The 60,948-nt window shown below is 39.4% G+C and overlaps 3 protein-coding genes and 1 long non-coding RNA gene across 4 annotated transcripts; 3 read left to right on the top strand and 1 right to left on the bottom strand.

Moving 5' to 3' along the window:
- Positions 1 to 403: 403 nt before the first annotated feature.
- On the top strand, positions 404 to 28,715 carry SNX6 (sorting nexin 6). The gene is made up of 14 exons (XM_032691156.1): positions 404 to 469; positions 626 to 673; positions 6,079 to 6,183; positions 6,936 to 7,046; positions 8,499 to 8,620; positions 10,576 to 10,699; positions 11,932 to 12,027; positions 13,351 to 13,456; positions 15,881 to 15,956; positions 17,201 to 17,240; positions 18,412 to 18,498; positions 19,399 to 19,558; positions 20,532 to 20,617; positions 26,908 to 28,715. Exons 1-14 carry the CDS (start codon positions 464 to 466, stop codon positions 26,959 to 26,961), a joined length of 1,221 nt encoding a protein of 406 aa, XP_032547047.1. The 5' UTR covers positions 404 to 463; the 3' UTR covers positions 26,962 to 28,715.
- Positions 28,716 to 28,951: 236 nt separating this feature from the next.
- On the top strand, positions 28,952 to 34,624 carry EAPP (E2F associated phosphoprotein). Its single transcript, XM_032691835.1, has 6 exons — positions 28,952 to 29,086; positions 29,584 to 29,765; positions 31,059 to 31,157; positions 31,514 to 31,637; positions 32,432 to 32,551; positions 34,003 to 34,624. The coding sequence occupies exons 1-6, from the start codon at positions 29,013 to 29,015 to the stop codon at positions 34,265 to 34,267; spliced, it is 864 nt and encodes a 287-aa protein (XP_032547726.1). The 5' UTR covers positions 28,952 to 29,012; the 3' UTR covers positions 34,268 to 34,624.
- A 1,912-nt stretch (positions 34,625 to 36,536) lies between these two features.
- On the bottom strand, positions 36,537 to 39,759 carry LOC116788511. Its single transcript, XR_004357658.1, has 2 exons — positions 37,911 to 39,759; positions 36,537 to 37,620 (listed from the first exon to the last, which is right to left on the bottom strand). It is a non-coding gene; the product is annotated as an uncharacterized LOC116788511 (long non-coding RNA).
- SPTSSA (serine palmitoyltransferase small subunit A) lies at positions 39,385 to 43,671 on the top strand. The gene is made up of 2 exons (XM_032691410.1): positions 39,385 to 39,564; positions 42,419 to 43,671. Exons 1-2 carry the CDS (start codon positions 39,462 to 39,464, stop codon positions 42,520 to 42,522), a joined length of 207 nt encoding a protein of 68 aa, XP_032547301.1. The 5' UTR covers positions 39,385 to 39,461; the 3' UTR covers positions 42,523 to 43,671.
- The last annotated feature ends 17,277 nt before the right edge of the window (positions 43,672 to 60,948 follow it).

The following is a 60,948-nucleotide window of genomic DNA, read 5'->3' as shown; positions in this document are numbered from 1 at the left end:
CTGTGAAGGGAGCTCAGGCACAGCAGCAGCAGCGCTCTGCCCGCCGTGCGCACTCCCGGCGGCCGCTCCTCCCGGTGCTCCGGGCAGCCCAGGGAACAAAGCCGCTCCCGAGCGCTCCTGCGCTCTCCGGGAACGCCCTGCGCCCTCAACACCCACGGGCCGGTGCTCGCCAGCCCCAACCCCGACACCAGAGCAGGAGGAAACCGAGGCGCTGCCACACACGCGGCCGCTATCGCCGCGTCCGGGGGCGGCCCCGCACCTCTCTACCGCCCCGCAGCCGCCGCAGCACTCCGTCCCGCCCGCCGCGCCCGCTGCCCTCCCTGCCCGCTGCGCTCCCCTCCCCTCCCCTCCGCTCAGCGGCCGCTCCCTCGCGAGAGGCGCCGCTCGCCGCCGCCGCCCCGCCCCGCGCGCCGCAGCCCCGCCCGGCCGCGGCTCCGGCGGGCGCAGAGCGCCGCGAGCAGCCATGATGGTGGGTCTGGGGCGGCCGCGGGTTGGGCCGGGGCGGGCGGGCGGCGCGGCTGGTCACTAACCTGTGCGCTTTGTCTCCCCACACCTTCCCTGCCGCCGGCCTTGGCGCTCCGCGCTCCCCGGCCTGCGCCACCGCCTTCGCCTCGCCCCCAAGCAGGAAGGCTCGGACGACGGCCCAGATTTCCTCTCGGAGGAGGACCGAGGTGTAAGTGCCGCGGGGAGGCGTCGAGACCCCGGCGCCTGGGGCTGGGCGGGGGAGGGCAGGGTCGGCCCCTCCGCGGGGGCCTCCGGGCGCTGGCGGCCCGAGCCCCCCGCGTGGGTGCCGGGAGGGAGGCGGGATGCCGGGCGGCGGGGTCACGGCTGCCTGTCCGCCCGCCGGGACCTGCGCCTGGCACAGCCGAAATCGGCGTCTGTGTGCAGCCTTGGCTGCTCATTGTTCTGTCACACAAGTTTTGGAAGGACAGTTCTTTCGTGCTCTCGTTGGAACGGCTGGGGAGGGGGTTGTGTGTGTGCCTGGGGATCGATGTTCTCTCCCTGCGGGCCCCTCCCGCCGCGCGCTCCCGGCGAGGCCGATACTGCCCGGGCTGACCAGCCTTGGGGAGCACCAGGTTCCATCTCCAGCCGTGAGCCAGGGCCTGGGTGGTGCAGTCCTGCCCCTCTTCTCCCTTCAGGCCTTAGGGACTCTCCCGTAGATAACAATGGGACATTTACATAGCAGGCACATGCTGCATAATAAACCCTTTATTGAAAAGAAGTTCTGTTGTTGGGACAGAATGCCACAGTTATACTTCTTACTGAGAAAACCTTTTTCTCTGCCCTTCTGTTTCCTGCTTTCCTTTCTCTTCTGACTGTCGCATCCATCTTTCTTTAACTTGCCTGCCTCACTTAAACAACAAATCAGCTAATACAGTGTAAATCACTCACACCGATTACCCCTCTTGCTTATTATCTTAAAGAAGACCAACTGAGCGAGATAGAAGAGCAGCTTCAGGATTGCTTAGGTTGCCTTGGCTGTTGTGGTTATTGAAGTGACTACATACAGTATATCACTAAAAAATACAAAAATCTGAGAAACACTGTGTTGGTATAAACTTTTATCATGTATGTATGTTGTACTCAGGTGTCAAATACAATTTTAAGTACTAAATTAGTTTTGACTGTATGCATGTGGTAGGAATTCAGTGTTTTATGTTCCAGTTTATGACCAGAAATTAAAAACGGCATTCTAATATTGTATCGGGCCAATTCTGGCTACTGTAAAGCTTCTGCCTTTAATTATGGAGCTACTTTAGTAAGAATACTGGATAAAAAAGAGAGAAGGTGGAAATTGTTGTTGTCCTTTGAGTGTCTTCAGAAGAAGGACCAAAGAACTTGTTAGTTGTAGAATTGTATTTTAGGTAGGTTCTCCCTGGTACTTAGGAACACACTTTGATGTGCACAGTTAAGTTGTCTTTATCTGAAGGTGCAGGTAAAACACAACAGTGCAGATCTGACCTCCTTTGAAACTTGTTTGTTGGGTTGGTTATTAGTTTTCTCTCGTCAGAGTTCACAAGGTAATTTGAAAACCTTAGGAAATCCCTTAGCAGTCTTGTTTGTACTGTTGTAAAACTTACATCATCTCAGTTGGCCGAGTCCAGTCTTTCTTTTTTTCCCTCCCCTGTCTTCATCCAACACCAAAGAATTAAACCAAAATAGTGTCCTTCTCGTTTCCCTAATTTTTTTTAGGTTTCTTTTTTTCAATCATCATTCACTCTGGGGTTATTTTTTACTGCTGTGTAAATCCTTAGGGTTAAAACACAAGTTGTTAGCTGCATGATTTTGATTGTGATACAGGAAATTAATCAAAAGCAATATGGCAATCTGTTCATGAATGGGTTTGCTATGCTTTAACCTTCAAAACGGTATAATTTTTTTCTTAGTAGAACAGTAAAAATAGACATCTTTTCATAAAGTGATTCCCTGGTTCTGATTTGTTGCCGAGTAGGCCAAGGCTTTATTTGAAAGTATGGATGGCAACTTCTGGTTGGAGTAGTTGAGCTTTTAGTTTTGAAAATCGGTAGTCTTGCCTCTGTGGAATTCAGATATTGCTATGACAGCTGTACTTTTAATGCTGCAGGATCATGTTCATCAGCTACAGTAAAGTTTAACCTTGGGGTGATGGCATGAAAAGAGGGCTGGAGTGTATGCTAATGCCACATAGAACAGTAATTCTCAAACAATTGTGTTATACCATATGGAGCCTTTTCCAGAGAACTGTAAAACAGAGCACTGCGAATCATCTTTGAGGAAGTAGCTGTGGGTGGTCTTTAGAAGGAGCTTATTGTAAATGCTCTGCATAAAATGAACTTGTGGGAATTGCTTTTCTGAATTTCACTTAGGAAGATACTATTGAGTTCGCTTGGAGTAACACAGTTCCTGTTGGGATTTTTGTGCTCTCTCTAATATAAACAGTATGTGCTTTGAAAAGTGGTACAGTATTGCTCTACTAGTACCATCTTGTGTATTTTATATAGATATAAACTTTAGCTGACTTGGCTAACACTCTTGTCTACTCATTCAGAGGAAATGAGCTATCCCTTAGAACAGGTCTGCTGGAAACATAATGATGTGAAGACACTTAGTAAGCTTTTGTTGTAAAGGTATTGTTTGTCCCCTTGGTCTGTGCACTTATCTGCCTGTAAAGAACTCGCTGAAGAAAGGGTCCTTTTCCTCTAACATTTTTGAAAGACCTTAGAGCATAAAAGTTGGTGTTAATGGTTGCATTACCTAGGAATGTAGGGCTTAGTTGTTTTTCCCTTGCCTCTATCAGCTTCCTTCCATTATCATTTGAAGTATAATTGATTCCTAAGTGAGAGCTTAGATGCTAAAATCCTCTCTTTGCATTGTGTTCTCTTTTAGTACTGTAACATCATTTAGCCAGAGTTTTGGCTTCTGGTATTTTCTAGACCCTTTGAATAAAACAGGGACTTTCTTAGTAAAGCATAGAAAACTGTAAAGTAGCTAAAACAAATTAGGTTTTGTTTTGCAAGTTGTTCAGCATGGATGTAGAGTACGTATCTAAGCATAAAATTATGATGTGATTTGTATGTATTAGACTTGGAGGAGGGGCAAGATAAAAAGGGACTGTATCTTACCTCTGTCTTTTCCATACTTTAAGGTACTTTGAGTTTTCATCCATATCAAACTTCTTTTAGTTTTTCATTTCCTACTTCCTTTACAACTAGAAAACCATCCATTGGTGGTAGTTTTCTTTTGTAGTGATGAAGAGTTTGCTTAAGTTTGTTGTGCAATGATGTTGTTGGTGAATTCAATTTCCAGTAATGCAAAGTGAACTTTGTGTCACATGAATACATTTAAAGTCCTTCAATTTTCTGATTGTCTTTGACACCTTTCATAAATGCTTCATTACCATTGCATACAAAAATGTTCCCCGTGTGCAGTCAGGCTATATAGCATAATTTAACATATGATTAAACTCTTCAAAACTGTTACAGATTTAACTCAGTATAAATCAAACAAAGACTCCTTTACATGTGTATGCTGTGAGTGAAGTTGTCGTGTTTTGTTCTTAGTTTTCTTAGCACAGATAAGAGTTTTGTATCTAAAGTTGTGAATAGTGCATATGACCAGGGTGCCCTACATACATTCTAGTGACAGACTCGATCAGCTGTTGTACTGAATCTTAGAATTTTGTGTAGTACCACTTTGTAAAAAAAAAAAAAAAAAAGGAGGTGGAAAAGTATTTTGGTAGAAATATTTGTGACCTGTGAAAGATTACAAAAATGCCATTTAGATAATCCAGTCTGTTTGCTGAGATTACCATGTCTGTTAATGTATCCGGGGGGGACTGGAGAAAAACAAACAGTACCCCAGACAGTGTAACCACAAAAACCTTTTTTACACACTGAAAAATGTGGTGTCATGGCATACAGGAGACATTGGTATGTCATTATATTTTTCTTTCCTAAATTAGATACTAAGAACATTGTAAACTCAGTAGGAGCTAGGAGATTCTGCCTCTGTGAATTGATCTGCAAGGGACTGTTTCGTGATAATATGCCTTTGTACGAGGCAGTGACCCCCTAAACCTTGGGAAAACAAAACAAAAGGCAGTGCCTTAATCAGGTGTGTGCATATGTTACTGGGTGGTCATTTTAATAATTTCCAGCTTTGCTTTAAGGAAAAGCTATTACTACTTGTGTAATAGCTACTGAACTCTTACATTATGCTGGCCTAGCAGAATATGCTACACTGCATGATTTTGGTTTACTTTAATACACTAATTCTATGATACATTAGTCTGGTTGCTGCTACATAGACAACAGTTGTCCACACATTGAGGTTAGTTAAAGTGGGATCTGGCCATTGTGATTTAAGATAAAGATTAAGATAACTGATGGAAAGCAAAATGTGGCAGTTGATGCTTCTCCCCTAGTGCTGACCCCGTGGCTTACAGAGCTACCTTCAAAATCTGCTCATGTGTAACCTTTGTACTGTGTGTTGTTGATACTTAAAGCATTTCTGTACTTAAGTATGGACTTCAAAATGCAATCCTGAAAAGATTCGCATGGAAAAAGGTCTATATCTTTGTAAGGCAAAACATTTTTATACTGTAGAACAGGATATCCGTAGAAAAAATGCAGCATGAAAAGCAGACACAGTGTCTCAGTAAAAAGTATGCTTCATGAGCATGACATTGAAATATTTTTGACAATGATTTCAGAGAAGATTTCAGAGTTAGCCTTAGTATTTGTAAAAATATTCTGAATGTTGGTTGGTCATGATGAAATTGTCATGGAACAAATTCCTCTTAACAACAAGGGTGCAAGAGCGAGGGGACTTGAATTTCCAGTTGGAGTCTAGATGCAGTTAGTTGCAGCAAGTACTGTTGAAGCGAGTTACTGCCAAATATTGTGGTACTCAGATAATATTCCAGTTTTTCTATATTTGATCATTGTCTCATTTTTTTCGATATGACTTTGGAATTACTTTGTAAGAGAGTTTGGGTTTCATGTCTTGTAGAAAAAATATGCGTATTCCTTGCACTTTTGCCATTTTGAAGATATTGAAATCTTGGGTTTGAGTATTTTGGTTGTGGGGGTTTCAGAAAAATATCTCTGAGAAGACTTAGTTCTGTAAAGCTCAGGGTATTATTTTTAAGCTTTTTCAATATATTATGAGAAACATTAAACAGAAAAATAGTAGTAAGTACCTTCCCAACTGTTAGTATCTTTATAATTACCTTCACAAGTACATTTACTTAGAGCAGGTTGTCAGTTCAGAGGAGTGAGGGGAATGAAGAGAATAATGAAGGAAAAAACCTTCCAAAGTTGCTGCTGTCTGTAAATGTACTTTGTCTCCATTACTAGCAAGGTAACAATATACAGAAATGAAAATAGTGCACTAACAAGGAGATTATTATTTGTATAGTTATTTGTGCTACAAGGAGTGCTACTGGGATTTCTTTTTTTGCTGAGAATAATCTTTTAATGTTGGAGTTTTTTGTAATCTGTCTTCAGCATTGCAGGATCAGTGTTCTTCTCAGAGGAGAATAAAGGAAATATAATTAACTTTTTTTTAAATTAAGCTAAATAGATTTTTCTTTTCTAGCTTCGAGCAATAAATGTAGATCTCCAGACTGATGCTGCTCTGCAAGTAGATATCTCAGATGCACTCAGTGAGAGGGATAAAGTGAAATTCACTGTCCATACAAAGGTAAAAACTTGAATTTGTAAACTCAACACTTTCTTAATTATATACAAAAGAAAGTTTACTTAAACTGTTTATTGAAACAATCACTGTCCTAGTCCTGTAGGCCACATGATTTCTGCTACAAGCCAGAATGTCACTGGCCTTTTTGACCACCTGGGCACACTGTGGCTTATGTTCAGCTGCTGTCAACCAGCACTGCCAGGTCCTTCTCCACCAGGAAGCTTTCCAGCTGCTCTGCTCCCAGTCTGTAGCACTGCCTGGGGTTCTTAGGACCCAATGGCAGGACCTGTCACTTTGCCTTGTTGAACCTCACAGAACTGGCCTCAGTCCAGGGATCCAACCAGTTCAGATCCCTCTGTAGAGCCTCCAGCAGATTGTCTCCACCCGACTGGTGTCATATGCAAACTGACTGAGGATACACTACATCCCCTCATCCAAATCATTGATAAAGATGCTAAACAGAATTCCAAGATTAAATGGATAAAATATTAAACATATCTCCAAGGGCAGAGACTCCACAACCTTTTTGGGCAACCTATTCCAATTGATTGCTGCACTAATTAAGATGAGAGTAATTACTGCTGAATGAACTTTTTTTTTGTGTCAGATCCTTACTTGGATGATTCATTTATTTTTACAGGGACATTTCTGTTGTTCCTTCAAGGTGCTTCTCATACAGTAATGAAAAACACTGGTTTTTTTGTGGTGGTTTTTTTTTTTCCCCTCCATAATTCTACCTCCTTTCCCCCCTCTAGAGTTCCTTACCAAATTTCAAACAAAATGAATTTTCTGTTGTCCGGCAACATGAAGAGTTTATTTGGCTTCACGATTCTTTTGTTGAGAATGAGGACTATGCTGGCTATATCGTAAGTACTGGTGTTCTTTTGGTTTATATGCACCATTTTCTGTGGGCTGTATCAAAAGTACTTGAGAATGCTTTTAAATGCTGTAGAAACAGCAGGTGTTCATTCTTTCTGAAGTCAGATCAGCTTCTCTAATACGTCATGCAATTACACAAATTTCATGGTTGAAGCAAGCTTGGAGAAAAGTTACAGTAGTTGTAATACTTTCTTCACTTTTTCCATAAGGAATGAGTAGTTTCATCTCTCTCCAAGTGTATGTTAGGCTACTGTGTTAAAAGTGTGAGAGATAGTTGAGCTGTGGTATTGTTTTTGCAAGGTAATGTTTCACAAGTTTCATGTTGCTTTTGTTTTAGCTAGAATTGCAGAGTGAAATAATTAGACTTTTCCAGTTTTGATTATAAAGATCAGAATCTTTTTACCATAAATCAGAGTGGGGGAAACCAATACAGATATCATGTAGAACTACAGAGAACTTCAGTACACAATAACTTAAGGTTTGAAGTTTATTTCAAGCCTCAGAAGACAAGAGGTCTCAAAATAGTCACCTTATGATAGTGCATATTAAAAATGGATGCTGCTGTTCATACATTAATTGCAAATAGGAATATTTGTCATCTTGGTATGACAGTTAGGTATTCATTTTGTGTTTGGGGGGTGTCTGCTGATGCAGAAGGTAGACAGATATTTCTAATTCATTAGGGGGTACGTTATAATGAGTATAGTCTGTGATGTGTCATACCCTTCTTGAGCTAGTCTTTTCTTAGTCAGCAACGCTATTTGAAGTAACTAGACCTTCAGTGTGTTAATAACTAGTTTCAGATAGTTGACTGTCTATATGCTGGATTTTTCGTTTTTTGTAATGTGTTAATATAATGGGCCCATATCAGTAACTAAAATTTAAGCATTGTTTAGCTTTGTTCTGTGTCCCTTTCCTGACAGCAATTCAGGATTAGTTTGACTGTGGTGTTTACTGTGTGCTTTGTTGTTTCAACAGATGCATCTTTAATGTCAACAGTGCTGCAAGAAAGCGCTAGTGTGTCTGCAAACAACAGGGAATGGTTTTCTTGGTTTAAAGTTTCTGGGAGTTATAAATGGATGGTGTGAAAGCAGTTGTATAATACCAAATAAGCTAAACCAAAACTCATTAGAAAATAATGATCTCAGGTTTTAATTCATCGTCATGGGAAAGCTAGGTATTATTTGGTTTCTGTTGTAATTAAACTAAAGCCATTAGTTCATACTTTAGTAATCCTCAAGGACACCTGACCAAAACTGGTATAGTAATGCAGCACTTATAACTCATGAATGAGAGACTTCATCCAGAAATGCTATAATGAATGATGAAAGAGAGAGCCATATATTAAAAAGCTGCAGGCAACCTACAGTTCTTGTACCGAATGGCTGTTGTTTGATTGAGAAGATGAGAGATTAAAAAAAAATTGGATTCAATTCCAGATTCCACCAGCACCACCCAGGCCTGACTTTGATGCCTCCAGGGAGAAATTGCAGAAACTTGGAGAAGGGGAAGGATCGATGACTAAAGAAGAATTCACCAAGATGAAACAAGAACTGGAAGCGTATGTAGACTTGATTACTACTTTATATCTTTATTTATTTATATCCCAAAACTTTTAAAGCCGTTTGCTGTCCCATGTTTCCGATTTCAGTGTAACGGTTCTCTGTGAGATACAGGCTTGAGAATCCCGTTGCTACGTAACCAGGGTTAATCTTAGTGATCATGATCAGTGCCATTAGGAAAATTGTAGAAATAATTTCATGGAAGATCTTCTGAAACAGGAAAAATAAATTGGCTTGTTCTTGTACATTCTTCTGTAAGAAAGAACCTAGTTAGATCCTTTTCTTCACAGAACATCTGCAAAGGGCAGAGATAACTTCTATCTATCTTAGTTTTGGTGTTCCACATTTTAAAAGCATAATGAGACTTTAAGTTTATACAGGTAGGGATTGACGTAGGGAGTTTTGCATGTGATTGGTACTGAAACATACATGCCAACCTTCCCAAGAAATATGAAGATTACTAGAAAATATTTTTTGACACTTTTTTTTTTGTTACTTTTGCACAAGGAGAATATACTTCCTGAAAATAGTGTTTTCCCTCACTATGAATTTAATTTATATTGAAATATCTGCTCTGAGGCTTCTTGTTCCATATTGAGTTACACCTGAAGTTTCTCCTTGCTTCGTCCATTTTCCTTATCATGCATTCACTTCTTTGATCTTTTTCCTGTCATTGGTTTCAGTTTTCAAGTGTATATTTACGCTGCTTCTAGACTGCTTCTATCAAGAGCTCTGAATTGGCAAGAAAAGTACATAGAACTCTTAGAACTGCTGCTTTCTCTCCGAACTTCAGCTGCTGTGAGCAAATGTCTTAAAAAGCTCTGTATTAGTGATATGTACAACATAATTTACAGCAGAGTAGATATACACTTCATATGCAGAAAACTGGAAATTAGCAAAACACTATAGATTTTAAAGAATCTGGTTTTCCAGCGGCCCTGATCATGATTCTCTTGTGGTCTGGTTAGGGGTTGGATAACACAGAAAACTTTGGGTTTCTTCTACTGCCACCTCCATCCTCTGCATCCTCCTTTTTTGTCTTCACTGAATGACTACTACTCTCACTGAGATCAAACATCTCCCAACACTGGCCCTGCTGGTTTGCTGGTATGTAAATCTTAACCTCCTTGCACATAGTGGAAGGAAAAGTGTTGATTATAATTTCACTGTTTGACCTCAGAACGGGAAAAAGAGCCCTTCCTCATTTTTAGATGAGTTACATCTTATTCACTGAATTTGCAAAGCAAAATGAATTATAGCAAACTTGTATTGATAATAATGCCTTCCTCTTAATTAAATTGCAAGTGAGTAATTGCTTTGAAGTTGAGTTGGCTGAACTGGGCAACTATGTGATTGTTATGGTTAAATGTGATTTTTTCGGTTGTACCTACCACTAATTTCACTTTTAGAATCACTATGAAGCAAGACATTAACGTAAGCTTCGGCTCAAAAAGGCTAGGGACTCTAACGTGAAATAAAAGACTATCTAAACAGCTAACAAAGCCACATGAACATTTAAATAAGTAAGGAGGGTGCTAATGGGCATGGGGATGGAGATGGGGAGGAAGGAATTTGCACATCAGTACATAGTGCCTAGTGACTGTAGTCTGTACTTCAGTTTCTTGATTTTTTGGGGTGCTGGGGAAAGGACAATGACATTAGGTTACACGTTCAGCAAACCAGTGTCTGTTAGCTAACTTTAAAAATCAGAGTGTATTTGTTGACTCTTCATCAAAAGTCTCTCTGTAATGTGTTCAGGCTTCACATTTCTCACTAGTGTTATCATTGTACTATTTATTTATGTCTATATCAAATACTGGAGTGATAAACTCTATTACGTTGGCTTATAATTTTGTACCCTTACTGAGGATCTCTTAAAGCTGCTCACTAGGCTTATCTCAACCTTAATTGCTTCATATAAAGTTCTTATGTCTGTCTTATTTCTTGTTTTTAGTGAATATTTGGCAATATTCAAGAAGACAGTTGCAATGCATGAAGTGTTTTTGTGTCGTGTGGCAGCACATCCTATTTTGAGAAAGGATTTAAATTTCCATGTATTCTTGGAATATAATCAGGATGTGAGTATTGAAAACTGAATTGCTGGCAACAGAAATCAAGATATACTTTTATGGTAGGATGGAAAATTGATTAAGAGGGCATTACCTCCTGGAGCAAATTACATCAGTTCCTTCATACCAGACATACTTGTATTGTAAAAGTTAGAAATTCATTTAGTCTGTAGGATTTAATTTTCTGCCATCTGTGGAACCAAATGCACTGTGCTCTAACCTCAGCATCAAAAATATTAATGGAAATCTAGTATATTTTGAATTAAAAAGATGAGTTTTTGGTGGTGATTTCACATGACATTATACTTTTCCACTCTGACTGAAGTTTTTTCTGTTGTTGTGAGGAAGAATGATACAAGAAAGATGGAACACTAATTTTTAGGATCTGGAACTGTGGTATAAATTCTGTTGCCAACAAAACTAGAGAGAATTTCTAATTAAATGTTTGTGATTAGTAAAGCCTTTTTGTTAACAATGTAAGTGAAAATTTGGTTATTTTTTTTCCTAAGTATTGGACTAGTGTGGCTACCCACATGTTATGTACTGAGTTGAGATAATGGAGAGGACTTTTTGGATTCATAACTCTTTGGTGGTGGAGTTAGTGGTTGCTAATATTTTGCAAACAGTCTTTAGTTACTTTTTAAAATTGCAGGAATCAACATTGAATGTTAAAGAAATCATTACAGAGAGTGGCTCAGCTGTGTACATACTGTAATCAAAATATGTTACGAGGTTCCTCTGTTGCTTGATGTAGAAATGCTTATTGCTTTAGGAAGTCAGTTACCTAAACTGGGCGAACTTAGATGGACAGGAGGAGTCTGAGGAGGCTGAAACCGGCATTAGCCTCTGGAAGTGAAAGATCTGTTAATCTACGCTTAAGAGTGAGACATGGTTCTATTAAGTCAGCAGCTCTGTGCATGATAAATACTGTATTATTGATTACTGAAGTGTGCATCTTGTACATTTGGTATTACCTGCTAGAATGTTGCCGGTCTTTTTCTTTTTTTAATTTCTAGAACAGTATTTTAGGTGATAAAGAACAATCTAGTACATGAGGTAGTCTGTCATTCTGGATGCATGGTGCCCTGTCCCCCATTAGTGCAGAGTATAACACTAAGCAGAGAGCAGGAGAACCAGTTTAGGTGTAGCAAGTTATGGTATGCAGTTCTATTTAATTTTTTTTTAAAGCTTTTATTGCGACCAGAAAAGGAATGAACTTGATAAATGAATTTGTTTTTCAGTTGAGTGTTCGTGGGAAAAATAAGAAAGAGAAACTTGAAGACTTCTTCAAAAATATGGTTAAATCAGCAGATGGTGTCATTGTTTCAGGAGTAAAGGTGATTATTGCTTCACATATCAAGATTTAAAATGTAGTAACATTGTTGTTGCCTTTTTTTAATGAAGCAGAATTTTACATAGGTACAAAAATGGGACTTTTATAGTGATTGTCTAACTTAAGAATTTGTGGCAGACCATGGGAAAGAAGTTGTGGCATAGATGCAAGATAACTAAGAATTTGCTTGTGTGAAAGAGGGCTTTCGGTGCTCTTTCTCCCTGTTTTATGAAACTAAGCTTTTTTTTAATCCATAGATAATTGATAATCTGGGGTTTTTTTTGTTCCAACCTGCCATTTTATATAGTGGGAAGGAGAACTTGGTTTGACAACTGCTTCAGTTAAGAAGTTAATAACACAGTGTGAATTTTACCAGCCTAGTAGAATCCTTCTACTGTTTCAAAGCTAAGAGCAGCAGTAGAGGTGATATGATGTTTCCCACTAGATGCAAGAATGTAACAGAGACAAAAAAAAAAGAAAAAAGAAAATTCAATTAATTTTGACTTTTCCAAAAGCTATAAGGTCAGTTTTATAATAAGCATAAATTCTGCAGAGGATGGTTTTTGATCTTCTTTCCTTCTAGTGGTAACTTTCCATTTGCTAGCAATTTACAGGAGTTAAAGTTTCTAGTTTTAAAATCTTGAGTTTTGTAGCTGCTGGAAGGTGGATATAACCATGGATTAATTATGACTTGGAGAAAAATGTAAAGTCCAAATAACAAGCATTTTTTGTAAGAACATTGTTCAAAGCCCATGTTGTAGGCTATTACATGGTATTGAGCATCTGTGTTATTTTAGACGGGTTTAAAAAATTAATATAAACCAAGTATCTCAAACTGTAATACAGAAAATAGTAAAATTTACCTGCATTTACCAAATTGAAAAAAGTCTTAAGTCTTAAGATCAGTGTTCTGGGCTAGGAGTTCATATCATCTCTGCTGTAACCACAGCATCTGTGCAACTGGCTGACTTTCATCCCCTCTCCTTCTTTTCTAGGTAGATGTCTTTTTATTAAGTACTTGACATGTATTCTATTTTTCTGTCACCCTTTGGTGACCCTTTAGTAGTTAGTAGTGAAATTATATCCTTCATGTGCAGTCATATAGACCTTTAAGATGCTTGTTACAAATTCTTAATTCTTATTAAATTCTTAGTAAAACTTCAGCTCATGATGTAAGTGGAAAAGAAGTCAGTTTACATAAATGGGGTTTTAGACAATAAAAATAGATTGCATTTGCATACAGCGATGTGTAAATTTACTCTGCAATTGCTCTGTAGAGAGTGAGTGAATACTGGTTTTTTAATTGTTCTCTTTTATTTTCTTGTAGGATGTGGATGACTTCTTTGAACATGAAAGAACATTCCTTGTAGAATATCACAACCGAGTCAAAGATGCCTCTGCCAAATCTGATAAAATGACAAAATCACATAAAAGTAAGGTTTTTTCCCAGGGTGAAAACAGTACTAGTTAAAGTGGACAGAAGTTGTTCATGAGGAGAAGTAATTTTTTTTCTTTTTGCATGCAAAAAGTGAATTTATTTCTCCAAGTGTAGCCTTCAGATAGTCTAAATCTGAGTTTCAAAGTTTAGGCTCTGTAGTAGACTAGATGGAGTAAGAACAGCCTGGTGTGACACTGAAGATACCTTGACTCTTCATGCTGTCTGCTTGAAGAGAAACACGTTATGTATTGTATTGAAGTCTGATTATTAGTCATTAAGGTGTAGAGGTGGGTAATATAGCAGTCCATATGATTTTACACCTAGTGAAGTTGGTTTTGGTTAGATGAGGTTGATTGCATCAGAGTGCAGTTTCTTGGCACACTAGGCATTGCATTACTGTGCTAGCAAAGTTACCTTTGTTAGGAGCAAACTCCTACTTAGGAAATGAGTTCTAGACTGGGTTTCCGTTTTTCATCCGTTTAGAGTGGAGACTGGAATGTGTACATTCAGTAGCCTGGTTTGCAGGATCCCTTTTTTTTTACTGAGACAAGATTTTCCACTTGGCTATTGATTTCTCTTCCTGAGCTGAGTGCTAGCAAATGTGATTTATGAAAGCTCTAGATAGTCTTCTCAAGTGCAGTGCATTTATTTGAGAAAAAAAGCTTTGAGTTAGGACTATTGTGTTTGGCTTAGGATTACTGCGTTTTGAGAAGCTCAGAAAAAAATTACCTATGTTGCCCTTGATTGTAAGTTTTTGTGCCTAGATAAATCAAAATTGATCTACTAGATTCTGTCTACTTTCTTGAAGTTTGTGTTTGATTTACAGATTCTGTCTTTGCTATCTACAGTAATTTAGTTCACACAAAAGCAGGTCACAAAATCATTTATGAATCTCCATCGATAAGACTTCTGAAGTGGATATTGAATGAGATATTAAACCAAGAATTTACTGAGTTCTTTTGATGCTTCTCTTATTGCTGTATGAAGGCTTAGTCTTGTAGCTTTAGTATCTCTGCTAGGAGACAGAGTGAGTGAGTTATGGCTTAATGAACTATTAAGGAGCCCTGTGTCTGCATTCAGTTCCCACCTGAAGAGGTTTCTGGTGCTTTTGTTTGCTTTCTTAAAGTGAAAACTGAACTTCATTCATAGTAGTTAAGTGCCAAGATTTATCTACATAGTGAGGAAGCCTTTTACATTGGTTGTAGAACCAGGAAGATCATTTGAAATGAGGTTGTAGAGGAAAGGAAAGGATTGATTAAACTCATGACAGAGCTTCAGTGGTTTTCAAACTGAAGTCACATAGGATGTTTGTTGACAACTTTTATCAAACTGCAAATTGGGACAAATGGCACCTTTTGAAATTCTGGCTAGCGGAGTAAAGCAGGGACCTGGGAAGCCTGTTTTAGAAATGAGCAGTCTGTAGTTTATGGATAACTTATGATTGGCAGAGAGTTGCAGGGCTTGTAAAGACACTGACTTGCTATTTCCAGCAGAAAATCTTATGTTTATGTTAAAATGAGAGGAATAGAAGGGGAGGTTAATAGCTTCCTAATACCGTTCTTCGCTGTAACCAACTGCACTGATGATGTATGGAGTAATGAATTGGGTGGAAGTTGACCCACTCATAATGTTAAAACAAGGTTATGTTATTTAAAAAACTAAAATTCTGCTTAAAGGCACAAAGAACAAGCAAATATATTTTTCCTGTTCATTGCTTGGATCTCTGAGAGTTTTCATCATCCACTGAGTTTATACTAAAAGCTCTTTATAAAAGTCATGTGTGCAGAAATTTGATTTTTATGATTACTATATGGCAGTACCTCACTAGTCAAATTATACAGCCTTCATACAAATACCACTTCCAATTTCATTGTTTAAAATGCTTTAACACTAATGCTACTTTACCGGTGACTGTTGATGAGGTAAGGGTTTCCTGAAAACTAGACAGTACTAGAAAATATGTTGTGCACATAGCACTCTATTTCTGGTAGTTTGGAATTTGTAGTCAGTTTACTCCTCTCAAGCACACAGACTTTTTTTGTTGTTGTTAAACTGTGATTATTATTTTTTTTCAGATAGCTTTAAACTCAGATTTAAATTCAGACTTTAACCATTGAGTTTGTACATCTTCCACCAAAATGAAACCTAACAAAGTTTCACAATAAATTCAGCCAGCAGGTTCTAATCGTGTAAAATATTCCTAGGTAAATTACAGGCTGTGGGATTTGGTGAGGGCACCATTTTTATTGTGTGAAGTTATCCTTCCTAAAAAGTGATGTGATTGCAATTTTATTTCTGCTTTTGTGTTAAAGTATGTCCTTTTAGAAAAACTCTTACTCTCAAAGGAAGAGAGGAACTTCAAAATTTTCAGAAAAAAGAAGAATGAAGTAGTAAAACAAGTGCTTGTTTGTTTTTCTAGATGTGGCAGATGACTACAATAGAATTGGGTCTTCATTATATGCATTAGGAACGCAGGACTCCACAGATATATGCAAGTAAGATATTGTTAATAATTTATGGGGTAGTTTGATAAGTAGCAGTCTTAATGGTGGCCTGCTGAGATTATTAGCTCTTGTTATAAAAAAACCACAATTTATTACACTATATCACATCAACATATTTTTTCTCTAGTATTTCATTTCTGTAACAGGCTGCTTTTAATATTTTTGCTTAAATATTTGTTTGTAAAAATGCTGTTTTCTGCAGTTTGTAGAAAATTACATAGTTGAGATGGAAAAGTCCTCATAGAATAAGAAAGAAACCCAATGCTTTCACAATTTTTTCTAAATAAGTGCTTTGACGTGTGCAGCAAGCAGAGGTATCAGTCTGAGTTTATAGATTTTTTTGAGTATTCTCTGTACCAACATCTTGAAAAACAGTTGTGCTGTTCTGGTACATTTAGGCAAATAAAGGAATCTACAGAGATGTCCAGAACTTTGAAAATAGAAGGGAGTCTTTATGTACAGATGTTTGTCCTTTAATCTTTTAGTGATTTGCTTGAAGATGGAGTTTGGTGTATCTGCAAGTAAAACTTAGTTAACTAATTTAAGGATGTCAACGTTGTGAATATGCATGCATAGTTCATTAGCGTGATGTTAGTGTCACTGTGATGGCAGGTAGGAGATGAATATAAAAGTTAACTTATTTTTATTAATTTACCCGAATTACAGTTATATACTTTCAAATGTGTTGATAGCTTACATATCAGTTACCTTGTTAAGAGTATTTATATTTGTTGTAGTCTGTTAGGGTCTGTCAGAAGTCACATCTGTCTTCTGTCAAAATAGTATAATTTGACTGTAATTTAGTCTGCTGTTAGACTGAAGCCTTGTATTGTCTCCTGTGATGAAGATGTGCCCCATGTTTACTGTGTGAAGAAAAGTTCATTCAACTTAAGTAAAGGACACCTGATAAAAGTGTAAGACAGTTAACCAGGGTGCCGGTGTTTGGGCTTTAATTCACAGAAGCATAAAGAATCTGAGGAGCTCTGCAGTTATTCTTTAGTAAAACCCATCCATCTGTTATGCTTTGTTTGTCCTTGCCTTTTCGTAATTGCACAGTTCCTAGATGTTTGAAGTGCTACAGTTTGAAACTAGTGTGCTCTCTGAGTTCTGTGAATTACAATTCTAAGCTGTGCTTTAGCAGTCTTTTTTTCCAGACACAGACTGTATTGTGAGTTCTAGAAAGTAATTAGACTGTTCAAATTAATGTTGTAATATAAGCTGTTTCCTTTGTGCAGGTTTTTTCTGAAGGTGTCAGAGTTATTTGACAAAACAAGGGTATGTACTATGAAACTAATGTCGTGTGTCAATTAGACATTAATATGTGCATGTTTTATAGGTGCTTCTATATGAAGCATTTAAGCAATGTGTGGTAGGGAATGAGAAAGCATAAGATTTCATTCATCTGTTTTGTAAAATGATTTTGTAAAATGAACCTTAGGAATCTTCAGTCTATTAAACATTTCTTGGCAGTCTTCCTGTAATACACTAGTAAAGCTTCTGTTCCTCTAAAATGCAGAAAGATCTTCCATAACTGTTACTGCGTATCACATGACTTGTTATGGATAAAAGAAATGAAGAAATGTAATCCTTAATCCAAAAAATGGTGGTCGTGCTGCTTTCTTCTGGAGCCAAGATCTGTTTCTGCAGTTATTTGAGTTGGAAATACTACTGCTGATGCTTCTAAGCAGATTTTCAAATATCTTCTCTCTTTTGCCTTATTTGTTTGGCTTAGTAGAAAGCAGATGTATGCCATGTATCAGGAAAACTTTCAAATGAAAAATGTGTGCATTTCCTAATAGACAATTTTATCTGCATAAATATGTACTTTAAAGAAAATTAACAGAAGTACTTGCTTTGACTCAAAATGTTGCATTTTAGAAATTTTTTTTTTTTAATTAGGGTTTAAAAAATGCACCTACAAACTCTGTTTCTAAATTCATAGAAATATCTGTTTCAAATACAACCAAATTAATTTATTGGTCTTTTTAGAGCATTTAGTACAAGCAGTTACAAAACTAATCCACAAAGGTGCCTTAAAAATTGGTTTTCCTTTGATCTCAGCAACAACGTAAAACTTCTTGTGCAACTCTCAATACAAGCTTTTGTTTCTCTGAGGTTTTTCTAGCATATGATCTATATAGTTGATATTGGGGATAAAATAAAGCTGTGTGTAACATAGAAATCTAGTTGTCAATTACTGCTCACACAGTAGGTTATTGCTTACATTTTAATACAAAATCCTAATACTGCTTCTCATTTTGCATCTTTTCTGTCAATAATGTCTGATCTTAGTTTTTGAAAAAGACAATCTGTCATGTACTGTATAGTTTACATTGAATTTGTATCATACAAATGAATAACCAAAGTCTGGATGTTTTTAACTTGATGCTTTTACTTACTGTTTTTCTGTTTGGTTGTGGTGTTTTGTTTTGTTCTGTTTTTCCAGAAAATAGAGGCTCGGGTATCTGCTGATGAAGATCTTAAACTTTCTGATCTTCTGAAATATTACCTTAGGGAATCTCAAGCTGCTAAGGTGAATTTATGGGTCTTTGTTCAGTGGCATTGTGTTTCTTTGACATAAAAAAAAGAGAGAGAGAAAGTGATAAGGGATGATCTTGAGAAACACACAATGTAGACAGGTTAAAATGCCGCCACCTCTAGCCTGTAATTTCTCCCTTAACTGTAAAACCTGTATCTCTCTTGTATGTAAGGAGTAACAATGCAGTTGCTGATTGTGAGACTGACTGTGGAACTGTGTGAGGCACTTGTCCAGGCCAAATCATGCAGTATAACAAAAAAACAGCTGAAGAACTGTTTGTGAATTCTTTGTGTGTTTGCAATGTGTTTGGTGCTTGTAAGTGCAAGCAATGCTGCCTTTCTTTAAATATTAAAATTGGATACTCCATATGATCTACTAGTGCTGATACAAAAACACATGGGCCAAATTTGATACTCTGTGGCTACAGAAAATTTAATTCTTATTGTCATTGGATGTAAGATGATGAAATAACATCACAGAATGAGGAAGCATTGGATGAAAAATATCTCTCGTTAGATGATCACAGCAATAACTGTTGCGCAGCAAAATGTTACTGATGTTTCTTGGGCCTTCTGTGTATTTAAAATATGTAATCTAAATGTAGTTTGTTTCTAATCTAAGAAGTTGTGAAATTTCCTATAATTTACCTTTTTGGAATGTCGTCTAAGCCATCTGGTGCTAGCCTCTGTCAGGGAAACAAGATGGAGGCCAAACAGTATTATGTTGTGGGTCTTGCAGGATGAACTAAGTGAATGCAAATAATTTAGTAAGAACTAAAATACAGCAAGAAGAACTAAAATTAATTTGATTTTTTTTTTAATTACTTTGTATATAATAAAATCCTTGGGTAGAGTCCTGTAAACTCTAAACAAACTTTATGGGTTTTTTTTATAGGATCTCCTATACAGAAGATCTAGGTCACTAGTGGATTATGAAAATGCCAATAAGGCATTGGATAAAGCAAGAGCAAAAAATAAAGATGTGCTGCAAGCTGAAACTACTCAACAAATATGTTGTCAGAAATTTGAGAAAATTTCCGAATCGGCAAAACAAGGTATTTGGGTGGTCCTTGATCCTATATTACTACTTGAAAATTAACAGATTTTAGGATGCTATTAATGAGAAGTCGTTTTCGTAATGTTTCCTAAGGAAGGCTATTATTTTTTAATCAGTATTTACTTATTTTAGAAAGTTCAAATTATACTTTTCTTTGGTTCCTCATAGCTCCATTAGGCAGAGCTAAGTCTAGGTGCAAACTACTTGTTAACTTCTTTTTTTCATATGCATAAGCAGTGAAACAAAATAGTAACTGCCAGCAGTAATGGCAGTCAAATCTTTTAAAGTGTTGTTGAAATTCCTCTTTTGGTTTTATGCATTATTCTGTGAAGGCACCAGTCTGTCTCATATATGATACTACATTAGAGAAGGGAGAAATAATGAAATGAGATTTCACTGAAACTTACTGTCTTTTTTTTAGGTTAATACTTTTGTGAGTTAGTAGTCATCTGACTCGTCGTTTTGGGCAGATTTGTTCAAGGTTTAAACACGTGTTCTTCTGTTTTTATCATTTAAGGGTTGTTTGAGCCAGTAAATCTGGTTGGTGATTCCTGTAAATGAGACAGTGGAGAATGAGTGATCCTTTTAGCCACAAAGCTATATGAAAAAAGCATGGTGTAGTTCATTCTAGTTTTAGCTTAGTATATTCCCTAAAGACTTTCACATATCAGCCTTGAAAGAACAGTGCAGGTGGAATAAGAGGTGGAAGGTGGAAATGTTAAAAGCAGTCTGTTTTCAAAAGAGCTTTTTGTCCACAAAAGGCTACCTAGAGGTGAGGAACTGCAACGGCTGTTTGCTTTCATCCGACTGTGTAGCAGTATTTTTGAGCCTGGAATGTGCTGAGATTAAACTTGAGTTTTTTCCTTTTGCTTTCTCTCACCCTTTACCTCTTCCATCCTGAAGGAGAGTCTGTTAACAGCTGAGGCCACTAGCAAGGATACTGTTAATGAGTCTACTTTTATTTTCTGTAGAACTGATAGACTTTAAGACAAGAAGAGTTGCAGCATTCAGAAAAAATCTGGTGGAACTAGCAGAACTGGAATTAAAGCATGCTAAGGTAAGTGTGATCTTTTTTGGCCTATGTTTCAACTCATTTTGAATATTGTATGCTTGATTAACCAAAATGGCTATATTTGTTGTGTGATACGCACTTCATGTTCAGGAAGGGGCATTTGAATTTAAGCATCATCCAGAAAGGTGAACTTTCTTCAATAATAGAGAAAAAAAAAATATAGATGAAGTACCTCTGAGAGACTGGTATGCTTGAGGTGCCTTTGGAAAGCTCATCTCTTCAAAGACACTTTTGGCTTCAGTTTTATGCTTCTGTAGCTGTTTGATATTTATAGCTGCAGAGTTTGAAAACCTGCCTATTTTTAAAACCTCATCTTACCATTTATCATGGCACAGGAAGTGGTTTCTCCTGTTATCCAGATGTTGGGACTTGATGTACAGGATAGGTTAACTATTAAGCATGAGATCACACAGACCTGAACTCAGATCAATATGATTAGTATGCTTTTTGAACCTTTTTGCCTTTAAATTCTAAAGTGTTAACAAGAGAGGAATGTTGCAGATAGCCTTTTCAGGGAAATTAATTTTTGGAGGAAAAAAGCTTTAAGAGGCCTGTAATGTCCTTAAATTTCACAATGCATTTGATTCTTTTAATCTATATAAAAATATGGTTAGCTGCTCTGATTTCATAGACAAGTACAACAGTCCTAGGAGGCAGCTTTCTTTAAAAATCAGCTCTTTTGCATTTCTCATTCTTATCACAAATCTGAAACTGCACTGGTTATGAAGCTGTGAATTAACTTAAAAGTTATCTGTTGAAAGGACTAGTTACAAGGTGTATTGCTGCTTTACAGTCTTTCCAGTAGTGTTGAGGGTGTCATTCTTCATTCTGCTAAACCCTTTGTTTGTAAAACTAATGAAACTAATGCACTGTCTTTTTTGTTTTTAACCCTTGTAGGTATAAGTTCAGCTAATGGGATATTTAGCTGGTAAAGCAATCAATAAGATATGGAAAACTTGACTCCTTTTTCAGATGAATAGTGCTTACTTTAAATAGTCCTAACAGTCATTAGTTGCAATAGTTTTTATTGATTTGCCATATCATGCTTTTAATAAGGGAATAAATCCACAGGCTTCTGTCCTGCTTCAGTCATTGACTCTTCATCATCTCTTGTAACTGACCCTTGCTGAAGACCCCACGTGCCTTGGAGTGGAATGTTTAAACAATGTCTCTATCCTCTAAAGTATCCTTAAAGAATCATTTCTATTAACTATAAAAGTCACTATCTTATAGTAATATTCTCTTGAATTTTGACATCTAATAACTGTGGAAGGGAGGGGGAAGATGCTTAATTTATGTAGCTTTCAGCTTACTTGATTTGTGCTTGATGTCCTCAGTTTACCTGGAAGAGCTTGAAGTTTTTTAGCTGTTGTCCCCACAGCTTGTGTTTAGGACTTAGTTCTTCAGATAGTCTCTGATTTACCTTGTCTTAGTGAATTTACTAAAAAGGAGCATATAAAGCTGTAATAGAAGCTTTGAATTGTAGTTCTGTTTCTGAAGGTGAGTTGCTGCTGACCCTTTTCACTTACTTCATCATAGAGCACAACATTCACTAGATAGTTTTGAGTATTTAAAGCTCTACAATATAAAAGGCCATTTTGACTAAGGGTGACAATTCTCAAAATGTTAACAAATATTGTGACCTGTTGAAGGAAAGGATATTTCGTTTCTCATGAGGTTTGAAAGTTCTCTTTTTTTCAAAGCCAGTGTTTCATATTTAAAGCAAGGTAAGCTACTACAGATGGACCGGTTTGGTTGCTGTGTTTTTCTTTATATGGATTCTGAGGCTCTCATTTCGGGGGGTGCTAGGTAGCCCTGGTTCTGGCTGGGTTAAGCTGAGCTGTTTCTAGACACCTAATTCAATTCCTCTTGCGGTACAGCCAAAAGAGGACTAGTAGAAGCAAAAAAAAAACAACCTGCTTTTTTCATGTAGGCAATATATTATTTAAGTCAGATCGAAAGCTCCTGCTTCCAGGTTCTGGGCAAAATACTTTGCCTGATGCTGTAGCAGTCTCTTTGTGCCTCTGCACCTACTGGAGGCAGGCATGTGAAGTTTTAGCAACAACAAAATGGCTATTGCTTGGTCAATAGCCTGTGGAGCACAGCATTGGCAAACTTTGAAACACGACCTGTTATTCAGGTCTAAGCGTTTTTTTCCAGCAAAAATGCTAAGTGGGGAGGAGGTCTGTGAACAACAGATACCACTGCTGCAGGCTGTTGCTAGAAGTCTGCTGTTGTGGGTTTTCTTTTGCTGTAATGCGTGTGTCCAGACTAGATGTCATGTAGATGCATCTGTCTCTGAATCAGTCTCACCATGTATCTTCTGGACTTGGAGCTGCCTGGCACAGAAGACAAGGAGGTGAAATACGATGTAGCCGTGGGTGCTGGAACTGTCAGCCTGAGAGGCTGTCTTTTGGAGGAATTCAGCCATAAGGAAGGCTGCTGCATGACTTACTGTTAAAAATTATTTGCTCTGCGTGGAAATAAAAACATAAATCCCAACACAGAGGTCGCTGCTCTGAAAAAGTCAGAATGACCAAAGTATTGAGAAGGTTCTGAGACATGGCTTGCGTTTTGTGAGCTGTATCTGGCTGTGTAACTCTAGAAGACTGGATGGTGATAGGGAAATAAACTTTGAGTAAATCAAGGACGCTATATATACAAATACTAAGTGAACCCTCACTGCCCAGTTACAGTTATACTACTTCCCTATAAAATACTTCCTTAAATCTGCTGATATCCTCTGATCCTTTCCTGATTGCAAATCAAGACTTCTGAAAAAAGCTAAAAATCAGACTGTGGGTTGAGATTGCTTTAAGTTGATGAAAGTGCAGGCTCCTGCCAGGAAGTATGATGATGCATGACTGTTTCTTTCTTGTATGTTGGCACAATTATATGTGCAGCTGCATAGTAAGACGGAGCTTAAAGTTGCTCTGGGTTTTTCTAAGCTTTACTTGTTTTCACAGCATCACTTGTATACACAGATTCGACTGGGAGGGTCTGGCAATAAAAGAGAGCTGCCTTCTTAGCAGCAGCATGTACCCTAGATTTACTTAGAAGAGCTGCTGAGCTGCAGCTTTAGATTCTCCTTGGTCTCTGACCTATACTAAACAGATTGATGTTTCTTTTTGTACGGCCATTCCAGCTGATTATCCCCCTCGGTAGTGCTTCTCTTTTGCTAGTACTGTGTTTCTTCATGACTTCATGCAGCTGAAGCTAATTTGAGATCTGATTAAGCTTTGGCCATTTTAATGCAAAAGCTGCATTTGGTGTACTGTTCAGTATTTTAAACAGCTGGATTTTGCGGTGTTCCTGTGCTGGACTTCATGTCCAAGAAGGGAGGTTTGATAGCTGGTGAAACTGTTAAGGTTATAATCATATACTTAGAGCATTTGTAGCCTTGACTGTAGTTTTAGTCTTTTGACATATGAATTGTAACTAAGATAGCCACTCCCTTCAAATAAAAACAAATAAAAAACTAGAAACATATTTCCCCCACAAATATTAATATATCTGCTCTTGCCTCTCTGGTTTTTTTTAAAAAATAATTTCTTGTGTTACTAGCAACAAAAGTCTGTTTGGAACTGACAGAAGGAAGTAAGAAAATGCAGTGCTAAGGGATTTGATGAAATGTTTTGTCAGTAATTCTTTCTTTCCTGAAAAGGATGTTTCTGTCACTGTGGTTTTGCCAGTAATTTTAATATCTACAGCTTAGGAGTCTGAGCTCACAAGAAACACTTTTCTGAATTTATCTGAATGTATAGGACTTTCTTGAGCTGTGCTTATATAAGTCAAGTATGTCAGATACTGCAGTCAGAAAGAGTAATGCCCTTGATCTATTATAATTTAAAGAAGGTAGTTCTTTTCAACTTTGTAAATTTGATCAAATGAAAATTTATTATATGTCTATTTGGAAAATTTTAGTAGTCTGGCTGACTGACTTTGGAAATGACTGATGTGTAAAGGACGTTTTCATGGTTTAACCTTGGCTGGCAACTAGAAATCAGAGGAGTAAAAGTGAGAAAACTTATGGGTTGAGATAAAGACAGTTTGATAGGGAAAGCAAGAGCCGCACAAACAAGCAAAGGAAAACAAGGAATTAATTGAGTGCTTTGCATGGGTGGGCAGATGTTCAGCCATCTCCAGGAGAGCAGGGGTCCATCATGCTTAATGATTACTTGGGAAGACAACACTCTGAATGCCCCCATCTTCTTCTTTCCCCCACTTTATCTACTCAGCACAATGTCATATGTTATGGAATATCCCTTTGGTCACTTGGGGTCATCTGTCCCGACTTGTCTCCTCCCAGCTCCCATGCACCCCTAGCCACCTTTCCAGCATGGCTGTATGAGAAGCAGAAAAGGCTGAGTAAGAGCTGCTTGGCAATAACATCATCATCTAAATATTATCAACATTGTTTTCAGCACAAATCCAAAACACATCCCCATATTAGCCACTGTGAAGGCAATTAACGCTCCCCCAGTGAAAACAACAACAGATATATTGGTACTGTCTATTTAGATTGCTACACAATGGCCTGTAAATTGCCAATATATTTCATGCTACTGTAAGAACATGGCCAAAAGACTCCTGTCACACTTTTGTTACCAGTAACATGTGCGGTTCACAAGTATACTTTGGGCTGAAGTATTCCTTTTCATTCATTAGTTCATTACAGTCAATAATCAGCTTTTCAGTAACAGACCTTAGTTTATGAATTCTGTACACCACAGAGATAGGCCACCAAGTCCCCATGTATCTTGCTTATATAGAACTTGTTCATATCACAGAATTACAAGCCTTCTAAGAAATAGCTTGTGATGCTCCTTTGCCAATATAGGCATAAAAAGACAAGAAAACTGTTGAAGCTGTAACTGAAATTGCTGCCTTCTGGGATAAGACTGAGGAGGATTCAGTAGGCATAACTGGGAATCTTCTGCTTTGAAGCCTTTAAATCAGTTAATTGCTTAATCTGGATTATAAAACCCTTAATGGGGGATAGAATTACGATTTCTTACCTTTCTGGGATGAAGGATGTGTCCTTCTGCTTATCTACCACAGGTCATTTGGAATGCTTTTAACTGGAAAAGTAATTACAAATTCTTTAGTACTTCTGTGGACTGTTTATGAGGGGCATGCAAATCACAGCTACTCACATGCTTTTGTCTGTCTGAAGTTTTCTTTACATGTTTCTTTTTGGATCCAACATTTTTGTTAGAAGTAAGCAGGTTTTCTCATGTTCATAAGTGGGCATTCAGAAAACTGTGTGTTCTGCATTTTATCTGAATCTGACAGGAATTGCTCTTAACACTGTCAACAGCCTGACATTTTTTTCTTACACAGAGATTTCAAATTTGGGAACAAATCTAGTCCCGCTATTTCATAGTGAATAGCTAGTAGTTTAAAATGATCTAAGTGTAATTGCATGCACAAAACAGTGTGAATATTGTGAATACTGCGTTGTTTTGGTGGGTTTTTTCTGCAAAGTAAATCCTGGCTTGTCAATCATATTTGGTTCAATTCACAAAGGTGTTGGTTCTGTAAATTCATTCAGATACCTGAAAATCCGTCTGTTTATGGTATAATCAGAATGCTTTAAATAAGATTAAAAACTGTGTTTGGAAAGAAGGGCAGAGCTTGGTTTAGAGTTAAGCTGAGGTAATGTTCTGATAATCACTTCTGTAGCTCCAGATGTTATTGCTAAACTCAACTTTGATGGCTAAATCACCTGGCTAAGCTGGTAAATCAGTCTGCTGTCTTTCAAACAAAAAAAGTTCAAGCTGTCCTTGAACAGAGCTGTGAGCTGAGGTGGCTGCTATAAGCAAGGAAATCTTGAATGCTATGAATTGTTTAATACTTGTTGATAAATCCAGTTCTCAGTGTAATATATGCATACTTACGCTTTGGGAATCATATTTCAGTCACAGACTAATGGTACTTGATATAAAAAATTTAAAACTTTGCAGCTATGAACTTCATTCCTGAGAGAGTGCTGTGCAGTTAATAGTTTTTGTGACTAGACTAGATCTTGAGGAGAAAACCTGAAAATGGTACTAAGTGCTTATTTTTGAGTCTCAAGTTGGCTCCATTTAGTTCCATGACACAATATTCTTACATTCAAAAAACTCTTTTAGGATAAAAGTTTCTTACACAAGTATTTTTCCATATGCTTAAAACTTGTCTGTTCTGCTTTAGTGCTGGTATTGCTATTTAAAAAACATCTGTCACAAGCGTAAAAGAAAGAAATGTGGTGATATTTTTCTTTATTTTTACAGGGTAACTTACAGCTTCTGCAGAGCTGTCTGGCAGTGTTAAACGGTGACACATAAGCTACGCTCCATCCTCCCACTAACAAGGGCTGCCCTCCTCTGGATTTTGTTTTCATAACTTTAAATAGGCATTTACAGTTCCCTGGAGAAAACATTTGACAAAGTGCACATAAGCAAGCTTCTTCTTTCAAAAGAATTAGAACAAACACCTGAAAGTAGCTCCAGACTATATGAACAGTATACTTGTTACACATACATATTCATGTTTATTTAATCATTATATGCTTTCATTGTTCAGAAAACAAATGCTCGGATTTTGTGAAAATAGCCAATGTAATCATATTCATGTTATGAATACTATGATACAGCTGCAATCTTATTTACCTTTGTAAGTAATTTCTGAAGCTCACCATTCGAAACACATTGTTCAAATGGCCTAAATATTACCATTAGATATTTCAATATTGTTACTATAATGACATTGTATACACTGTCTTAGTTTTTTTCCATGTACTGATATCAAAATACTTATCTTTTTTTCAATTGTGAACATTTCTTAGAAATTTTGGAGAATTTTGTGTAACCTTTATAACTATGATTTAAAAAGAAAAGCAGATGCATTAGTATGTTTGCCTTAACTTGTAGACTAATCCAATTATTGTAAAATAAACCATGAAATCAATGATTTTTCTAAAATTATGCAGACATTGTATCATCTGTAAGCTTTATATTTTCTAGTAAATTAGATTTTTTTTTTTCTCTACTCATCACGTAAAAACCATTGACTAAGTACTGGATTGGTCTGACACTACTCGCCCGGTACTTTTTCACTTGCATTCTCAGGTTTTATCTCTTTGTCTGTGACTTTCTTATCCAATGTACTTAAATTGTTTTGAGCTTGGTGGCTGACTCTGCAATTTCTTTGGCAGAAATACTTTACAGAGAACTTCTTGGGGGTTTCTTTCCAGAAAAGTGAAGTAGTAGTGGAAGGGAGTTCAGAAAGTGCATAAAATATCTATGAAAGGTAATACTGCCCCACTGTGATAGAGATAAAAAGATTTGCTTCAGAAAAAAAAGTGAAGGTATCCCCTTTGAAGGAATGTGTGAAAAAGATCTCATTCTGCTAACTGAACTTAGAACTATGAAGCCAGTTTTAATAGTTGTATTGATTTATGTCTCTTACTTGAACCACAGGTTTTTTCCAAGAGGTGCTGTTCTGTTGTGTAGTTTCAGGATGTTGTAAAATTAGGCTTTACTTGATGAATTGCTCTTCACAGTGGGATTGCTGCTTTATATGGGTTTGTAGGCCTTCAGTGGAGCAGCAGAATTTTGGGTGAACGGTATATTTGGAAGTGCAGATCAGTGTAAGTCAATATCTCTGTGGTTACAGATGCCCTGTACCAGAGGTGAAAGTTTTGTTTTGTTTTTTTCTCAAATAGGGTGAATTGCACAGTGTAGTATACTTACCCTGCTGCCTTGCACATCAGAACATTGCAGAGGAATTTGCATTGTGTGTTGATTCGTGTACGCATCACCTCAGGCTTCGATGGCCGTTGCCCAATGGCTCTTGGCAACTCGCCTAGTACAGAGTATTCCCAGCAATGCCTATTGCACTAATACTGTGCTGTTCATCTTCCAAATATAACAGGTATAATTCCTAAGGAACTCATCTATAAATAGACTATAAGGGACAAAGATGACAATGTATATACAGTTACCAAAATTGTAAATATTTTAAGTAGGATGTGGGAACAGTTTTTAGGTTAGTTTTTGCTGTTCAGTGTTACTAGCTCATTAAACTTTTTTCAATCCTCTTGGTATTGGGTGTGTCTCTTAAAACTCTGATCCCGGCTCGGTAACGCCGGAGCAAAGTGCTTAAAACGTGACCCGAAGACTTCCAGCTCCAAGGAGCAAAGAGCCGGGGGGCCGATCCCCGCCTTCTCTGGGCGGGGCCGCCCGGGATCCGCGGGGCCGGGCCGAGGGGGCGGGGCGGGGGCGGGGCCGGGCTGAGGGGGCGGGGCGGGGCCGGGCGGGCTCGGCCGCCGGAAGCTGCGGGGCCGCGCGGAAGGAGCGGGGCCGGGCCTGGCAGCGGGATTGTGGCGGATACCGCCATGAGCCGCCTGCGGGAGGAGGATGATCCGTACGTGGTGGAGGAGCCCAGCGACGATGAGCGGGCTCTCAGCAGGTGCGGGCGAGCCCGGGGCGCCTGGAGCTGCGGGCCGCGGGGTGGATCGGGCCGGCGGCTCTCGCCTGGCGTCTCCGGGCGCTGGGCCAGGCCGCGCCTTGTGCGCCGGGGCTACTTCCGGTCCTACCTCCGGCCCTACCCCCGGCCCTGGGCCGCTCGCGGGGTGCAGGAGGATTGCCCTCGCAACAGCCGCGGGATTTCCTTCCCTGGAACCGGCGTATTCACGTTTCTGACCGCACCGATGGCGGTGTGTTAAAACGGCCCCTGCGCGGAGCGGGAGCTGCAGGGACACAGTCGGCTGAAGCTCCTTTGCGTTTAAACCAGAGTTTTAATATCACCAAGCTAATAAAGTGTTTTAATAAGTACGTTTTCCATAAACATATGAGTAAGTGCTTCCTAGTGAACCCACACAATTCAGGTGTTTGTTCTCCAAGTCACTATGTCCGTGTTTTAAATTGGTTGCAGCAATTAGGTGTGTAACGCTTAAATGTTTGTAGCTCAGAGGATGAGGTGGATGTGCTCCTACACGGCACTCCTGACCAGAAGCGGAAGCTGATACGCGAGTGCCTGACTGGGGAGAGTGAGTCTTCCAGTGATGATGAGTTCCAAAAGGAGATGGAAGCAGAACTGAACACCACCATGAAGACTATGGAAGGCAAATGGATATCCCCAGAAATGGGTAAATCATGCTTAACAGCTGCTTGCATATAAAAGTCATGAGTTAAGTTAATGTAGTATTCTCTTGGCTAGGGAGGCTGTGTATGCAGTGATAGTTGAGTTTTTTTAAGCCAAGGGAAAAGTCTTAAAATGGCTGATGGGGCCTGTGGAAATGATCACAAGGTGCTGTTTCAGTGAATGCTTTTTTCATTTTTTTAAGACTTCAGTTTTGGTGGTTTTGAACTTCTGAGTACTTGCTTTAGTATGATTTCTTTCTGTTAGGTCAGACCTCTTTTTTCCAATATCTCTTTAAGTTCTTTCATGCATGTTTAGAAGTCTCTTGAGCAGGTTGCAGTCTCTTGTACTTTATCTAGTGGCTCCAGATGGCTGTCAAGCTTTGGAGGCCTTTCTTGAAGAAAGGAATAGCATCTGGTATATTGAATCAGTTGGGGGAAACAGGAAAAATATTAATCACTTCCTCCCTTACCCGCTCATAATTGTTGCAGCAAATAGTAAAACTGCATTGAAGATACCCATTTTCTGGAATTTGTATATTATGGGTGCAAGAGATGGATGCTTTGGCATTTGACTAGCGTATGTTTTTACTTATTACAAAACAACTTGCAAAGTGTTCTTAATGTCCTGGTGAATCAATGTAGTAGTCACATCAGTCTGGGGACTTCACTCTGCATTCAGCGCATTTATTAGTTTTATCTATGTTAGTGGCCAAATATGATTTTGTTCAGTTAAGAATATATAGCAATATTTACACCACCACATCCATACAGCACAGGATAGGAGTTTTGGTGCAGACAGGCCATGATGCACGTGTTTGGCAGTTCATCTAGGTCTTTTTTGAACTTCTGTGGCCCTGAAATTTTGGGGGACTTTTTTAGTGAATTTTATTGTAATCAAAGTTTGTGAAACAATGTGCTACACCTGTATTTCTTTCACATGAGTAAAGATTTGTGGAGTGTCTTCTCTGTATTACATAGGGCAGAGATAGGCATATTTGTTGTGGTGCTCTCTGTGCCTAAAGGGAGTGTACCTTGGGAGAAACCTTCCTTTAAACCTTCCTGAGGTTCATCTCAGAGGGAAGGAGTAGCTTTGCAGCTTTCACCTGTAAGTGAAATAACACAAGTGATGTGGATGATCAGGATACGGGAATAAATTGGGAGAGCTGTTACTTAACACACCCAGATAGAGCAGAGCACTCTGGTTAGAGTAACGAAAGTGAAGGTTTGTTCTGGGCTGTGTACTTGCTGTCCTTTTGTTGGCGTGTTCCTACCATTTCTTTCTCTAATTGCACCCATAGGTACTTCGTCAAGTACTGGGCAGACTGGACCTGCCACCACTTCAAAATACTATGATGATATTTACTTTGATTCTGATTCAGAGGATGAAGATAAAACAGGTAAATGATAGAGGAGAGAGGAGGGCATCTTTATGGTACTTCTCACTCTCAGACCCTGTAGAATTCTCTTGGGGGGGTCAAGAGGCTGTTCCTGAAGGCAGCCTTTTAGGGGGAATTACCAGCCTATATAAATCTCAGTGTAGTTCCTGCAACTTGATGATGTATCCCAGTGTATGTAAGGTGTGTTAATGCTTTGGGGCTATCTATGTGGAGGAGAGATGAGCTAGACCTTTAAGTTTCAGTTTAAATTTACTGTGAGGATGGAAAAGGAAAATTGAAAAAATATTTTGATAATTTAAGTAGAGAATTATCATATGCCTGATGGATGTAACATATTCGTGCACAAATCTTTCCAGATACACACGACGTCCGGAAAAACAGAAAAGATCAGCAGCGTCGGATTCTTTCCAATGATGAACTGCTATATGACCCAGAGGAAGACAGTAGAGACCAAGAGTGGGTAGACTCACAGAGGAGAGGGTAAGAGACCATCCTTGGCTGCTTGATATCAACTGAGAATTTTAAATGAAAATGGTGAATGTATAGGAAAAGCCAGTGCTGTCAAGTCCATGCAGCGAAACTATTTTTTATTTATAACTTGCAGTATATGAAATTTAGAAGCCCATAAAATGTTTAATGTGTATGTAATGGAAGTTGAGTAAAACTGCACAAAACTTGCAATTTTTAAAATCAAGATTTCCGACTTCTGTAAGCCAGTTTTGTCTGTAGATCTCATCTGAAGAACCATGCTGTGAGTTAAAAGTTGTAAGATAATTTGGTTGTTAATTAATATCTGTTCTTACTAAATACTGTATTTCTAGTTTTGGAAATTTTTGGAAATTTTTTTGGAAACTTTGAATTTAGCAAGCCACAAAATGTTCAGATAAAATAGGAACAGCACAAATCTGCTTTACTAAGGGTTTTTTGAAGGGTAAAGTAGAAAAATGGTTGTTGCAACTGAAGTAAAATTCTCCATGTATATTTGTTGAATAAGATAATATTAATGTATGTTGCCTGCAGAGATTGCACTTGAGATACCTCCTTTGTCAGAGGAGAGGGTTATCAGGCACAAATTCTCATGCCGATGTATTTGTCTCCCCAAACGAAAATTATCTGTACAAAGTAAATGAACAGATACTGGTATGTGCTTTCCCCCTGCTTTATTTATGGTGTATTTTAATGTAAAAAAGGTTTGACAGTTGACTTGATATGACCAACAGCAAGGGCCTGTAATTAATTTTTTGTCTCTCCTTCCTCCTTTCTTGCATTGGTAGGTACCGTAACCAAAGAAGAGCTCCACAACGGCAGCAGGCAAAACCTGCACCTGTCCCCAACAGTGATGCTGTTTTGAATTGCCCTGCTTGCATGACAACATTATGCCTGGACTGCCAGAGGTAACTAGTGAACAATAAGGGTCTTTTTGTAATGTCTTTTTTCAGTCAGGAGTATTTTTATTGTATTCAGTTCGATCAACGGATTTTATCAATTCTGTCTTGCAAAGTGTCACTAATAAAGGGAAGGCAGGTAGGTGTGAATCAGGTTTAGAGTTGGATGCTGGTTTGTAAGAATGATGATCACTTTAACCTACAATGGGGAGATGTGGAAGAATAAGGTAGAACTTTACCAAAGTGGACAAGGTAAACTTTTAAAAAAAAATAATAATTATGGACTAAGCAGGTAGTTCAGGCAGATTGGGGTTTTTTTAGATATATTATCTGTACCTATTTGCTTGATGTTCAGAGGCATGAAACTATTACAGGTTATTTTTGTGTAAAAGAGCCTTGTTAAAGGAGGATTAAGCAAAATCAAGATAGTGAATTCTTACTTGGTTTGAGTCTTAACAGTTGTGGTTTTTAGTTACAATTAAAAGTGCCAGGAAGGGATTTACGTGAGAATCCATACTGTGTTTACTGCTCTCCAGTATCTTCGTCGCAAATCTAGTTAGTGCTGCCTACCCTATGCTAAGGAGAGGACTCTTGAACTGAGAGTAACAGGAGAAAAAAATCTTGTGAAATGAGGAATAAGCTACTTATTATTTACTGAGTATTTTTGATGATTGAGGATGAAATTCCACAGCAGCCTTAAATCATCTACTGGGTGCTGTTTTTCTCTGTCTGCTTTGCTGGCACTGGTACTTCCTGACCCTGTTCTATAATTAAGTATTTCAGTTTGCTAAGCTGACAGAAGACTCTCAATTTTTATTGCCAAACTGGTCTTTCCTGGGTTTAATCAACTGAAATAGCTCAGCAGAACATTATACAAGCAGTAAAGCTAGCAGAAGTCAAGGTAGGACTTCTGCAGCCACTGTTATGTTGGTTTAAGCTGCTGTAAAACTGCACTCTAGGGACATTGTGTTAAATTGAACAAAAACCCTGAGTTTTGCTACATGCTCCAGAAATACAGTTGTTAAGACTGATGACAGCTGAAAATGCATTTTATGTTTTACTATAGACATGCTTTTTTCTAGTGTGATGTCTTAATGCTTGTTATTTATAAATAAGGAATTGCAGGCTTGCAAGACATTTTAGGATGACAGTGCCAGTAGCTGAGTCATTTGCACTCCTGATCTTTCTCCTATTGCCAGCTATATGTAGCCATGCATAATTCTGCAGTACCAGTACCATTGTACTCCAGGCTGGTTATTTCAGCAACAGCCAGCATTTTTTTTAAAAATGCCTTAAAAACATGACAGATGGCTGCAATTCTATGATTTTATTATTTTTGTAGTTGTGACTTTTGTTTATAGAATGTCATATTTATTTGGCTTTCAGCTCTTTGTCGTAGTACTTCGTATCTTTAATCCCATTTTCAGTGATGGTAACAGATTTTCTCCCCTTCTCCACAGACATGAATCTTACAAAACACAGTATAGAGCAATGTTTGTGATGAACTGCGTTGTTAACAAAGAGGAAATACTGAAATACAGAAAGAAGGTAAAGAGCAGAAGTAAGAAGATGAAGCACAGCAAAGAAACTAGCTCTGTACAATCAAATCAAGAAGAGGAGGAAGTATATCATCCAGTATTATGTACTGAATGCTCAACTGAAGTGGCAGTCATGGATAAAGATGAAGTTTTTCACTTCTTCAATGTTCTAGCCAGCCACTCCTAATGTGCAAATGCAGGGGGAAAAATTACTGCACTGTTTTAAGAATGTGGGAAGTGTCAGAAATGCAGGCATGTTAACCTTTTTAAACTGTGGTCTTGTAAATGTGCATTTTCATCAGAGAACTTTATAATGGCTGGACTTCTGCAAACTTTCTGAAAGGAATACAGTTAACTGCATGCATTTGAGAGCAATATTCTTTTCTACTGTCAGGCGGTTGCATCATTGGGGATTTAAAATTTTGTAAATATCATGTAAGATCTGTATATGATGATCATTCCCTGTATGTATACTATCCATTATCTGAGTATGTATTAGAACTGCTCCTTGGAATAAATACTGTATAGTAACTGGTTCTCTGTAGCTGCACTGATCATGTTTATGGCATGGGATAAACAACTCTTAAGTCAGCATGTTGGGTGTCCTTAGGCTTGTGTTCTTGGTAGATTTGCACACGGGTAGGTTTGTGTTGTGGTTTAACCTCAGCTGGCAACTAAGCCACACAACTGCTTGATCACTTCCCCCTTCCCTCAGTGGGGAGGAAAATTTGGAAAAAAAGGTAAACCTCATGGGTTGAGATAAGAACAATTTAATAGCTGAAACCAAATGTGATTATGATGATGATAATAGTAAGAGGAGGGAAAGTAAGTGATGCACTACTGCGTGGCCAGCTTTTGGTAGTGGCGATAGCTTCTGTGAGAAGCTGCTAGAAAATTCTTCCATATCTGACAGCCAGTGCCAGCTGTCCAGGACAGACCCACTGTAGAAATGGTGGTAATGCCTCTGTGATAACATATTTAAGAAAGAAAAAAAGTTACTGCACAGAAGTAGTTGTGGCCAGAGAAGAGCAGAGTGAGAATATGTGAGAGGAACAACGCTGCAGACACCAAGGTCAGTGGAGGAGGAGGGGGAGGAGGTCTCCAGGCACTGGATCTGAGGTTCTGCAGCCCATGGTGAAGCAGCTGTCCCCCTGCAGTCCACGGAGGTCCACAGGGGTGCAAAGATGCAGCTGCAGCCTGTGGAGGAGCCCACGTCAGAGCAGGTGCCCAAAGGAGGCTGTGACCCCATGGGAGGCCCATGCTGGAGCAGGGTCCTGGCAGGGACCTGTGGACCTGTGGAAAGAGGAGCCCACGCTGGAGCAGGTTTCCTGGAAGGACTTGTCACCCTCTGTGAGACCCACGCTGGAGCAGCTTGTGTCTGAAGGACTGCACCCTGTGGAAAAGTGACCCATGTTGCAGAAGTCTGCGGAGAACTGTTGCCTGTGGGATGGACTCATACTGGAGAAGTTTGTGAAGGACTGTCTCCTGTGGGAGGGAACCCACACTGGAACAGGGAAAGGACTCTTCTCCCTGAACAGTGGCAGGAATGTGTGATGAACTGACGGTAACCCCCATTCCCCATCTCTCTGCACCACGGAGTGGGAGGAGGTAGAGCCTCGGAAGCAGGGAAGGGTGGGGGGAAGGTTTTTTTAAGATGTATTTTACTTCTCATTATCCTGCTCTGATTTTGTTAGTAATAAATTCAATTAATATCTCCCAAGTTCAGTCTGTTTTGCCCATGACAGTTAGCGATGAGTGATCACTCCTGATCCTTATCTCAATTCATCGATCTTTCCCTGTGTTTTCTCTCCCGTCCACTTGCAGAGGTGAGTGATAGAGCGGCTTTGGTGGGTGCCTGGCATCCAGTCAGGGTCAGCCCACCACAACACAACTCTCCACCTGCTGACTGATACCCAGCTTGTCCCTGAGCAGCAGTCGACCCCCTTCCATGTAACTCCCCCAGTTTATATACGGAGCCATGACATTCTATTGTATGGAATATTCCTCTGGCCAGTTTGGTCAGCTGTCCTGGCCATGCTCCCTCCCAGCTTTTTGTGTAGCTCTTCACTGGCAGAGCATGAAACACTGAAAAGTCCTTGACTTAGGATAAGTACCACTTAGCAACAACCAAAACATCAGAGTGTTCATGAGAACATTATTCTCATACTAAATCCAAGCTACTGAGAAGACTATGAACTCTGTCCCAGCCAAAACCACGACACTTTGATAAAGAAGGAATTGTCACTGTATTTGGATTTTTCATTCATTAAGATCTCAAAAAGTTGAAACTTCCATTTATATAGAATGGAAAATGAGCTTATATTGAGTTTGCTGGCATGGATTGTTCTGCAATGGATCATTTAAATCAGCATATTAATGTCTTAACAATACAGCTGAGTGTTCTACATATAAATATGTATATGAAGAAAGTACTGAATGAGTGTTCTACATATAAATATGTATATGAAGAAAGTACTGAACTTTACTGTCCTTTTTCCTTATGATGACACATTTTAAGAAGAAATTTATGATCGGATCTATGACCAAAGAGCTAATTTGCATGCTTTTTCTGTTTCTTTAGTACATTTACATCTTCTTTATGGAAGAATAAAGAGCTTCTGCTACTTGATATTTATGAAGCCACTGCATAGTTAACAATGGATCCTTCCCTGTCTTCCTCCAGGTGTATGCCTAAGAGGTGAACACTTGTTTTTTACTAAATCTCCTCTCTATAGCCTGATATGTTTTTAAGTTTACTTTGAACAATGGTCTGAAAAAAAATCTCATCTTTGTGCTTTTTGTTGTAATAGTACTAGGAATAATTTGTTATATGTGCTTTGAGGAATCGTCAGAAATAGTTGAACTTAGGAGGCAAGAACCTGAAGAACATACTTCTTTTGTGCCTTAGATTATAATAAAATCTTGTGACTCTTTGCTTACCTTTTATAGTCCCTGGTGTAGTATTTTACTAATCTACACACACTCATTCTACACTGTTAATGAGATTAGGAAGAAATAAACATGTTGGTTCTTCTGTCAGGATTACATGAGAAAAACATTGAATTCCTATTTTCAAATCAGCAGAAACTTATCTTCTGCTTGATGAAGTACAGAACTGTTGATGCAGCTGCTGAACACTTAATTGGTTGGCCAGTATGATGTGCTTTCCTCTGCATGTGCAACCTACAAATAAAATGGAGCCATGCAGGTTCTGAGTTTTGGGATATGCCTGAAACAAGATCTCAGTCTCAGCTTTGCTACCTACTAGTCAGACTCCTTAGTGGAGTGTCCGACTTGCAGTATTAGATAGCTGTGGGATGACTTAAAGTGAGAGAAATTGTTACTGTGCCATGAGCCAGGAGGTGCATAAGGAAAATTTTGAATGTACAAAGAACTGTTTCTTCTTGGTAGAAGTATGGAGGAACAGATGTGACACAGAGCATATGGTCTGTGCTTTCGGGCATGCTGGCCTCTATGTAGCTCTCTTCATGTTCCAGGTGAAGCATGAAGGCTTTCTAGGTTAAGGGTCTTTGCACTGACCTGCTGGAAACATGAGCACGTGGGAATGTACTTCGAGGGCTCAAGAATTGATGTGGGTGGTATCAGGATTATTACTAAGTGATGACAGTCCCTAAGCAGGGGTAAAATGGAGCTGGTGAAGGACGGGAAACTCTATACAGAGGAATATTGTCCATTTTCTGAAGGGGCTAACTAGCAAAAAACCTCTCATGAATATGCACCACACCAAAAAAGTGTAAGGGGCCACCCACCTGGGGTGTTAGGGCAGATGCAGTGGGGGATTTTGAAGACAGCACACCTCTAGATATTACCTTTCCTCTTATCCCAGGTCCTTTCTTGCTGCTGCGGTTTGTTTGCCTTACCACTTGAATTGCAGAGCTCCTTGTTAGGAATCATAGGAGCAGACAGGACTGGGATTTGTTTGCTCCATGTTGATAATGGTCTTGCAGCTTAGAATGGGAATAATGCTTTACTTGTGCTGAATACCCCACTTGTCCTTGAACTTTGGACATGTTTATACAGAAAGGTGCCTTTCATGATTACCACTGCCTTTTCAAGCAGCTACACCAACACAGGGCTCCTCCAGCAGCAATTGCAACAAGCAACAGCAGTCTTGGGTAGGGGCAACAGCTCCTGTAGGCAGTTGTGTGGGGGTATTAACTGTGTGAGTGCTCTCATTTCTACTTGTCTTTTAATAAATCTGCAAAGATAAAGTGTGTCTAAATGTCTTCTGGGTGAATTAAATCCCTTTTCAGGGATTTCACATGAAATAGTATAGTCTAAGTTCTGTCTGCCAGGTGCTCTTCTTTTTCACAGTAATCTCCTGGTCCTGTAGTTTTATTTTGCAGCTCTGTAAATAACTCATATGTGCATCCTCCTGTGGTTGTATTTCCTTGTTTTTCATTGTACAAACAGCACAGTGGGGTGGCTGCAGGAACAGAATTACTGCTCAGTGACATAACTGCAAATTGATTTACCAAGCAGAGTGAGTATAGTGGGTCGACTTCAGTATCTAATCGGCGGCTACGGTGTGCACACTTGGCAAATGAGGTCCTGGCTGGTGATCTGGACCTGCTGCCTGGTGGTTGCAATGCATGCTCTGCTTAGTTAAGGTGCCTGATGATTGTGTACATCGCTTTCCAGCTGGCTTTCAACTCGTGCCTTCTAGAGTGGCAGTATAAACTGCCAAGAGCCTTCCTAATCATGTAGTCCCAAACTGCTCTCTGGGAATTTCTTATTAATCTTAGGCAAATTAGCAGTCAGGGCAGGGGTGTTCCACACCCTCTGGTTTCTGGCTCCAAGTGCCTTAGGGAAGTGAAAAGTTAGCAACAGTCACAGTAAACAGTTGATCGTTGAAAACCTCTTTCTTTTTTCTATTCATACGGATCAATGTCATCACAGTTGGCCGATCTTAAGGTCGCATTTATCCGAGCCATGTTTTTGGGTGGGCTTTACCCTCTGACAACGAAACAGAAGGCCTGTGCAGAGCATTTTTAACGTGCCTCCCGTGGGCCCTGCCGAGCACCGGCTTCGGGTCTGCCGCGATTCCCAGATCAAATGTGAACAGGAGGTGTGACTCGGGCTGGCAGGTTACCAGGTTCAGGGCCAGCCGCGTAATGTAATGATACTGGGCCCGATGTGGGCATTCCTCGGGGAGGGCCGAGGTACCGGCGTGCCGGGGGTGCCCCAGACGTTCCGCTGGGGCGTGGGAGCGCCGGTACCGCCCCGTGCGGGCCCCACAGGCCGCGGCCTCTCCGTGTCGGCGGGCGCGGGGCGGGGCCGGGGGAGGGCTGTCCCGGCTGCACCGCCCCGGCTGCGCTCGGCCTGGGCCCGGCGCGGTGCCGCTGGCGGCGGGGAGCGCCATGGCGCTGGTGTCGGCGCTGAAGCAGATGTCGTGGCTGTACTACCAGTACCTGCTGGTCACCGCGCTCTACATGCTGGAGCCCTGGGAACGCACCGTTTTCAGTATCCTTCTGGAGGAGTGTGTGTGTGTGCACGGTGCTGGGGGCTGCCCACTGCCCCCGCTCTGCCCGGCGGCGGCTCTGGGGCTGCCCCGAGGCGGCCCGGCGGGTGTGGCGGCTCCGCCGGGCCGGCGGGCGCGGTGCCGGGGGAGCGCTTCGGCCGTGCTGAGGGCGCTGCCCCGGCGGGGCTTGCTGGGCATGGAGGAGAGTCAGGTCGGGCAGGGCCGGGCCGGGCCGGGCCGGGAGGGGAGCGGCGCGGGGCCGGGCTGGGCCGGGGGCAGCCGGCCTGAGGCGCCGAGCGCGGCCGGAGCACGCAGTGGGCAGAGGAGCGGCAGCCTCCGCTCGGAACCGAACCTTGTCCCCTCCTCGCAGGCAGGGGCTCAGCTCCTCTCCCTCCCAAACTAATGTGTTGCCCGATCTGGGAATAATCCTCATTCAGCTGTTTCGCATCCCCTGTCCGGGCGTCTGGCGACCTAGTTCGTTTCTCCTCCAGCACAAGTTTATATCTCTAGAGTTATGGCAGTTCCGGCTTTTGTACTCAAATCCCGAGCTTTTTTGTTAAGGTGTCTTTAGTGTTTTCTGTTGTATTTTTGCCTAGAGGAAAGTAAATGTGCACGCTGCAAAACCTTGCAAGCCTAGGTTTTCATAGTGCTTTGTCTTATGGCTGTTCTTCTATAGGTATTTAATCCTCGAACTGTTAAGTTTGTCTCTTTTGGAGTGGAAGAACTTGATAGATGCTCATGTAAAGGCATCTGTATCAAGACTATTTACAGGTTTTCTTCTTTACCTGGTCCTTTCTTAGCAGTAGTATATTTTCTCTAGTATTATTATGGCATTGCAAGTATTTCTCTCTGAAGTGTGGCTGTTTTGATCTTGACTTAAAACGATATCTCAGTGTGAATGACCCTGAGCCATCTCCAGTTAACACTGAGAGGCAAAGAGAAATGAATGAAAACCTTAACAAAGAGAAGGGTGTAAGTAGTGGTGAGAAGGTGCTTTTACTGACATACTGCTCAGTTCTGTAAAGAAACTCACTTTTGTTATGTAAGAGTCGTTGCCCAAGTTACAGTGGTGTGATCAGACATTTATTTTTTTCCTGTGTCAAGTCAGTAGAAATGGAGATTATAAAAACTTACTACTTTTGTAGTAGACTTACCCTGCACAATTCTTTAGCTAGGGGTTCTTACCTTCAAAATGTATTCCTTGCTAACTAACCTTTCTCCTTTTATGCCATGTATGTTTCACTGAGGAAACTAAATTTTTGTTTTCACTGCAATTATATTAGTCATGAGTATTTTTTTCCTTTTTAACTTAAGTGAAAGTGTATGCATATTTGCTTTCATAAAATGCTCATATTGTAATTGCCCCATAACTGACAAATGTAATGAGTGGCACAAGTATCACTTGTGATCTCAGATCAGCAAAATTTTTTTTTGTCCTCAGACCGGACTCTTTGGCCGTGGGTGGGCCATGTCTGCCAGGTGGTGTATGGTTGCACCGCAGACACAGCGGCCTTGGGAGCTAACGGTGTGTGGCTCTGCTGCGTGTCACACTGCTGCTTGTGCTCCAGCATCGGAGGAGAGCGCTGATACGGAAATGTGGATTTATGTGTTGACCTTCATTTTAGTATCTCTTACTGTCTTCTGGGACTATAAATACACTAAGCAGCTAGTATGCTCTAATAAGCACAGCTAATACCTCTACTCTGCCATAGGGAAGTCAGTCATAGAGCATTTGTTACACTTGTGTGTGGTGACTTGATTTCACGAAGAGGCAGAGCATGCACAGCTCCTCTGGTTTCACCTGCGGAAACTGAGTACTGCTGTCTGGGGTTATCATGCTTGTTAATCTCCAGTGCTTTTTATAGCGCTTTGGTCTAAGTTTACTGAATCTCTGCAGGTAGTTGGATGAAATCAACAGATTTTTATTAATTTCCATTATTTTTGAATTTCTGAAACCTTAAGCTTTCAGTGGTGTAATCTTTCAGTAATCTGATGTCTTTAGATAAAGCTTCAAGAGCCCTAGAGCTTGACAAAAGTCCAGTTGTACATATACTTATAAGCTGTTGTCTCACTTCTGTTAGGCATTCAGCTAATAAAGTGGTCATCTTAAGATTTTTTAGATAATAGCTTCATGTAAAGTTTGTTTTGCAGTGTGATCTGCTATAGTAAAGTACTACTGATGGAGAAACGGACCAAATATTGTAGTGACTTAGAGCCCTAGAGGACACTGGAAGCTAGAAATGGATGTGAGGTTTCCTGACTATTGTGCTAACAGTACAACTTTCACACCAGATGTGTTTTGTGCATCATAAATTGAATTTCTTAGGTCGTTCTATTCCAGGAAGTTGAGATCAGCATCTAATGCTGTCTGCTTAAAAATGAGGTCATCCAGAAATAAGAATGGTAGTATTCAGTACAGCTGTCATATTATTGTGGTTTTGTTTTGTTTTGGATTTTTGTGATGGCTGACTTTTTTCTGCTTGGCTGGATGGGGCTGGCTTCTGCAGAATTGCTCAACACCTAGGAAGATGCATGTAAAAACCTGTGTCTTCTAAGTGCCCGTTTTCTGTTCTCCATCACGCTTCCTGTGCTCTGGCCTGTCCTCTTGTGTCCGTGACAAGGCAGGGGATAACTTGCAAGGCATCCTTTGCAATTCAGCTAATAGCTTCTACCGGTATTCTGGTTTTGGGTGTTCAGTAGGTTCTTTCTATAGCTGTAATTTCTGAATGCAGTTGACCTTCTCTGATTGAAAAACATAACATTATAAGATAGTAACTGGTAAAGTTTTAATGCTATAGTTTGTGATGTCTCATGCACTTCCTGTTTCAAATGCTTTTTTCCTCAACTGTAATTCAGATTCCATGCTAGTTTCCATTGTTGGAATGGCACTCTACACAGGCTATGTGTTCATGCCTCAGCACATCATGGCAATATTGCACTACTTCGAAATTGTGCAGTGATGAAGAACCTATCTTCAAGAAGTAACTGGGCTTTGAAATGTGTTCTACAAAGAAGAATGAACCTCTTAGTTTTAACAAGATTTCTACCAATGTCCAAAAGACACGCTTATGACTCTGAAGACTAGGAAATGAGATATGTAGAGCAGGGACATGAGATGTGAGATGTCCCCTATGTTGTGTTCATTCCTTTTAATTTTACAAGATATGCTAGTTTTGTCTACTTTAACATTGTGATTGTACTTTGATATCAGTATTTTCTTAACTTTGTGACAGTTTCAATATTGCACTGTGAATGCTTTTCTTAATTGTAATTTTGAGTAAATCTTAATTGCCTTCTATTTTTAATCTGAAAGTCATCTTATTAAATGGGGCTTAAAGCTTTTGCTATTGTATGGTATGTATTTGCTTGGAGATTTCTATTAATGCGTTTTGTAAGAAAATACATCTAGATTCATATTAGAGACGTGGATATATTCGTTTAACGCTATTTACAGAAGTTAGTTTGTATGACTGAACTCAGGTGTACTGTTTGCTGTCTAAACTTTGTTCAACAGTATATTTGTGCATATCACCTAAATTTGGAATTGGCCATTATTTCAATCTTATGTATTCTACCTTTTGGAGGAGGTTGGGGGAGATGAGGCACTGAAGCGGAGTGAAGACTGCATTTGTTATGTTTCAAGTAGTGTTGTAGTTCTCAGCTTTATCTAGTGGGGGAAAATGGACTTTACTGGCATAGGCCCATATAAGGCTTTGGGTTAGCATTTTAAATCAACCCTGTTTTTCTAGCTACCAATTCAATTGTAATTTTACAGGATACTTTATTATGTTCCAATGATTATGGTTTCTGCTAATTTTCACTCAACAGTGTAACTATGTCTAGGTTTTAAAGGGGTTTTCTATTGCTGCTAGTATTCCAAACATGTTTTCGCTACAAATGACCAAAACACAAGGGTTTCAATGGACTTGAGTTACAACTACAGCAATAAGTAGCTGAATACTTTGCTGAAGTCCTGTCTTTTTTTTAATAGGGATTTTTTTCAGTTTTGTATTCTGAAATGTAAGATGGTGACAACTTTCTTAAGTGGACAATTTTTTGTTGTTGTTGTTTAAAAAATAAAAGTTTAAAAGCAGAGTTTTGATGCAAAACTTTCTTAGAGAAGTTAATATGTTTCTGAATACTGCTTGCTTTTCTCAGAACTTTCCAAAAGAACAGTGATACTTGACCAAAGTACTGTGATTTTAATGGCCCGGTAATAATATGTACTGCTATATCTTTTATGCAACTTCTGTTGAAATCAGAAATTATAGATGTACAGTACCTATAGAAATACTGCCTTTTAGGTTTATTTAATTTTCTCAAAATTTTTCTTATGAGAAAAGGGTGTTTTTCCCCTTTATTTAAAAACTTCATGCGTATTTGATTAAAAACCCTTTTGTTTTGGAAGCTATAAACAGTGAGCCTTAAACTTCTTAGGTGAACCTGAACTGTCCTAAATTGGTAGGAGTCTCCCTCTAAATTAGTGCTTTCACTTATTAGTAACTGGCTATCAAAACTTGGGTAGGTTTTTGGGGTGGTGTTTTTTGTTATTGTTTGTGGTGCTTTTTTGTGGTTTTATTTAAGTGTATCCAGAGTTGTGAGTGTTTTAAGCATATATGGAGTTAATAAGTTAACATACTCTTTTTGAAGTAACATAGCATAAATCTGATCTCTCTGAGGACTAAATTGATACTGTGATATTTCTTTGCAAACTACTACCATGATTGATAGCCCCTTTCTCAGCAGTAGATATATTATTTGTATGAGGGGAAAAAGTCCTTCTGTGTGGTGGCATTAGAAATGTTAAGCATGATTTTTAATTGTTAAAGGTTTTATAAAAAAGCATTGATATACGGACTTTTGTTAACTGTCTGCTTTTTGTTGAGAATCACTTTCCAATCGTTTGCGTTATGTTGGCTTGGGCAATATACTTGAATTCATTTGCTAATTTGAGTACGGTCTTTTTCAGCATTTCTTTTAGTATAAATCAAGAATCTCATAGTCCTGGACTCTTCTTTTTAGATTCTGGATACTTCGTTAAAGATGGAATAATTTAATTAATAAAATACAAAGTGTTATTAGAGTTTGAATTTCTAGAAGAAAGTTTCTGCAGTGTCTCCTTTTCTTAAGGTTGATGCAGTGAAGAGATGGTTCAAGTGGTGATAATTATGAAGCAGAGTAAGTTTTCTTTTTTTAAAGTAAGGGTATCGGTAGGGATTTAATTAATCATTACATTTGAAAAATAAATGAATCATACGACGAACAAATTGTTTTCCCCAGTCTGCTTTATTGTCATATTAACTGGGGGATCATGTCTTCTGTGATAGAACCATAAGCTTTTTCTGTGCAAGCTGGAGGTCAAAGGCAGTTTAAATACCTTTTGGAGGCAGCTGGTCAATTTTGCTTTTGTTTTTTGATAACAATTAAGCCATTAGTAATTTAGATAAAGTTGGAAAAAAACAATTGTGAGGAATGAGGAAAAAAAATCACTTGAGAAACCTGCAGGTTTATGTTAGTCTTTTAATAGTAATAGCTCTCGTGGTTTAGACCGAGTAATTAGAAATAAGCATTTAAAAATGCATTAACTGTGTCATAACAGACACAGTTATCATAACTGATAATTCCAGCTCCGTGGGCCAGCCCCCTGCGGCAGGCAGACTCTCTGCCAGGACACCCCGCCCGCGCAGGGTGACTTGCTGTGCTGGCAGCCCTGGGTCTCCCCGAGCCGGCTCTGCAGAGGCTCCTTGGCTGCCTCCAGGGCTGGGTACTGTAGAATTGCTCATTAAAAACCTTTGCAGAAGGAGCTGCCGTAACCAAAACAGGCATAGTATTGCAGGAGGTCAGGGTGGAGCCAGAAACAGATCCAGGACCTGTGGGTATGTATGGCTTGAAATAGTTATATCTTTTAAAATAAATATAGGCACAGACACTGTTTTTTTCTTTTATATATATATAGATATACATAAACTGTTTACTTCTTATCGAAAATTATTACATAGCAATTAGTTTGGAGACAGAGGCTGTCGGGTTTCTTTTCTCATTTCTTTACTCTGGGAAGGAAAACACCAGAGAATCCTAAAGTGAGACTTTCTTGAGAAAATTCAGCAAGAAATCCATTTGTATATCCATCAGTATTAAAAATAAATAGATGTGAAAAGAGCATAGGAGCTGTAAAGGTGAATCTTGTGTGATAGATGGGCATTACGTTACTGCAAATTGGTGCAACTGGTATGTTATGAAGTGTTGCCCAGTTCCATTCAGGTGCAGTAATGAAGTGTGCGTTGTAAATGCTGAAGAAGAGGTACCTGCTTTTGGCTAACAACAAATAAAGGTTATATTGAGGTGAAGAGACACAACTTGAAGAGATTGGGTACCATGGGATGAGTGGGCTTTGCACAAAGCTGTGGAGACAGCAGCCATCCTCTAAAATACCAGAGGAGCATACTCTGGAATTGGGACCCCTGTAAAGGTTTTCAGTGCCAGAAGTTCTTTTCACCTGCTTATTTGCCCATGTTTTCTGCAACTGCTGTTGTAGGAAGACAGTTGCTTCTCCTCTTGTTGACATGTTATCCTGATACCAGTGTAGTGCTTTTGTTGTTTTTTTTTTTTACAGACAAAAGCAAACCGAAAATTTCATGCATGGTTTCTCTGTTTGATCTGCTAGGCCCTCCCTAAACAGCAGTCATCACTGAGCACAAAAGCTGCTGTCTTTTCTGTCTTTTGTTTGTGTAGTGATGGTTTAAGAAGAAAATCTGGCATCATAGTCCAGACCTGGATCCACCCTCCTCTCCTTGTAATGGGGAGAGATGAAACTCTAGATCTATTCTAGATTTCAGCATGGAATTTTGGCAGAAACCTCTCTGCTTTTCATAAATCAGTAAATCATCACAAGATCCTCAATCCATCCCAACTAGCATTGCATGATGGAATAATAAGAAGTTATGAATATCCACTCTTTCTGAGAGTTTAACTGGAGCAGAGTTGAATAGGCCTTGAGTAAACCTGATTCAATTTCTTAAGTAAAGACTGATTTCTTAAGTAAAATAAAAGTTGAACTGTTTCTTCACAATAATTTTGTAATGGCAGCCAGTGTCTTATCTCAAACGCTACGAGTACTTACAGTTAAATGGAGAATTACATTATGCAACACCTTATCACTAAATGTTTAACACAATGTTCAGTAGCTGAGAGGTGGCCTTGGCTGAAAGTCAGACTATGCTGCTGCACCTTTTGTGGTGCTCTTGTGGTGTCTCTGAACTATCCGCCACACATGCTTCACAAAATACACCTTATTCATGAGTGGACTTCCCATTGTTTAAAAAAAACCCAAAAAACTGCAAAACCAAACTACCTTTAAGACACTGTCTAGCACTTTATTTTGTTGGTAGTACTGTTTATTTTATTAGTGAAAAAATGATACTTTATATGTATAATTTATAAGCTGCATCTGTTTATGGATCAAATAGTTAGACTTGTTAATATGAATTTAGAGGCATGCTTTATCTTGGAAAGAGCCCTATTAAGTATTGGAGGCTCTTAATTTAGACTTAGAACAGTTCCCCATGTTTTACTGTTGCAAAGGTTTATGGCCCCAGAAACATGTAACTCCTTGACATTTTGGAGCCTAATAAAGAGATTCTACTTTCCTATGTGGAGAAGACCCTCTGTTAATAGCATTCTTAATTCAGGAGGAATTTTTTTATTCTAATCTAAAATTGCTTCATTATGTGAAATCAAAGGGAAGGTTCATACAGTGAAATATTGATACCAAAGATGAGAGACTGAAAATGAAAATTGTATCTTTGGACAGTGAAAGGATGAACTGAGGGATGAAAATTCTTTTACAAAACCTCTGGTTTTTGTGAAACTTAAACCTATATGAAATATTTTTTCCTGATGTTTTGAAAAATGTAGGAGTTATTTCCCTAAATAGAAAGCGTAGCCTTGTTTTGAAATCTGAAGCTGATACCTGCGCTAAACCCCCAAACTACTAACAGTAAATATTTTATGTAAATATAGCAGTTACCAAGCTAGGAGCTGCCTTACATTACAGAACAGTTGGTATAAGGGGTGATAGTACCTCATGGTTAGACTGTGTGGTTGTAATGTGTGGACCTGTGGATTCACCTGGGTTAGAGATCCTTCGTGTCATAAAGGCACCTGCTAGTACCAGTACGATGTGACTGATTTATTTATTTAGAGGTTTGTAGTGATAGTGTTTGGTATTAAAGACTAAATAATCATTCTAAAGGCTTTACTGTTAGATCTTGTGTTTCAGAAACAGAAGTTTTGATTAAATAAATTAATGGGAAAACCAGAAATAATAAATTAATGGGAAAACCTCAACACTTGTCATAAGCTAGATAGATAATTGTGGAGCAGTAATCACTAAATTGGATATAGGACATGCCAGTTGCAGACAGATAGTCATGGAGCGGTAATCACTAAATTGGATACAGGATGTGCCATTTCTAGGTACAACCCAAACATTAAAAATCTTGGAATAGGCTGTGTATCTATGCAGGAAGCAGCTATCCTCTGTGTTGGTGATCATGGTGATTTTCTGTCACAGCCTATTACTGGCTGAAATGTGCTTTTACAGGTTAACAGGAGACTCTTTCATTGGTTTTCTGTTGCTCTTTCTTAACCTTGAAGGGTGTGTTCTGTACATGATATCAATCTTGTCACTGCAATAAGTTTCATTAGCCTGGATTTATGTTGTGGGTGTTTTAATGGTGAAAAGGTGACTGATTTTTGTAGGTGTCTCTTTTAGGCTTTACTGCTTGAGGTTTGGAAATGAAGCATATGATTGATAAACTGCTTACTACTATCATCCCACAAGAAAAGAAAAAAAAAAAGAATCATACTGTTTCTTTTACCTTTTAAAGAAGTTATCCAGATAATGAGATGTTTGAGGAAGAAGCCTGAGATTCAATTTATAGTCATAGCTGGTTGCTTTCTTATTAAAACTGATAGTTCTTGGATATGACTTCCTAAGCCTGAATGTTCCTGTACAAGCTCCTTGACCTATCTCATAGTTGGAAATAACAGGTAATCAACACTTTGCTAATATTCACACAGTTACAAGCACCATGTCTGACATATCTGGTTTTTATTCATGCCCATGTCTGCAGGTGGAATTCTCTTGGCATATTTTGCATTTTGTGTTCTCTGCAATTTGAGATGGACAGCATATTTCTGGCCTGTGTTTCACAATGACGACACCCTACATAGCCCCCAGAAGAACTTTTTTTGGAAAAATATTGTATTGGCAATGATTGATATTTTTTGTCTTTTCTGTGAAATTTGTTTGTGTCTACTGAGGCAGAAAAGCTGAGTTTTTATGATCACATAAGAATTTAAACCAAAAATCTTATATCCAAGGTTTATCTTCCTTTCCTGCTTCTGTAATGATCGGTTGTTGTCCTCTCTTCCTTTTGGATTGTTTTTTCTTTGAGATGTTCTTGCTTCATATACTGCAAAAAGAAAGAAATTAATGCCTCAGAACATATTTTTTAGTGATGCTATTTAACACACACTGTAAGGTTATACAAGTCTGGAAGATGTCTTTGAATAAAATATTCTTTCTGGCATAACAGGATTGTGCTGTCAGATCATCTGAGGGGCAATCCAAAGGCATGCATGGTCTGAATTTGAGTATTTAGTTACATGTGCTAGACTACTAACAGCTTATTTTGCTTATGTTATGTTAGCAGCTCAAAACAAACATTTTTGAGAGAAAGCCTCCTGTGATGCATCCCAGGGCTCGAGAAGTTCATATGCTTGGGTAGTACTTTGACTTTTAATCAGAATAAGCACATAGTTCCCAAACTCAGGATTGAATTAGTGGGTGATTATATGAACTGGAGTATGCGTTAAAAAAATATTTTCAAAACACCTTCTGTGTTGTTTTACAGTATTTCAGTAAGCTGGACAAAAAGTAGTGCTCAGCTCGGAGGGACTGAGGATAAAATGTGCAGTCTGTTTGTCTTAGGCAAACAGGGACTTCTGAACTGGTGTCTGATCAAATGGACAGGTGGGCTCCACTGGAAAGGAATCAAGGGGTTATCTGTATCCAGAGAATAGGAGACAACTTCTGCAGATATGAGGCTTTCTGGGTCAGGACACAGCTGCACAGTCTGCCTGCACAATGTGATGCTGCCTAATGCTGAGATCAGAAGTACCCTGCAGAAAGACTTGGGTCACTTCTCTGCATTTCCTTGGAGAAAGAGTTATATTAAGCCATTGAAAAGATTGCAAGTGTTTGAACAAGCTGAAATAGAGCACACAGAGACACCACTTCTGGTCTCTGCTTTGTGCTGTGCGGTGTGAACCGGACAGTCTCTAGGTATCTGCATGACATCTGGGGTTTCAGTACTGCTTCTGCTCAATGGCTTGTGCATATGTGAGCACAAATGTTCTGTCTTGTGCCTTTTGAAAAATCTTAGGGCTGGTTCAGAGGAGTGGGAAGAGTAGTTCAAGTCTTTTGTTCCTCCTCTGGCTGGTAACTGCAACCTGGGGAATGGATACTACACTGATTGGTAATCTCTAATTTGATTGATGATGGTAGTATTCATTCCTTTTAAAACCAACATATATGCATCCCATGATATACCAGTGTCATGGATGTCTTCACCTGCTGCAAGAAGCAGTCTTGCTGGGAAACCCCCTTTTGTATGATGTTTCAGCAACACTGGGACTCTCCATAAACTACTGATAAACCCTTGTATTGTGCATTATACTGGTTTCAACCACTATATGGTTTCTCAAATAGTGTCAGGCCTAGACAGGATAGTAGACATAAGAGGAAACATGGGTAAGAGAAACAGAAATCGATTCATGTCTATTTTATTTCACCTGCTGAGTTACCAGTTGTGTTTTGATAGTTGAAAATTGGAATTACCAAGGATAAAGCACTAAATTACAATAACAAAGACAAACAAGGCATGGAAAGTAACACTGATGATGCTGTGGTGAGGGTCTGCTCAGACCTCTAGCCTGTGAGGGTGAAGAAGGTGATTTTTTTTTTTTTTTTGAAAAGGCTTACTTATATAAGCCTTTAGTGCTTGTTAGTGAACTAGAAGGCCAAAAAAGAAGTGGAAATAAGTAAGGGCAGGCAATAGAGATGTGTAAAAGCATCGCTTAGACAATCAGATGACTTTATATAATCAAATGACTTGTTATGTGGATGAGAGCAATGGCAGATATTCTCATATGTTGACTTTAGAATGGCTCTTGACATGATCTCCCACAGTGTTTGCAGCTGGGCCAGAGGAAGTTTGAGTAAAGTGAGGGGACTGTTTGGTGGTTTTAACTGGCTGAATCACTGTACTCAAATTAGCTGCTCAATGTTAATTTATAAGGTGGCTAAAAGTGGAGTGTTCTGTAAGGTAATACTGGGTTTGATGTTCAGTATCTTCACAGAAGACCCTGATTATTCAACCAATGTTCCTCTGTGGGGGAGGGAGTTAATATGATAGAGCCTGGGCTCAGAATTCGGCTGACAGAAGCCTGTTTGACAAGGAGAAGTGCAGAATTCTCAGCTTTGCTGAGAGAGATCCTGAAAATTAATGGTGTATGCTGAACATGAGCCAACAGTGAGTTCACAACATAAATATGGCAGCATACATACGAGGCTACAGTAGGAGAATGTGGCCACCAAGTCAAGAGAAATCATTATCCTCATCCTGCTGCTGAGGCAGCTGCTGCAATAGTGTGTCTGGTTTTGGGCTCCTTGCTTCCAGAAGGATGGAGAGAAACTATCCAGAAGAGGCTGTAAAGATGGTTGGCAGTTAAGAACATGTTTCCTGGGGAGGTTGTGAAACCGCTGTCCTTGAAGGTTTTCAAGACTCCTCTGGACAAAGCTATGACTAATCTGATTGGAACTAGTGCTGGCATTAGTCCTGCTTTTGGTGGGAGGTTGGACTAGGTGATCTCTACATGTACCTTTGAACCAGCTTTTCTGTTGTTCTTTATAGACCAAGGAAGAAGTCAGGCGAAGGAGCAATACAAAAAAATGTACATGGATCATAATAGCAACTGAAGCAGTAGGCATTAGGAGAATGACACAGAATCCAAAGTGCTAGAAATGCATAGGGTGACAGAGTGAAAGTAGAGGAAAGGTGCTGAGATGACAGTGGTCCCAATATGATCTTTACAGCAACATTGCATTTCCCTCAGTGCTATTATTAATTCAATAAAACATTTTCGTTAATAAGACTGAAACCAACAGAACAGAAAGCACTATTTTCTGAGCTTGAAATGAGAAAAAGAATCAAGAGAGGCATCTGCTGCAATAATTTGCAAGTATGTTTCCTATCAAACTGAACAGCTTGCAAGCTGAGCAGAGTTATTTACCTTCTCATTAGTTCTGTTTTCAGAATAGGTGTCTCATGGACTTGCCCTGTACTTTGTTGTTTTTTGCTTGGAATACATGTCCTGAATCGTCTTCTGGGCTTTCACATTGATTCATCCTTATTCGAATTTGGGGAATTTTGTGCTTGAGACTTCACGTGTCACAGCCTTGAATGACTCTGCTGTTAAAAAATCAAAACATCTCCTCTCCATTTTCTATAATGAAGAGAACGAAAAGAGGAATCTAATTTCCACTAATTCAGTTTGGAACTTGAAAATAGCTTATTTATGGGAGCTGGTTCTTTTCATGAAAGGCCTGAAACCATAAACCAGAGAAGACAACCCTGTTTTTGCAGTCAGTATTTATGGGGTAATTTTTTTTTTCTTGGTTATTATAGAACTGCTATTGATGTTCTTTTGTGAATTCCTGACTGATATGTGGTTAAGAAGAATTGTTAAAAAGGAATGCTGTCTTGTTTCCCAGCACTGGATCTTCAACAATAAGAAAAAAAGTACTTTGTAAAGAACTTTTTTTTGTAGGGGTCAGAACATTTAAAAAATGCCACTTAGGTGCCTTCAGTCAGAGACTAGACCTTTATTTTGTATCTTTTTGCAGTAGTTGAAAAGGGAGGGAACTTCTCTTGTTAAAGCTGATTTTTAGTTTCTTTGGACTATAAGGTCTCTGAGATATTGGCAAAAACAAGGGTCCATGTAACTTGAATTCCTCTTGTCACTATGTCCAGTTTAATGGGTATGGGATATGGTTACCCTTTCTAGCTGAAGTTAATGCCAGCTTTACTTATGTACCTAAAATGCAGTAGTATGGTCACTCACCTGGGGGGAACCCAGCTTCCAGTCCTTGCTTTCACATCCAGATAAATTTAGGAGAGTATCAGGGGGATGATAGCATCCTTCTTAGCATGTGTCCAGGCTAGATATCCCTCAACCACACAGTGTGTTTGGCCTCAAGTACATTAGCTTCCAGCTTTTCTTTACACCTGATTGAGAATTTCACTTGGAACGCGATAGATTTTTCATTGACAACTCAGTAGATAATGTCAGGGCACCTACACCTGATCCCTGCAATTTCCCTGGAAGCAACTCTAAACACAGTGACTTGTTTTGAATGACAGGAATCAAAGAGTTAAAGCTCACCTCTACCATGTGAGTGAAGCTTGTGAAAATAGTCCTTGCTCTCCATTTAATTAGCCTGTTTGTCATACCAGCTTGATGTGCTGGTATAACAAGCCAGGATGTCAAGTGGATTACAATCATCAAACAACTACTATGCTTCTAAATTTAAGGTCTCTGGTCAAACCAACCTCCCAAAGCCATCAGTAAATGACAAGCCTCTAAGAATTACCCTTTAACAAGGATGCTGTCAGTGAGTGGGGAAGTTTACACTGGTGAAAAGGAAATGGCACGTGTCTGTCTCCAAGTGGCTGATCCCCCAGCTGTTCCCAACTGTGTGCTTTTGCAGAGCTCTGTTCCACTTAGGGGTTAATTTTGGGGAGGACTGCTAGTACAGTGAAAAGCAGTGCATGGTTTTGAAGAAAAGGGAGTCTATTTTCATGATCAGCATGGTCATCTGCAGTTTTGGGAGCCAGAAGGTGGTCTGATTGTTCTTGTCCTTAAGTGTCTTTTTAGGATACTTTTTATGTGGATCATATGCTTGTAAAAATAAAGAAACAAATCAGATAATCTGTTGTGGGGTGGGGCTGCTACCCTTCTGATTATAAAGATTTTCCTTATTTCTAAGCATAATCCTACTTCCATCTAAGCTATTGCTACCTGTCCTGTCTGCCATGTGCAAAGATGAATGATTGTTCCTTTGCAACAAGTTTCTTTATACTTCAAGGCTGGAGGGACAACACGAGAAATTAACAATCTTCTATAAGTTAAATTGCCTGAAGTCTTTTCTGAAACTGGATGTTTTCCCATCCAAGGCCTTATCAGTGCCAGCTAAAGTAGAAAAATTGTATCCTGAAAGACTCATGAAATAATCCTGTTTATACATCCCTTTCTGATGTTTCCCTTTTCATAGTGGCATTATATTGACTTACCTTTTGCTTCGTATCTGTTGCCTTCCCATCCTCTTAAGAGCTGTTATCTTGCCAAACATTTCCTGCTCCAAATTCATTAATTTGGATGTTATCATGAAAATGCAATGCTTCGAAATTAAGTTCCTGCTTGGTTTGGCTCCTTTTTCCTTTACCTGACTGCTTTTCATTTTGTTTATTTTGAATTCTGCTTACCATCCAGTATACTTGCAGTTCTCTCTACTTTCTCGTGTGCAGATTTAATAAGGTTGTTTATCCAATTGTCCAAATTATTAGTGAAAGCACTGAATGAGGCTGGAAGTGGTGCTCTTATCCATGAAATATCCATCTCAATTCATCTTTCTTTTTTGAAAGGGAACCATGGATAATTGCCCCTTAGTAATAGTGTCTGATTACTTTTTCAGCTATCTTATGGCTATGGTTTGATCTAATCTTTGCTTCTGCAGCTTACTTACATGATTGTCATATTGGGTAACATCAAAGGCCTTTACTGAAATTCAGTTTTGACATTGATTTCTTCTTCCCTGTCCACAAAGCCTGTTGGTCTATTGTGGAAGGAAGTTAATTGTTTTGGTATGCTTTATTTCCTACCATTCATCTGCTTTAGTACCTTTCGTGGGTTTACAGAAGGTATGATTTATTCCTTTTTTTTTTTTTTTTTTTTTAAATTAACCCAGAAGAGACAACATCATGCTCAACCAATATGAAAAAGGATGGCTGGGTTATCATAACCTATTCTTCTTATTGGGGCTTTTGGGTTAATAATTCAAGCAATCTTTGAATATGCCTTTATTTAATTATTTTAAAATATTTTTCTTAGAAATACTTAAGTGACACTGCCATATGTAATCTTATCCTTTTTGTTATTGATATTAATTGTATTAACCATCTGCATACTGCTGACTTTTTAAGTGAAGACTCCTGTGTGATGACATTAAATATTGTGGACTTGTGCCCTTTTTTTATATTTTTCTTCTTTTCTGAATTCCTATTCTGAATTTTCTAGTCTTCTAGCTGTTTTTGACCCTAGGTGCTCCTGCTATTTTTTTTTATACTCACTTTAGTAGTAAGACCTAGATTGATTTCTGTATACTTCCCTGGCTTTATCTGAGGTCAATAAAGAGCTTTTGTGTAATTTCTTTGAGGAACTGGTGCCCTAATTCCTCCCTTTTTTTAAATTTCCTTAACACAGAATAAGAGTTTGTAACAGGCTTTTTTTTTTGAATTTACCTTGTATTGAAGGTAATTTTCTTAATACCTTATACCTTTCCGAAGGATCACTCAGTCTATCATAACTTGGTTGCTTTTCCGGTTGATCCCTCCTTATATTTAGTACCAAATCTAGTAAAACTTCCTCATGTTGCTGTACCTTTCGTGTCAGAAAAAATTTCTGTTATCACCATCCACAGGGCTGTGTCCTGCTGTGCTCCCCTCCCAAAAGCAGCCTGGGGAGGTAGTTCCCTGCCCTTACTGCTTTCTGTGTGACATTGCTGAGTAAGGGGGGGTGTGTTCGTGGGACGCCTTGTCCACGTCCCTTTCATCAGTCCTCGGTATGACATCTTCATGTTTCTTTTTGTCTTCAGTCACCACTGTTACCACAGGGCAGATTTGACACCTGATGTAGTCCAGACCTCATGGCATTCTCAAAATAAAAGACAATAACTTTTCTATTTAGCTTACCTGTCTTTCCAGAAGAAACCGCCCATTCACATGTATGTGATAGAGCAAGCCATATGGCCCATGGACCAGTACCTCTCCCTAGATGCCATGTAGTCCACTCCATGCTCCTGTGGAGCCATGTACAGCTCTTGCAGGCAATGTTGGCCCATACCAGATGATGGGAGGAGTACTAGATGGGGAAGAGATGCGTATCAGTTATTAAGGAGGGGAGGATATGTGTTGCCAGGCCACTGAATGTGCAGCAAGTAGATCATGTGACATGGTCAATTACAAAGCTTGATCATTTCTGGCGCTCAGCACTGCAGCCACTGAGGTTTCAAATATTGACTAGCACCCTTTTTCCCACCCTGGGATGCTGCTTAAGCATCTTAGCAAACACCTTGTACTAAATTCTGAGGAAAAATAATGCAACTTTAAAAATTTTTGCAGATTGCATACAGAGTTAGTAAAGTGTCTGCATTGTTACAGAAAGGGAGATCTTCAGAGGTATGATGCTTCCTGTGCCACTTCACTCTCCTTTCAAAGGGAGATGCAATATGGCAGTCATGAAAGAAAGAATGACAGGAGCCCTGAATTAAGCCAGCATTTTTCAAAATGGAAGTTTGATTGACTACGAAGTATGTTTGAGAAGAGAAAATAAACACACAACCCATCCTCCCCCCCAAGGAAAATGCTCCCATTTTCTTCCCCAAAATGTTGCCCTCCCTGGCAGCTGTGAGAAGTGTGCAACATTAACCTTGAACTGGTGAAACCAGCTGGTGAGCCAAGGCTGAGATCTCCAGAGGCTGGGTGTGTTCTTTGTGGAGCAGGGGAAAACTGGAGGTCCAAAGTAACGGGAGGAAGATAAGGAGGTGAGAGGTGAGTGCTGGTGAGAAATCCTGAGCTAAACACATTCTCTCTAGCGCTCATCTCGACCTGAGTAAATGAGGCAGTTTAGTGTTACTTAATGCAAGCACATCTATCCAAGGCTACCTGATACAGGTAATGAAGCTGAAAGGAGATGAGGGGCACAGAATGTCGATAGAGCTAGTCTCTGAAGTGGAGAGCAGAGCTTTGCATACTGAGGCTGGAAAAATTGTCAGATTGTCATGAGAACTTCAAAAGCCAACAAATTCCACAGAAACCCTGGGTGGTTTTCTGATGCTTACTGGTGAAAATCCCCCTTTTGGTGATTTGCGGGAAACTGAGTAGGGACAGAGAAACAGTAGTGTAGGATATACAGATCATATCAACAGACAAGAATTTTGTGGCACTTCTTTCTTGTCAGATTTTGTTCATATTCTTGCTGGGGAAAAGGTGTCCTTGTTTGGACAAAAGCTTGTTTCAAAACTTTGCTGAAGTCAGTAGGGGTACAGCCTATCACTTTGGGTGCTTCTAAGAAAGGGTGGAGCCCGTTGCCTCCCCTCTGTTCCTTTGTCTCTCTGCTTCGTGCACTGTTGCAGCAGGTGCTGTGCCTTGGCTGCGGGCTCAGTTGTTCAAGTGGGACTTACTTCCATAAGCTTTATGATACTGTTTCCAATCTCTCAAAGCCATATGAAATTCCACTCTATCCTTACTTAATACCTCATCCGTACTCAACTTGGGCATTTATTGCACTGCCACCTCCATGCTACACCCTTGCTGATGGTGCTACCCCATCACCACCATGCAGTGCAACTCGAATGTGATGGGTGAGACTGGAGCGTGCCCTAGAAAATTAGGGACAAAGTGACCCACTGCTCATCTTCTGCAGTTTGATTTCCACTAGTTTTATCACAGAGCTTGGCAACAGCTGAGGAAGTAGAAGGTAACCAGGGATAACTGAGAAGAAAAATGATTGTATTTTTTAATCCCTATATACTTATAGCAGTGCTAAACACAATCTCTTTTGGCATAATGAAGGGCCAAAAATTGGGTAATCTGATCAAATTAGTTTTATATATTTTTTATCTTCTGCTGATATTAATTGGTTCCAGATTGTGTTGAAGTAGAACTTTGAATTCAAAACTTTCCTCCAATAAGCAAAGGCATTTCTAAAGGATGGATTAAATTTTTGATACTTTGTGAGAACATATCTTTCATGTGGACTTCTTGGCCTTTTTTTTACTGGCCTATAAAAACCCAAGAATTTCTTAAAAACAGAAGTGCATGTTCCTAATGCCTTATATGTTCAAGACAGAAGCAAAATTTTCAGAATTATACTTGGTGACTGGTTGTTGGTGGTAAACATCCATACATGATTTTTCCCTGCTTTTTATAGGATGATAGGATGATTCAATCCTGACTTGAAGTATGGGCCATTTTATATGGTACAGTATTGAAAAACTGGTGATAACCTGAAAGATAGGATTGCCTGGTATCAAATGTTTACATTTTCCTGACTTTCTGTTCTATACTGACTTATCACAGAGTCTGTATGTCTCTTTTATTGCTATTTTGTACTATGGTAATTAATTTTTGTACTCTGTGAGCATACTATTTCTGTGATATATCCTACCATACACACATTTACTGCCATATTCTGGGTGTCTTAGCTCTCTTCTTATGTACAAGAAACTGAAATAATCCTTTTTCTATAGGACCTTACTTCTTAGTTAGCCTCCACCACCTTGCTGTCCCTGGTCAGCCTCAACTCCTGTTTTGTTGTCTGGAACTGGCTTCAGAGGATCTTTGGGGACTCAGAAGGGTGGGGTCGGTGTCTGTGCCAGCAGTGCAGGTCTGAGCTGGTGGCCTCAGAGGGAGACCTGTTTGATATTTTCCTGGCACTTGTGAAGGGTGGCAGGTATGCTGCATAATGGGGATGGCAAGTTAGATGTCTTTTTATTATGGATCTAAGTATTGTGGTCAAGCCTGGGCAAGTGGGCGCTAAGGAGAGCCTAGGTAACGATACAACAGCATGGAAGTACATAACATTGGCTGGTAAGGAGGAGTAAGTACCAAGGTGAAGCATAAATATCCTGGCTTCTGGCCTGTGAGTTCAGGCATATGGTATTTGTACACTGTCTTTAATTGTGCTTTTATCACAATCAGTGAAACCTCAGCAGGAGAATATGGAGCCAAGGAAAGCTCTGTGCTCTGAGGACAGTGGAGCTGAGTGGGGATGGCTAGTGCCCATAAATGCACTCAGCTTTTGAGCAGTTGCAGGAGTGCATTCTCTGTATTTTCTTCCTGTGATACACAGAGCGCAGAAGGGTTATGATTATTTTATGACTTGTGAGTTTAATGATAGCTTTGATAAACCTGGTCTTGTTTATCCCTACTTAAAACTGACTTTCAGTCATTTTTGGTTTGAAAAGAGTATCTCCACTGAAAAATGGAGAGGCACAAACCCATACGGTGGTTTATGTTTCAGTTTAAATCTGGACGTAGCTGCAGTGCTTAAAGGGTAGATCTGAAGGTAAGTTGAACATGGTATTCTTTTGTATCTCTCTCCTCTTCTTGACCTGCCATGCAGTAAAAGGGACATACAAGGATGCCTATGCCTGGGTACAGCACAGAAAAAAATACTCTGCTCTCATCACCACCTCTGTTTTGCAAATATATCCAGAGCACAGCAGTGACAAATTCTTATTTATTCGGTTCCTAATTCCCCCTTGAAATGTGTTACATGCCAAAGTTTATCTGGAGTCTCCAATGCCTCATTTTAGGTCCAAACAGACATTAATTAGAGACATTAAATTCTCTGCTGCTCCTAGGTTTTTCATGCATAACAGCTGGAGTTTGTTTATGTTGCAACTTAGTGCCAAACAAGGCACACCCAAGTGCAGGCTCTGCACACAGTCAAAATCTCTAATAAACAAAATGAGGTTAAGCACATTCTTTATTAAAAAAAATAAAGAAAAAGAAAGGAGGGAAGTCCTTTCACTCTTGAAATCCTGCAGTTTTTTATTTCTTTCTTTTTGTTTGTTTTGTTTTTAATTTAATGATGTTTTGAAGCCAGAATCCTTATTTTTATGAAGATGAAAGTTGACAAGACTGCTCTTTTCTGTTGTCCTCCTACTTTTGTTCCGCTGTTGGCCCTCTTTTTCCTCTTTTCTCACTCTTTTCTCTTTCAGTTTCTATAATGTTTTAAATCTGTGCTCTTTCTGATTGTACTGAAAGTCTGTTTCCTGGTTGATCCCATTTCCTAAGTCTTTGGTTGGTTATCCTTTTCCTTGTTTTAAGGCTACTGAGGCAAGGACATTCATACTTTAGGTTATGAATTATATCTTCTCCATATTTATACCTTACTGCTCTGGTTTTATTTGGTCTGATTTTTAGCATATCCTATAGAATAACTTTTTCTGTCTGCTTACCCAGGCCTCTTTTATTTTAGCATCTAGATTTATACTTGTGTTGTATTTTTTTGCTGAAGTTGTTTTCATACAATAGCTGTAGATATTTTGGTTAGGAAAGAAGTATGGAGTGCTAGTTACAGATTAACTAGGAGGTCTGCTGGTGAGCCAGACTCCAGATGTTGTTCTGGCTTGGTCTTCCATAAAAGTACTCCTGGTTAGTACTTACTGCCTACTCCAGACCACAGCTTTTGGATATTAATAGAGATTTCCCCTCATTGTCAGGAAAGGCTTGTACAACCAGATTGCTGACTATTTTTATCATGAGTGTTTGGTGTGGGGCAGGAACAAATACCTGCTTTTGTGGTTTTGAAAAGTCTGCATGAATCTTAGCTCCATGGTGAAACCTGGCAGAAGTATGTGGTTTTACTGTGTCAGATGCATTTGTTGGCCACCAACAGCACTCATTTTTAAAATACAAAGAGCAAATGACTTGTACAGCTGAAACATATCCCATTCCATGTGGGAAGTCTCTTGTTGGTTCATCTTTTGCTGTTATAGCTGGTATGCAGAGTATGATGGTGGCAGTGCTCAGGTAAGGCCAGGTAAGGTATCTGTCTTCTTTCTTTTCCCTGAGCTTGCTCCAGCAGTGCAGGTCTGGCTTGGGTATGCTTCTACCACACCTCTAATTGCACTGTGGTTTTATGTCTAATCTAGAAGGTATTTTACCTGACTACTTGATCTTAAGCATTTCAGCTGCTCTTGGGCAATCCATCCATGTTATTTATTGCAGACAGGACCGGTATGTGATACTGTTCCACCCTGTGGTGGGTGCTTTCAGTGGTGAGGTGATCTTGAGCAGGCTGACTGGTGCAGTCCCCTTTACTTACATTTCTTCAGACAGTGTAAAGATCAGCTTACGAATGATCAAAACCAGTTAGTCTGGTGTAAGAGGAAGGCAACTCTCACTTCTCTGCGTGTTTGTGGGTTTTTAATTAAATAAGATGTTTATTTTGATGAATAGACAAAAAAAAAAAGT

The sequence above is a fragment of the Chiroxiphia lanceolata genome, chromosome 6 (assembly GCF_009829145.1).
Source record: "Chiroxiphia lanceolata isolate bChiLan1 chromosome 6, bChiLan1.pri, whole genome shotgun sequence".
Lineage (NCBI taxonomy): Eukaryota > Metazoa > Chordata > Aves > Passeriformes > Pipridae > Chiroxiphia > Chiroxiphia lanceolata.
Note: the sequence above shows the minus strand (reverse complement) of the source record. Positions and strands in the feature narration are given on the sequence as shown.

Excerpts from the sequence above, each read along its gene's own strand:
- SNX6 (XM_032691156.1), top strand. Across the intron at positions 19,559-20,531 it reads TTCCGAATCGGCAAAACAAG|AACTGATAGACTTTAAGACA; the intron begins GTATTTGGGTGG and ends TATTTTCTGTAG. Across the intron at positions 20,618-26,907 it reads TGGAATTAAAGCATGCTAAG|GGTAACTTACAGCTTCTGCA; the intron begins GTAAGTGTGATC and ends TTATTTTTACAG.
- EAPP (XM_032691835.1), top strand. The coding sequence starts at position 29,013 with ATGAGCCGCCTGCGGGAGGAGGATGATCCGTACGTGGTGGAGGAGCCC. Across the intron at positions 29,766-31,058 it reads ATGGATATCCCCAGAAATGG|GTACTTCGTCAAGTACTGGG; the intron begins GTAAATCATGCT and ends TTGCACCCATAG. Across the intron at positions 31,158-31,513 it reads AGAGGATGAAGATAAAACAG|ATACACACGACGTCCGGAAA; the intron begins GTAAATGATAGA and ends AAATCTTTCCAG.
- SPTSSA (XM_032691410.1), top strand. The coding sequence starts at position 39,462 with ATGGCGCTGGTGTCGGCGCTGAAGCAGATGTCGTGGCTGTACTACCAG. Across the intron at positions 39,565-42,418 it reads CTGGGAACGCACCGTTTTCA|ATTCCATGCTAGTTTCCATT; the intron begins GTATCCTTCTGG and ends ACTGTAATTCAG.